The 71,846-nt window shown below is 48.9% G+C and overlaps 2 protein-coding genes across 2 annotated transcripts; both read right to left on the bottom strand.

Annotated features, from left to right (window-relative positions):
* Positions 1 to 6,304: 6,304 nt before the first annotated feature.
* Positions 6,305 to 29,153, bottom strand: XG (Xg glycoprotein (Xg blood group); the record flags this gene model as incomplete). The annotated part of the gene is made up of 8 exons (XM_079910323.1): positions 6,305 to 6,372; positions 9,701 to 9,817; positions 12,002 to 12,037; positions 14,425 to 14,487; positions 17,456 to 17,518; positions 18,635 to 18,658; positions 21,250 to 21,291; positions 29,093 to 29,153. 8 exons carry the CDS (start codon positions 29,151 to 29,153, stop codon positions 6,305 to 6,307), a joined length of 474 nt encoding a protein of 157 aa, XP_079766449.1.
* Positions 29,154 to 33,357: 4,204 nt separating this feature from the next.
* Positions 33,358 to 67,559, bottom strand: CD99 (CD99 molecule (Xg blood group)). Its single transcript, XM_079911160.1, has 10 exons — positions 67,188 to 67,559; positions 52,509 to 52,541; positions 51,189 to 51,227; positions 49,884 to 49,925; positions 49,182 to 49,250; positions 47,798 to 47,842; positions 44,519 to 44,563; positions 42,420 to 42,533; positions 36,039 to 36,095; positions 33,358 to 34,752 (listed from the first exon to the last, which is right to left on the bottom strand). Exons 1-10 carry the CDS (start codon positions 67,252 to 67,254, stop codon positions 34,727 to 34,729), a joined length of 537 nt encoding a protein of 178 aa, XP_079767286.1. The 5' UTR covers positions 67,255 to 67,559; the 3' UTR covers positions 33,358 to 34,726.
* Between the last annotated feature and the right edge of the window lie 4,287 nt (positions 67,560 to 71,846).

The following is a 71,846-nucleotide window of genomic DNA, read 5'->3' as shown; positions in this document are numbered from 1 at the left end:
CTAAAGAAAGCAGAATAGGCAGGAATAGCCCCACCAAGACTAACATTTACGTTAAAAACACCACAGCAGATGGTGACCTTTTCCATGGGACATCCACTGGGAGTCTCTGATTCCCTAGTGTGCGTGGGCTATAGCAATGTGCCAGGTATTATGATTACCCATTTTTTTTTAACCGTGATTTTTAAAAGTGTTAAACTAATTTTAAAGCCATGTCACAAATGTACAATGGCTTGACAAGTAATGGAGCACTCTGGGGGAGACTTCTTTTGTCAATCTCCTGAATTCTATAGTCACTACTTTGACCCTGGAGGGTGCACGGTGGGGACTACAATACACTATACCTGCCCCGTCAACCTTGGAACTCGTTATACCTTTACTAACAATTTACTGTCAATGACACCCATGTGTATGTGTAAAATATTTAATGTATCTTACAAGTCTGGTTTTTTTTCATGTCTTCCTACTAAAATAGAACATATGTATATGTCATTGACGTTACTATTACTCAAACTGGTACTTGGTGTTTCTAATCAGAACATCAGTTATTTTGTTCACTTTCTAGATCGCTACTCTTTGATAGATTTAACATTGGCTTGATGACCTAATAAATCGTTCTCTGTCTGCCAAATTGAAAATGTTTATTGCTTTCAATTGATTTATTTTTTAAAATGGTATATAATTAAGGTTTTTGTGTCATTTCTTCTTTTTTTAATATTCTTTTTCATACTTTTTTCCATGATGGTTTATCACAGGATTTTGAATATAGTTCCCTGTGCTCTGCAGTAGGACCTTGCTGTTTATCCATTCTCTATATATAACAGTTTGTATCTGCTCATCCCAAACTCCCAATCCTTCCCTCCCCCATCCCCCCTCCCCCTTGGCAACCACAAGTCTGTTCTCTATGTCTGTGAGTCTCTTTCTGTTTCATAGTTAAGTTCATTTGTGTCATAGAAAATGTTTATTTGTAAAAATAAACAAAATGGAACTCGGTTTAACTGAATTAATTAATATAAAATGACTATGGGCTTTCGCAGTGTCAGAAGACTCTAATTTTATAAGATTCTTGGGGATATATGAATTGGAGGACCGCCACTGTTTTGGGAAATTTTCATTAGTAAATTGAGTGAAAACTAATATCCAATACTTCCTCTTTTGTTTACTGAATTTTGAAATTGTTGTGCAGGTTGTTTTAAAAGATTTTTAAGACTATAGACCTAAGAATAATATATTGGAAAAAAATGAAATTTCTGCAGCTCTAAGGCTTAACTCCCTTTAAGTAAAACATATTTCTATTTTTACAGAATACATATACACATCTTCTCCCTTTACAGAAAAGTCATTAGAATCACAAGACAACACATGGAATTCTGCATCTCATTAATTCTTTTCTCCTGGGGTCCAAGGTCCCGTCTGCATGGAAAAGTTATCACATGGAATAAGATCCATGCACCATACAGTATCCCTTCTGCACAGAACAAAGCCCTGAACACTTTCAGGGGGCCGCCCGGGCAAAATGTGAAACGTAATTCTCTCATGGGCCGGAAGACAGCAGCCTCTGATGGGCTCAAAAAGCAATTATCACCTAGACCCAAATCCTCGCAAAACTGCAGAATCTCTCACTTTACCCGTCTGCAGGGTAACTACCCACCCTGTGTTTTGAACCAAGAGACCAAGAGATGGGAAAGGGGCCATTTCTGCATGAGCTCTGAGTAGATGCACTGTCGGTGTGTCGGGTCACCTACACAACAGGCAGAGAACAGATCTCTGGACAACAACCGGACCTGGATTCATGGATGGTCCCTCCACAGAATTCCTAACCACAGGAGTTTGGAGGACCCCAAGAAGCAACAAACACCATTTCCTGGGAATAAAACAGGCCAAGTGCTGAAAAAGTCATTTGCAGAGATAATAATACTTTTAAAGTACTGAGACAGGCTGGGACCCGGGACCCTTTGCTGCAGGGCTTGTGCCCGGACAGAGATCTCTTAGACAGCAACACACAGAGAAAATGTACGGGACTAACAATAACCGCGTGCATGCGCAGTTGGGGCAAATGATGAACAATAAGATACAAAGAGACTAAAAAGCCCACCTGCCACTTCTGAAGAGCCCGGAGCGAAAGCAGGGTCCTGCGCATGCCCCCTGCACACAACACCACCTAAGGGGTGGGCAGCCCACCTAAGCCTCCCCTCCAGCCCGACCCCTGGACCCACCCGTACCCTCAGCCCACTTAAGGAACAAGCTTGCCCCCGCCAGGGAGCGAGCAAACAAGGGAACTTGTTATTTGTTCTCACTCCCCCCCGACCCCGCGCCCCCGCCCCGCGCTGCAGCAGGGGCCCCAATAAAGCCTGGCGTGAATTTCTTGTCTGGCCTCTGATCAATTTCTATTGCTTAAGGAGGCCAAGAACCCTAACTGGTAACAGTACCACCTGCTTTGGGGGCCAAGGTGAAAGCTGCCAGGGTTAGAGATGTGATGGACGCCAAGGGTGTGTCCCCAAAATGTGAAGATTCAAGAAATACATCCTTAACATAGAAGGCGGCTCTCCAAAGAAAAGTTTGCCCCATCAGAATGGTGGGTTTCAGGAACCACAAGGGCTTTCAGTCTGCCTGGTTTCAGCCTCATCGTCATCGTAAGAAACAGGATCAGAAGACAGCTTTGTGGTCTTTCTACCAAAGAGGCAGCTTTCCAGAACTAATGTCCCCTCGTGAGTTTACGAGTGAAAAGAGGAATCATTTTCTCAGAAACGGTGGCTGAACCGTCGGTTTTTTAAGGCTGGTGGCTAGCTTCTGATGACTTGCTTTACTATGGTTCTCACTATCTGAGTGGGCTTAATTGGGGAAAAAAAAAAAAAATTCAAGCCCCCTGTGAACATGGATTAACGTGTCCTGAAAAGGTTGATGGGTTCAGAGCAGGAATTCGAGGAGAGAATTACATGGTTGGTTGCTGTTATTAGAATTTGCGTTCTGAAAAGCTATTGAAAACCAGCAGAACTCATCTGCACCTGCCCCAGGCTCACGGTTTTACAGATGGGGATCCGAAATCTGTCACCTGCGTCATGAGACATTTCAACGTGACACTTGTCAATGAATGAAAAGGAAGATCGGTGGGATTTAAGAATGACTGTCTCAGGTTAACACAGCCAGAAAAGTAACAGAGGGTTTGGATGAATGTGTCCACCTTTGGGGGAGGGTAAATCTGCTTTCGTAAGAAACCAGAGGGTGCAAAGAAAGAGTGAATTCAATAAACAAACAAAATGTTAGAAAACATTTGCTGAAGGTAGAAATGATTCTACTACAGATGATGCCTCCTTGCATTTGAAATGCGTGAGACGTTGGAGACCTTCTCGAACGCGAACCACAAGGAGTTTCGAAGAAACTGATGGATGAGCTCAGATAAAGGAGTCGTCCAAATGTCTGCAAGAAAAAGCCACCAAATCTACACTAAATTATCCGAAAGAAGATAAAAGAACAGATGCACACGCAGATCCTATGAAACGGTCTCAGAAATGAACAAGCTTCGCCGCCGTCGGGAGTAAACATCATTTGAAAGTCAGATTCTATGACGTCGGTAGAAACATATGGTCACTGAGTGAGCTGCACTCCCCCAGATACATATATGTGTGTAGAAAATGAACTATCACAGAATATCAAATTTATAGTGAATGCGCCATGGAAAGAAAGAAGAAAATCTTGCCAAGGCCACTGAAATGATCATCTGTGCGTGCGGAGTGCTGGATGCCTACGGAATCCAAGCAAAAAACGCTTCCGGAAGAAAATGTCAGAAAGAGCTTTTTTTTCCCCCAGCTTCATTGAGATAATAATTGACACGTAGCATTGCGGAAGTTTAAGGTGTACATTGTGATATATACAATATATATACAATAAAGTGTACATTGTGTATACACTGCAATAGGATTTCCACCCCAGCCTTAGCTAACATCTCCATCCTGTCACATAATTACCATTTCTTTTAGTGGTTAGAATACTTAAAGTCTACTCTCTTAAAAACTTTCACGTATAGAATACAGTATTGTTAGCTAGAGTCACCATGCTGGACATTCGATCCCCAGAACTTAAAGCCTTAAAGAGAGGCTTCCCGAGAGAGCCTTATTCACATACTTTAATTTAAACGACATTGAACACTAACCGTATCTTCCTCTTGTCATCGGGGTGACGTTTATTCCGCTGTTCTCCAACTGTATGTTTCTTTATGTGTTCATAATCCATCTTCTTCCACAGGGTACTGAGGACACCATTTCTTCCTTTGGAAGGTGACAGATGCCCCTCTGGTTCTCAAACAACTGCTGGGTCCATCGGAGCTGGGGGCGGGGGGGGGGGGCGACCATCTCAGCCATAAGCCTCCAAGGCCATGCGCCCAAAGGATGCACAACGGAGTAGAAAGGGCTTTCCTGGATACATGCAAAGCTACGTAGCTTCATGACTTTTTGACCCTTTCACCGCTGTCTCATGGTTATACGTGCAAAATATAGAAAAGAGAACACAACCAACAAGGCCGATTTTTTTTTTCTCTTACATGTATTTTAAATGATGAAAAGTTGCCCATGACAGTTACAGAAAAGGGATGGAGTTACCTTTCAAAATGCTTGACTTCCATTTATGTACATCTGTGTGTAGTGTACATATACACACACTTTTGAACAAGAGTTAATGTTTAGCGGGCATGTTTAGCGGGCATCCTCACTTATGGGGAAGCTTAACAAGATTTGGGAAGAGTCCTAGGACATTCATAGTAAAATAGGAAATACAGTCTTCAAATGGCTCAAATCTTTGTAAATCCAGGACGGGAAGGCATGCAATTCTGAGCCGTCTCATCAGGATCTTTAGTTTTAAGTTCTTTTCCATTTTGGGGAAGCTCTTTCAAACGCCTTCTGCTTCCAACTTCTCTTTGCAGACCCAGCTCTCAATCCTTAAGGGTGAGCTCAAGGCATAAATATTTGGAATGTTAACGTGTCCTCTTTATGAGAGCCAGACTCTAGCGGGCTGGCTTCCTCTTTGGTTCTAATATTTAAACTCTAAAATTCTATCAGCATTCATCTCAGTTGAATCAAACTCTACTAATCTGCCCAAACCATCCTTTTCCCTCTCCCCTAAAGCATTACTAAAATAGAACCAAACAGCTAGTACGCGTTTTAGATATTTGAGGATAGAAGATCATCTAGTCCAGTAAAAAGAAAAGTATAAACCAAGGAAGGCACTGCCGTCGCGTTAAGAACTGGTACCCACGGAGGATCAAAGACCAAAAATAATACGAAAAGCCACAACATCTGCAAATCTCTATTTCTACCCCACGTTCTCCAAAAAAATGTAGAAACTGGACTATTTCACAGGAAAAAAGCACCCCATGATCACTTCCCCGAGACGGTTTCCACATCAGCGATTTTGCACTTAAATTTCCCAAATCCAGCCTCATCCTCTGCAGGTGACAATACTCTTGGGAGCTGAAATAACGTTCAAATTCTGCCGTTAGTGTCGGGAATCACTCATTCCCGATTCACGGGCGGTGGTGAACAGGTCTGGATTCCTGACATAACTAAGGAACTTACAGCATCAGTCAATCTTCTCACCCCAGCTTGCTGGAAACCCAAACAGCAGTCTGTCTGCATCTTTTAGAAGCCGATGGCATTCCCGCCCAAGACCCCGGTGCTATCCTGCTGCCCCTGTGCTTTGTGACCATGTCGCTGGCCTGAGGTCACACCAGGAGGTAGTTTCGGAGTTCATTCCAGAGCTGGACTCTCTGTCCGGATTCACGATGGAACCAACAGATCAAGCAGTCATTTTACAACCCAAGGTCCAGCTGTCTACCTTATGATGATCGATGTGTCTGAGGAATTAGGCATTCTTGGTTAGGTAGCACGTCTATTGCAAACAGGAGGGAAAACCCTTCAGGGCAGCTGCTTAAGCTGAGAAGGAAAGGAACGTGGCACGGGAGTGATGAGGGTGGTTCTTGTCTGGGTGGAGCCTTTATCTCAAAGCAAAGGGTGGATTTTGAAGGCCTCAGATGTTTTCTGGTTCTGTAAGGAAAGATTGGATGCAAGATGTCATCGCCAGGAAAAAAAGAAAAAAACCTCTACAGATTGCTCTCAAAGCCCTGTTATCTTTTCTGCTGCTTTCTATCTGTTCAGGGTTTAGAACATGTTAAGTGAATCGAGTAACTCTGTCTTTTGGGTGACCACTCCTAGTTGTAGAAACCCCTTTGGGGGATGCGGCCGAATTAGTCTTCATAACCTCTAAACGGGGAGTGACTATTACGTCCATCTGACGAAATAAAGGCAAAGTGTGAGGCTCACACGGTCCCCTTGAGCGCATGGACCTCTGTCGCCATGGTAGAGGCCCCCATCCCCATCACTGCCCCTACAAGACACACAAGCTCCAGGACTGGGCTGCACACAGACGCACAGGTCGTGCGTTGCTCCTAACCCCTGCAGAGCTGGCCAACGTACGAGCCCGCCATCCTTCGGGAGAGAGTGGGCATTCCCTGGCCACATGGTGGGCATCAACACCGGACCACAGAGGGAAGGTCAAGCTGCCATATTTCTTAGACGGTTTACGGGTTTTGCACCCAGCAAGGATCGGTCCTGCACACTGTGGGAGGGGTGCCCGAATGATGTCACAGCATGTCTTGACTCTCTGAGCTCGCTAACTTTCACAGAACCGCAGCCAAGTTCGGTCCCTTCGTGGACCTGGTGAAGTTATCATTAAACGATAATTGAGGAAGCAGACAGAATTTTTTTTTTGGAGTGTACTTGCTTTATAATATGTTGTATTAGTCTCTGCTGTACAGCAAAGTAAATCAGCTGGACGTGTATTTTATCCAGTCCCGAAAAAGGCAGGAGAGAGCTTCAAGACAGGACACTGCTTTAACCAAAAGGGGCTTTCGCCTCAGATAGACGGGAAGGGTATGAACCAAAAAGAACAAAAGCTGCCCCTGCTGCAGAAATTCAAATAGGGGGAGGCGAGTGGCCGTGAAGTTGTAGCAGGTGCCAAAAAACCCAGGATATGTCGTAATACTTGAATGCAGTGTTTTTTTTAAAAAAAATCATAATGAAAGCCCAGAAAAGCCCACCGTGAGCATAGTATCAAAACGTGAAATGAACGTGGGCTCCAGTCTTGCCTCTCTTGCCTCTCGCTGCAGTAGAACTTTACTGACATAAACAGGCAGCAAGCCAGCAGGCTGTAGCTTGCCATTTTGTTATTTTTAAAAAAAAATATGGCACTAAAATAGTATTGATCTTGGTGACTTCGCTCGTTGGGGCTCCCTCCACCCCCTTACGTTTGCGCCTGAGATGATGCCTCATTTTCCTTGCCCATTTTCAGCCCTGAGCTCCCGGGGTCACAAGTGCTTACAGAGTTTGGCCGAAGATGCAAGCGAAATTAATGCACAGTGTCTCTGTAATGATAAGGCATGTTGCCCGGAAAGTAACGTTGTTCTTCATAATCTGTTTCCCCACCCGCCCCGCAAACTTTCCGGGTCCGGGGTTATGTACACCAAGGCTCGCCCCGGCCAGGGGATTGCTCAGTACCACCGACCCACCAGCAGAGGGAGGCCAAGGGTAGGTTTTGGGATTTTGAATTCGCCCAAATCCTTAAAAAAATACTCCTGGAATAGGCGCTTGTTTCATAGCTTCCTTCCTGGAGGTGGAGGCCCCCTGGCAAAACACAGACAGATTCAGACACGGTTGGTCTCAGGACCAAACCTTGGGAGACCCCGAGTTAACATCTGAGCTGCTGTTTCTGCAATAAAGCATTCCCCTCTCCACCCACCCCCGCCCATCTTCCCTTTAGCGATGTCTTTAGGGTTTTCACGATTCAGCAGACAGGATCTCTGCTCCCAAGGACGGCTACCCACCCGTCCTTGGGCGTGTAACTCTTCAAACCCGGAAGCCTGGACCCAAAGGTGAAGCAGAAAGTCCCAGCACGCCCCCAGCCCTGGCCCCAACCCATTTCCCTGGGGTCTATGCACCTTTCGACAGAAAGGTTTGCAATTTAGCCCTTCTGTGGTTTTCTTTTGGGAGAAGGGTCCAAACACTGCAGACTCCACCCAAATATCTTTGCCGACTCCCTTGTGATTGAAAGTTCACGGAAAACAAAAGCAAGTTACTTATGTAAGGTCTGTGGCAGTGAAACCAAATCTTACAGATGAGAAAACCTTTTCAAAAGCATCTCTCAAGTCCCCCGTGGGTCCGTAATAAAGGCCCAGCTTTAACATCCCTTCATTATGCAAGGGGGTCTACACTGGACTGCATCAGAAATAACACTACCAGCGAAGGACCCCAGAAAGTATTTCTTAATTCAAAATATGTTATCACTTATTGAGTGTGACACTTGAACACATCGCGGGTGACTGCTTTCAACTCTATTTGCAATATTTTTTTTTTTTTTGCGGTACGTGGGCCTCTCACTGTGTGGTCTCTCCTGTTGCGGAGCACAGGCTCCGGACACACAGGCGCAGCGGCCATGGCTCACGGGCCCAGCCGCTCCGCGGCATGTGGGATCTTCCCGGACCGGGGCACGAACCCGTGTCCCCTGCATCGGCAGGCAGACTCTCAACCACTGCGCCACCAGGGTAGCCCCTATTTGCAATATTTTTAAACACATTGCCTTGTTAAACAAAAGCAGACACAAAACCTTTTACTCACGAAATCAAAGTACGTATTTTGCATGAACTTTTTTGATAGATTGTATTCAAAAGGATTTAGCCTTTCATTACCTAAGTTAAATTAAGTAACGTATATCTGTCAAAGAATTTTATAACATAATATAGCCAATATTCCGTAATACCTGTAAATGGAGTATAACTCTTAAAACTTGTGAAACACTATATTGTACACCTGTAACATATAATATTGTACAGCAAATATACTTCAATTAAAAAAAATGTATAACAAGAAGAGATCTTAAAAGCCATCATTTAGGTGTGGTTTCAAATCAGCTCTAAAGGCCTATGTTAAAAAAACAAAACAAAACTACTTCAAGGACTTTTTGAAAAGTAATAAATTCTAAATAAAATGAAACATTTTTCATCTTAAGAACAAATTTCCTAGATACAGATGATTCGTGGGAAGATGTGTCAGTGTGTCTATTGGACCTAAGTTGTTTTGGTTGTTATTTATTTATTTTTTTTGCGGTACGCGGGCCTCTCACTGCTGTGGCCCCTCCCGTTGCGGAGCACAGGCTCCGGACGCGCAGGCTCAGCGGCCATGGCTCACGGGCCCAGCCGCTCCGCGGCATGTGGGATCTTCCCGGACCGGGGCACGAACCCACGTCCCCTGCATCGGCAGGCGGACTCTCAACCACTGCGCCACCAGGAAGCCCCCGGTTGTTATTTTATTAAAGTAATTTTGTAAGTGAAATATAGTCGATGTATAATATTATATTCGTTTCATGCATGCAACAGAGCGACTCAACATTTTTATAGATTGTATTCCATTAAAGTTATTATAAAATATTGCCTCTATTCCCTATGCTGTACAACATATCCTTGTTGCTTATTTATTCTATACACAGCAGTTTGTATCTCTTAATCTCTTTGCCCCATCTTGCCCCTCCCCCCTTCCCTCTCCCCACTGGGACCCGCTAGTTTGTTCTCTGTATCTGTGAGTCTGCTTCTGTTTTGTTACATTTATTCATATACTTATCAGGCTTTACACTTAGGGAAGATAAAATTGGGAGGGAAACTTGCCATTCGTCCTGCAACAATTCCACCTCCTGTTGTACTGGAAATAGCGGGCCGTTGCCCCCACCACGGTCACCAGCACCCCGCACAGGATAGGAGACACGATTTTTGCTATCCTGTTGCCTGCGGGAACCCAGAAAAGTAAGATGGTCTGTGAAAAACGGAACTCCGCTGGTTGTAAATAACTCTGCAATCGCATCCCCGGCCCTCCCCACCCTCCTATTCACACAAGAAGCCCGAGGAAGTGATTCTGTTTTCAGGAGAGCTTACCAACCAGTCTTACCGGACTGGGGCACCCAACAGTTTTGCGCAGAAGACCGGCTTGATATGTTTTTTCATGTATTTGTGAATTTGGATGAATCTGTAGCTTTGGGGACATAGAATGCTTACTCATGCAAAAAAATTTTTTTTAACCAAAAAGTGCCTGATAGCCCGACCCTCAAATCACGCTGGGGCTCTGAACACAACCACAGAGCAAACATCAATGCTTTAAGGGAAGCTTAGGTATTCCTGCACAAAATCCAAGGTATGGAAGCGTGATGGGACAAAAATCAACACTTCCCCAGAAGAACAAATCGTTGCTTCCATCTAAAATAACCACCCATGTCCTACATCAGATCCAGGCAAGTGCCCGGCGTGTCGTAGGGGACAGATGAGTGGCCATGCCGTGGATGTGGCTCCCGTGATGCTTGGAAGAGCGTTACCACGGCGCCCAGGGATCTATCCCTCCCTTGTGCTGCTGCCTCACCCTGTCCCCTGCTGGACCCCGCTCTCCAGGGCTCCCCACCTCCCATGCACACCCTCTACCATGTGACTTGGTGGCATGGGAGGTGGGGGGGGGTCCAGGTCATCATCCTCGGAATTGGGTCTTCAGCCAGTAGAACCGGCAGACGTGAAGCTGTGATGCTTCTCTTTATTCTCTGGTACCGTGTCTGGCTGCCTTGTGGCCCAGCCTGGCCTGGCCTCTTGGATGGATGTGGGCTGGTTTTAGCCCAATTGCGACTCACATAATCATAATCAATGGTGGTTGTTTAAAATCACTATGTTTGGGGCTCTTTTGTTACATAGCACCGCTAACTGATACACCTCTTTCCTCTCTGCCATCCCATACAAATCAACCACGTGATATCAATGGTGACTACCAAATGGTCCTCCAGGCTGACCTCTTATCCCCATGTCCACTGTCTCTACAACATCCTCTTTAGTCTGGGAACTAAGTGGGTCTTAACACTGATCTCCCTGACCATCACTGGCCCTCTGATCCATGCGTCTCATAGGTATAAACAGGGGCAGGCTTTTTCCCATGGAGCATGTAGAAAGTGCAGATGTGCCCATGGGGTCGCCTGGCCAGTCACAAGTGTTGCCCCCTGCCCATCACACTCCACACCCTGACCCCATACACTACAGTTGTTCCCGGGGGTGTACCCAGCCCGACCTAGCACAGCACCTACCTCTCCTGTCCTGGCTGCCTCCCACCCATCCTTTAGACCCGGCCTTGGAGATGGTCCCCTCCAGGAGCATCCTTACCCACCTCCATTCTGCCCCAGGCTAGGATGAGTCCCTCTGTCCTGCCGTGGACCCCGTCAAACCACGTGTCAGACCTGGATTCTTGCCCTGAGATGCACCCCTCCTGCCCCACCTCCTGCCCACAAGGAGAGACGCATCCACGGACCTCCCCAGAAGGTCCCTACACCCAGCAAAGAGCAGCACTGAGACTCCGCATGGGGATGGGGTCTGAAGGTTGGAGAGACACCTCAACACCTTTCTTCTTCCCAAAGCCTTGGGGTCAGCTGGGCAGATTCACTGTCACCCTCCACCCAAATGCCAGATGACCAAGAGATTGGACCGCATCCTCCCAGGGACACACAACAAAAGCCCACCATCCGGACTCCAGCCCCCATTTCTGGACCTGTGATGGGGCTGGCAGTGCCCTCTGGGGCTCTCCAAGGCTGAATGCCATGACTTCCCCTCTCCTCTCCATGTTGGCCACCGGTCAGTAGTGGTCAATGAAAGGGACGCCATTGGTGGCCCAGTGGCAGGTCCACGAACCCCAGCCCTGCTCTCGGAGCTCCGAGGCATCTTGCAGCCTGAGGACCGTCCTCGCCCTCCTTCTCTGACCCCCACAGGATGGACCCCTCCTTGAAGGACAGACATGTGTGTTCAGGAGCTTCCAGACGAGCATGGGAACAGTAGGTGCTCCCTGAACACCCTCAGGTTGAAATCATTACACGTCTACCCCACTTCATCCCACAGTGATGTGGAGAGCTCGCTCCTGGAAAGGTGGGCTGCCCCGCCCCTGTGTGTTACCTTGTGGGTTGCCGTACGAGGGGGAGCCGTCTCCACCTAGAAGGGGACAAGCATACGGTCATTCATTTATTCGGAAGAGCTGGTCGGGCTGCCTTCTGCTGCCAGCGCCATGAAATTGATAGGGACATGGCCACGAGCAGAGCAGACCAAACCTCTGCTCTCACGGAGCTGGCCTCCCAGCGGGCAGGTGGGGACAGACAGATCTAGGAAGGGGAGATGCAGGCGTTACAGCTAGGGGGGGAGCGGGACCAGTGGAGGTGGAGGGGGCGTGGCTCTCACCGGGCCGGGCCTGGACCCCAACCTGCTACTTCCACCCCTAGCCTCAAGCAAGATTTATAAAGAGGTTGCAGACAGGACACTGTGATTTTCATCAGAAATATACGTATTTGGTTTTCCTCCCTAATCCAAACACAGAGCCCCTTGGAATTTCCTAAATGATAGGAATGATAAAGGGGTCTTTTGTGAAGTGACAAAAGAGATAAAGGTGTCTTTTGTTATTCAGAACCACACCTGAGTTTATGTGAATGAGGTGACTTTTGGAAACAGGGCAACCGACCAGCGATGGGAGGGTGGGGGCTTTCAGCCTCACCCCGTCCTGTGGCCAAGGAGTCCATCAGGCTCACGTGACAGAGCCTCTGCAAAAGCCCAGGAGACGGGGTTTGGAGAGCTTCCGAGTGAGTGAATTTATCTACACGGTGGAAGGCAGGGCACCCCAATTCCAGAAGCTCCTAACTTGGGACCCCCCTCGCCCTGTGTCTCTTCATCTGCCCGTTCATCTGTGTCGTTTATCATGTCCTTTATGTGAAATAAAATTCAGGTTTCATGGCAGCGCAAGAAACATTTAAACCTAAGAAATTTTCTCTTCCCTTTGGCCTCCTCTCTCCACCCCTCGCTGTGCATCTGTACCTGCCTTAGGCGTTGGTCGGACCTCCCCCATCGGCAGGAAGATCTGCTCAACCTTAAACGGCAGCATTCTCCCAGCGCCAGCAAGACGGCTCCTAACAAGGTAAGCTTCCTTCTCCATCTTGTAAGGGGCCACAGTGACGCTTAGATTGCGTAACCTGTCACTAGTACACGCTGCGAGGTCCAGCCCTCTGTCTCAAAAAACTTACAGAAGTGGGCCTTGACTTCCAAACGGGGCGGAAGAGCTCTCAGACTTTTCTGAGATGCTCTACCTGGGTGATCACCCAATAATCTGGCTCGGATACAATTTTCCATGAGATCGCGCGGCCAATAATAATTAATAATAATAATAATGATAAAAGGGTGTCTCCTGAAACATCTTGGAACAGAGAACAGCTTTGAGAACCCCTTAGGAACATCCTGCTGGACGCTGTCAGTCAAAGAGCACAGGCTTTTGGAGGCGGGGCCGTTAGACCTTTCAAGTCAACCACACAGTGGAGGGTATGTGTGTCCTGATGAAGGGGTTCAGGGGTGAGCTCTCCGTCGCCGTCATGCAACTGATCTTTACAGGACCTACTGTGTGCCATGTCTGGCTTCTGGCTCTGGGGATGCATCAGTGGAGGAAAGGCAAAAATCCCTGCGTGCGTGCGTGCGTGCGTGTGTGCGTGCGTGTGTGCGTGCGTGTGTGTGTGTGTGTGTGTGTGTACTTCTCATTCTAACTCAAGGAAATAAATTAACCACAATTGCATGGCATGGCACATTACAAAGTATAACATGCTCTCCTGCTGCAGCTCAAAGGGCTGCAGAGAAAGGATCACAGTTTAGGATCTAGAGGTCAGGTCTTGGAGACAGACATGCCCCCCCCCCCCAAGCTGAAACCTGCAGGGGAGAAAGGATGCTTGGACCTCTCTGAAGGCTGTCTGGCTGGGCGTAAGCAACGGTGTTTTGCACCCTAGGAATTCAACGTTCGAATAATATCTCAAGAGAATCGGAAATGGGGGAACTCCCCATCGCCCAACCAGCTGGAAATGAGGGTCCCGTAGAGCTGGGCTTTGCCCAGCACCCACCCGTCGGCACACGTGTCTGGCCAAGCCGTGGAATTCTTGCGATTCTCCCACCACCATGAGCCAGCATCCCTTCCCGAGCGGTCCTCCCCCAGGTGCCTGGATTCCCAACACGTCACTCGATCTATGGTGGGAACTCAGGCCACGTGGCCCCAAACGGCTCTTGACAAGGGAAGCAAAACTCAACGGAACACCCAAAACAGGGCAAGCAAGGACACAGAGAATCCCCTTCCTCCATAGTGACGTGAGATGTCTTTGGGGCGCGTTGCATTCTTTCAGCCCCAAACAAAACAAAACAAAACGCATCCTCCGTCAACAGAGAGATTGGTAACAGCAGGTGGACTCCTTGTTAAAGAACCTCTGCGTATTTCAAACGCGCCCGAGGACAGAATTCCAAGATGGTCCATTGCATCCCTCCCAATGCTTCCAGAAGGTGTCTCAGTACTCCGGACTCACCTGCACCGTTGTCAGAGCTGCCAGGCTGGGGACGTGGCAGTGGCTTTGGCCTTGGATAGATATCTGTTGGAAAACACCAAGGTGATGTTAGGAAAAGAATGACATCTTCCCGCAACGAACCGTTCACACAATACAGAAGGCCGAAATACAACATGACATTCCGGCTTGTTTATATTTGCTGTTTATCGCCTTCACAGAGCCTCTGGTACTCAACACCTCCAAAGCTTTAAACACCGTGTTGACCTTGGCGCCCAGAACCTCCTCCTTTGGTTCTGAAAGCAAGAAGTTCACGGATTCCTGAAAAGAATCTGGCAGACGCTGCCCCGTGAATGTTCCGATGTTTAGCGTTATCGCAAACGTCACGTTGTTTGCAAAAGCCCGTCATCAATACTAGGACAGAAGCATCTCACGTTTTTGATGACGTGTTACCCTTCCTGCTGTGCGTGTGTACGTTCCCTCACTGGAGTTAATCTTAACTTTTGTCACAAATGCCCTTAATCTGCCCTTCAAACTTCGCCCAAGCTTCCTGCCCCAGAGCCTTGGCACAAAACGCTGTCTCTGCCAGGATCTCCCATTCCACCTGCAGAGCCTTTCTTGCACAGCAGAATGTTCCAGAACACCCTGTATTCAAGGGACTGCTCACCACTGCCTTCAATGACTCACCTTTCTTCTCAAGAGACACACACAGGACCTGGGTGAGCCAGAGGGCAAGCGTGAAATTTAAGGAGAGCGTCTACTCCTGTGTTGCTGTTTCCACACTTAAGTTCTAATCAAGTTCTTTCCCCTCTTCGTTTGCTGTCTGCGTTGCGTTTGCTGCGTCCCTGTTTCTACACGTTTTATCATTTCATTATGAATCGTTCCAAACGGGTCAGGCAGAAAGTATACTCACTGAGTCTCATCAGCGTTCCAAAACCCCTTAATCGAGACGTGTTCCCCAATACACAATAAACCATCAGCAGAACTAGCTTCTAAGGGACAGTCAGGCTGATACCAAAAGCCATATAACTCGTATCAAATATAAATTCGTTATCTGGGGGTACCATTGTAAAGGCATCTCCCCACTGGGTTTTAGCAGAGCTTGAAAACAAAGGCCAGAAAGCAACCTTCCTCTCATTTGGAATGTGTCAGCTGCTGGAACCCTGAGTCACACAGGGACCCCTCCCAAGCATGAGGCTTGCTACCCACGCCCTGGGGTGGGTGAGTCACCCTGGTCCGGGTGACTCATCTTACAGGATGGCCAGCATCCAACATTCTCTGGACCCCGTAGGAGGGAAGCCCATGGGAATACGTTTAACCCGAGATCCCCAAATAGCCTGTAGCAAGAAACGCTCCCCAGGAGGGATTTCCATGGCACCTTGTAGAACAACAGCGCTCCACTGGACAATAGTTTGTTGAAAAGGCTGGGAGGGATTTTTACAGGAAAGGAATCGATGGAGCTGGGATGTTAAAATTGGAGGGGAAAAAAAAAACGAAAGGGGATGAAACCTAGCAGGGCCCTGTGGAGCTCCTGGGCACAAAAGCCTTCCTGTGTCCCCCGTTTCTTGATTACAGGAAATAGGCTTCCTTCAGCCCCCACGACCTTCCCTGAGTTCCAACAGGGCAGATTCACAGTTGCCAATCAGGGAAGGGAGGGGATGCAGAGACAAGGGAGGAGCAGTGAAGACACAATAGTGCAGCCTGGGGGCAGGTCCTGGTTTCCCCTCAAGGGATACACGTGACCGTACTGTTTGTCAGATACTGAAAACCCCAACAAATGGACGATGTTAACTATTTGATAAGACATTCTTCATTCCAAAGAGAAGGCCACAGTTTGATAACCTCTGAGAAGCACAGAAGCCCATCAGGAGAGCACCTGAGCCCAGGTGCCGTCTAGACTGAAGGAGTGCAGGCCCTGCAGGCACCCTGGTCCTTCTCAGCAGCCCCACCCTTTGAACCATTGCTATAAAACTCCTCACCGAATCCCACCCCAGGTAGGGACACTTTTTTTTTCTTTTTTGCGGTACACGGGCCTCTCACTGTCGTGGCCTCTCCCGTTGCGGAGCACAGGCTCCGGACGCGCAGGCCCAGCGGCCATGGCTCACGGGCCCAGCCGCTCTGCGGCATGTGGGATCCTCCCGGACCGGGGCACGAACCCGCGTCCCCTGCACCGGCAGGCAGACTCTCAACCAGTGCGCCACCAGGGAAGCCCAGGGACACAGTTATGAGGGCAGCAGCCCGCTGTGTCCCCCTTTGCCGGGCAAAGCAACGAAGCTATTCTTTTCTACTTCACCTGAAACTCTGTCTCTGAGATTCAATTTGGCACCGCTGTACAGAAGCCAAGTTTCGGTATCAAAGATGACAAAGTAGTGACGTAAGCGTCCATTAACGAACGCAGTTAGTGGCCTGGGCTGCTTTGCAATTAGGTAACACCTTCGTAGAACCTTACGTCTTACTTTTCATGACATCTCCCTCACCATGGCCATCACCACCGCCGAGGAGATGAATTTCCACCCATCCCAAGGCCACACCAAGCTTCCAGGAAGCTTCCGCAAGCTCTCAACTTGGCCAGTGTCACTGGTCACCTCTGCCTGGTCAGCTTTTAGGTCTTTAGGGTTTTTGAATTGCTGAGGACTTTATGGGCTATTGGCTAATATTACCCCCCTCCCGGCCCCCCCCCTTTTTTTTCAAGTGATCTATAGGCGCAGTGTCTGCCAAGCTTTTAAAACAAAGGAGAAACTGAAGATAAATGACCTAAAACGCACAGTGCAAGGGAACTTATTAGGAACCACGGAAACAGCTAGAAGAAGACTCGTCCTCCAGCCTGATTAAAATTGCAGCACAGTAATGCACGACGTCCCCAAATGCTCAGTATTCTCCAAGTGTCTGAGCAACGAGGAAATAAAATGATGCAAACTGCTCCCCCCCCCGCCCCCATAAAAGCTGACTTGGTTCTTACTTCAGAAGCAGTCAGATGAAAACTCATAGTTAAAAGGAAAAAAAAAAAAGAGGCACCTTTCATCAAACTTGCTTTGAAATGAACGAACTTTCTTACTTCCACTGTTGTCGGGATTTCCGGGCTGTGGCTGGTGGGGAGGCGTGGGCTTTGGGTAGATATCTGTGGGGAAGACAACACTGCATGTTTAGAAGAGGAGCATGTCCTTCCGTCAGTAGCAGCCTATAAAATAAGAACTAGATCTTGTATTTGATTCACAGTTGCTGCTCACAGATCACCATCGAGCCGCTAAAAATCATTCAGCCGCTAGAAGGAAAACCTCGGAACGTAGAACTTAAAGAAAAAACTGCATACACACAGTTACAAAAGGAACTGTTTAGCCTTTACATTGTACGCAAAAAAAAAAACAACCAAAAAACCCAAAAAACTGTTCATGCCTTGAAGATTATTTTGTGCGACATTTGCTATGTGATGCCACTTCCCTCCGGTATCTGCCTCCAGCTCTTCAGGCAAACATTTACTTTCACTTTGTTTAACAGCATATAACCGACTTAAAAGTGCTTTAAGCCCTGTCTTTTAACAGTCATTAAATCATTTTACATCTACAGTAATTAACGTTACGTTATTCCTACTATTTTATTTTTTTTCCTTTCTTTTCTTTTTTCAAATTTCTGGACCTCTACTTAGTTAATCAAGTTTGCTTTATTCTTCATTCAATCAAATTTATTTTATTCTCCATTTAATCAAGCTGATTCTTCATTTGTCTCTATTTAGTTAATCAAGTTTGTTCTTCATTCAATCAACTTTATCCTTCTTTTCATCAACTTTATTCTCAATTTTTCTCTCCTGGACTAACGTAGGAATTATACACGATCAACCTAAGTGTGCGTGTTTCTGTTGAAATCCTTGTTTTCAGTTCATTTGGGTCTATACCCAGGAGTAGAACTGTTGCGTCATAGGGAAATTCTATACGTAGCTTTCTGAGCAGCTGCCAGACTGTTTTCCGCTGAGGCTGCACCGTTGTCTATCCCCACCAGCAACGCACGAAGGCTCCAATGTCTCCACACCCTCAGCGACACTTGGTATCGCCATATTTTGATTCTAGCAGTCCTAGTAGGAATGATGTCTCACTGTGATTTTGATTTCTAGTTCCCCAAGGACTAGGCTTTGCTTTAAACACCTGCCCCTCTTTCACACACTCCACGTCCCTAGAAACACCTTCCAAAACCTCATCTCAGGGGCGCAGCCTCATTTCTGTGCAGCCAGGTAGTCCCTCACCTGAGCTCGGCTTCTTGGTGGGCTCTGTGGACAGAGAGGACATACATTCAGTATGCTTCGAGGATTTACGTGCAGCTCCAAGAAAGAATCGTTAATGCCCTAATAAACAATGAGAATTTCAAGGCGCTAACACAGACATGATATGAACACAAATTCCACTCTGTATTCGGGGCGGGGGGAGAACAAAAGCATCTTTAAAACCCACGCCCACCAGTCTCCACGGGAGCTATGCAGAGGTCCCGCTGGGGGAGCAAAGCTTTCCTGGGGTGGTCGGCTAAGCTCCTTAGGAAGTAAGTTTCATCTGAGCCTTGCAGGAGGTGAGGTAGCGAGATTTGGGACGCCAGCAGGAGGACCGACTGAGCAAAGAGCCTCCAGGGCAGGGGGCGCAGAGCTGGTGCCCCACAAACGTGCCTGCGGAGCAGAGGTAGGGCGGCTGAAGGCAGATCTGGAGAGAAGCTTCCCCCGGTTCCAGGACGATGCTTCTCTCACTTTCTTGAACGTGTTTCTTCACGTGACGAAAGTTTGCGGAGTGCCTGTTGTTGCCGGGGGTGTGTAAACGCGGTGGTCCACAGCTTCCCAGGTGGTTTCGGTTCCCTGAGGTCAGCACTCATGGACGGGGCATCAAGTGCAGCGTACCTGTCTGCCAGGCTCAGTGAGTCTGGGGGGTGCAGTGTGGGTGGGCAGACAGGGGCAGGAGGAAGAGGTTGGGAGAAGGTGCTCCGAGGGGTGGCCCCTGACAAGGGTGAGGGAGGTTGGAACTGCCGGGTGCACAGTGGACAGGGTCCTTCCTCTCTGCAGAGAGCCCTCTCTCACTGAGCATCGTGGGTTCAAGGTCCATCCACGCGGTAGCCTGGGTCAGAGCTTCACGCCTTTTCATCGCTGAGTCACATTCCACTGTGTGCCTGGACCCCAGGCTCTTTCTCCATCCATCCGTCCATGGACACGTGGGTGGCTTCTGCCTTCTGGCGATGATGAGTTACGCCGCTGTAAACACGTATGCGTCTGAGTCTCTCCTTTCAATCCTTCCCTTTCTTCCTAGGAGGGGAATTGCCAGTTCACAGGTTGATGACGTTTTTGAATCGATAAAACGCCTCCGATGATTCTGCACCACAGTCCTCAGCTGCGTGTGCCCTACCCTGGGCGTGCTCCGTCTTTACCCATCCCAGACCCTGTGCCAACCACCCAGGCTGAATGTGGGGCGGTACCTCCCAATGCCCCGCAGTGTGGCTGCAACCACTGGCCCTCCTATAACCCTGAGCTCGCAGCCGGTCCACTCTGGGAAGGACTGAGCCCTTCACCCTTGCAGTCAGACGGGGGAAGCAGCGTGTCAGCTTTGACCTGCATCACTACGCTTGTCTGGTGCTCTGACAAGAATCTCACATCTGCTCTGTCACGGTTACCACTAGCAAAAGCCTCAGTCAGTGGGGAAAACTGCGGAGGGAGCAGGTCTTGCCTCCATTATTTTGTTCTTTCTATTTCTTACATGTCTGCAATTTTTCTGATTACAAAATAATACGTAGTAAAAATTCTAACATATCAGAAATGTAAAAACTTAGATAATGAATATCTTTCAAAATGCCATTCTCTACAGAAGAAATATTGTTAAAATTCTATGATTCCTAAGGTGTGTTTTCATTTTAAAAAGCAGCTCCTTTGAGAGTACAGAAGTGCTGAGTGTCGCTCCCCGGCTCATAAGTGGAGAAGTGGTGACAGGCCGCTATTGGAGGCCACCCTGTCCCCTCGTTCTCAAGCTTCTTTTTTTTGTGTGTGGTACGCGGGCCTCGCACTGCTGTGGCCTCTCCCGTTGCAGAGCACAGGCTCTGGACACGCAGGCCCAGCGGCCATGGCTCACGGGCCCAGCCGCTCCGCGGCATGTGGGGTCTTCCCGGACCAGGGCACGAACCCCTGTCCCCTGCATCGGCAGGCGGACTCTCAACCACTGCGCCATCAGGGAAGCCCTGGTTGTCATCCTTTTTTAAGTTGAGTGGGTCTGGTGACCACGTCCTTTCTTTACTTCTTGGAAAATCCACCGTAATTGATGTGCGATCAGGGACTGGGGGTTCTCCTGAGGACAGGAGAAGCTGATTTTTCCGAGTAGACAAGCACTGATGTGTCTTCCCACTGTGCCTGCAGGTCACGACCTTTCCTTCCTCCCCAAGCCCCCAGGTCTGAACGCTCCTGCCACCCAGCTTGACTGTGGGCCTTAATCCAGACCTTCCTCCCGGGCCCAGGAGATGTACAGTCAGCCTTTCTGCTGGCAAGAAGGTCCAGCTGACCTCAAGAGTAGCGGCCACACACAGGTGGGGTGTAGGGGGGGGGTCTTCCAAGTCGTAGATGCCCCGCGAGTAGAGGTGAACCACATTTAAGAGAAGGAAAACCCTCCAGGGTATGCGCGGACCCCTGGCTTGGGGAGCCCAGACCTACCAAGACAGAAGACCGAGCCCCACAGCTAAGGCCGGATGTGAAGGTCCATCTCCCGGGGCTTGTGTCTTAGGTGAAAAACAGAGCTCTCACTGCCTGGAATTCGGAATCCCCGCCACCCCCAGCCCCGAGGCAGCACAGAGCTGACACAGGCTGCGAAGCACAGCATCTCCTAGAGGAAGACAGGCACTTACCGGGGTCATCGAGAGCGTCGGCCAAATCAAAGTCACCTTGACCTGTGGGGAGACAGGGCGCTAGGTCACACCGCGATGGGACCGTCGGGGCCCCCTGACACCTGTCTCCACCCCCTTGGCCCCACCTGCCCAGACATCCCCCCTGGTGCAAAGGTCAAGCCCAGCACCCACCGTGAGGTCAGCGGAAGACCAAAGTCCCCCCCCTCTCTCCACGTCCCCTGTGGTGTGTTTGTCAAGCCAACATCTTGGCTCTCCTGGCAGGCTGCGCCCCTCACCAAAGACGCCTCCGAAGGAAGATGACGGCACCCCGTCTTTTTTATTTTATTATTATTGAAGTATAGTTAAGCTACAATATAGTGTTAGTTTCTGCTGTACGCGAAAGTGATTCAGTTATACATATATATACGTTTTCAGATTCTTTTCCCTTACAGGTTATTACAAGATATTGAATGCAGTTCCCTGTGCTGTACAGTTAGGTCCTTGCTAATTATCTATTTTATATACAATAGTTGACATCTGCTAATTCCAAACTCCTAATTTATTCTCCCCCCCCCCACCGCTTTCCCCTTTGGTAACCATAGGTTTGTTTGCTATGTCTGTGAGTCTGTTTCTGTTGTGTAAATAAGTTCATTTGTATTATTTTTTACATTCCACGTATAAGTGATACCGTATGGTATTTGTCTTTCTCTGACTTATTTCACTTAGTATGATCATTTCTAGATCCATCCATGTTGCTGCCAATTGCATCCCCATCTTTTTTTTTAATTAAAAATAATGTTTTTAGGGGCTTCCCTGGTGGCGCAGTGGTTGAGAGTCCGCCTGCCAATGCAGGGGACACGGGTTCGTGCCCCGGTCCGGGGGGATCCCACATGCCGCAGAGCGGCTGGGCCCGTGAGCCATGGCTGCTGGGCCTGCGTGTCCAGAGCCTGTGCTCTGCAACGGGAGAGGCCACAACAGTGAGAGGCCCACGTACCGCAAAAAAAAAGGAAAAAAAAATTTTTTTTTTTATTATTTTTTTTGGCTGTGCCGGGTCTTTGTTTTTGCGTGCGGACTTTTCTCTAGCTGCAGCGAGCGGGGGCTACTCTTTGCTGCGGTGCGTGGGCTTCTCATTGCAGTGGCTTCTCTTGTTGCGGAGCATGGGCTCTAGGCACGCGGGCTCAGTAGTTGTGGCACGTGGGCTCAGTAGTTGTGTCTCGCGGGCTCTGGAGCGCAGGCTCAGTAGTTGTGGCGCACGGGCTTCGTTGTTCCGCGGCATGTGGGACCTTCCCGGACCAGGGCTCGAACCCGTGTCCCCTGCATTGGCAGGCAGATTCTTAACCACTGCACCACCAGGGAAGTTCCTGGTATCCCCGTCTTAAACAGGAGGGAGATGCTCCTAGAATCTCAGCTGCCTCGAGCAAAACACACAGACGTCTTGGAAAGCCAAAGAACCCGTGTATTCTGCAAACATTTACGAACAGCGACTCTGATCGAGGCACACCGTCACCCAATGGGGACGGGACCTTCCATGACACTAGCCCTGCTTCCTGGTTCTTTAGGGGAGAGGGACCCGTGAATATCCCTAAAGGTGGGGACAGGGTGTAGCGGGGACCACAAGGCTGCGGGGGCAATTGCACGTCTTGTGTGAGCCGACCTGGAGGTCTGCCTGGAGGAGGTGACACGTGAGCTGTGTGGAAGATAGTGGTTTACGCACCGGGAGACACTCTGGCCCCAGTTTACACCTCAGGGGATGCCTTCAGGAAATGCGGTACAGTGGCGGCTCTGTGGCTGGAACTGTGGATATCTTCCTTTATGGCTAAGACAGAATGCATCTTGGACTGAGGCCCAGAATCGCGCTGCCCTCGCCTCTCCATGACACCCCCGCAAGCATTTCCCAAACATTTCAACCCCGGCTCCCTCTCAGTGTTCAGGGGCCCAGATATTTTGTTGGCGTGCGAGTTTCAGACTTGCTAAAAATACTATGAGGAAGTCTAGGGTCTGGAGAGAAGCGGAGGCTGGATTTCAGTTTTCTTACAAGCTCAACTCGGAGAAACTTGGGTGGATAACAAGTGAGTCGGGGGGACTGGCACCGACTGCTCACGGGTACGGGGCTCCTTATGGGGGTGATAAGAACATTCTGGCATTCGATGGTGGTGATGGTCGCACAACATTGTGAACATGCTGAACAAAAATGTCTGCACTATTCACTTTCAAAGCGTTCACAGGGTGACTCTGATGCATGTGAATTTTATCTCAAAAAAACACACAAAACCTTTTTAACGAGCTGAGTCTTCCTTTCCTGCCAGTTTAAGGGCTTCTTCACACACACATCCCACCCATCACTTTCGCCGCCTCTAAAACTAGGGAAGCCCAATCAGAAAACCTCTGAGCTTCTGACCAACTTGTATCTCATCTTTGGCTGATAAAAAACAGCTTTTGAAAAGAGCTCTGTTGAGACAGAATCCACAGATTATACAATTCAATATAATCGAAACTGGACGGCAGAGGAGCTGAGGTCAGAGGGCATCCGCCGGCAGCCTCACGGTCCGGACTGGAAGCCGGGGCTCAGTGCGTTTAGAGGCCAAACCCCGGAGAGCCGTCTCTAACACAGGGAGGTGCCGCATCTGTCCTCAGCACCCCTCTCTTTGGCCAGGGTCTGTTGTCCCTCCAGCTTCTGCCAGGTCCTCTTTTGGGGACAAGCTGGCCACTCTCTGCTCTGGGTCATTGTGCAGGGGCTGGGTGACAGGAATCAGGGTCAGCCTTGGGGACTCTGAAGACACATCCCTTCCAGGGCTGCCAGTGGGGCTGTGGCTGACCCTCCCTCCAGTTTGAAAGGACAGATACCGGTGCAGGGCCCCCAGTGCCCCTCAGCTACCAGGGCAGCTCCAGAATTTGCATTCTCATCGCCAGTTGGCAGTTTACAGGTAACTCTCACCAGGCTCTTCCCAGGAGTTCCAGGCGTCCCGTGAAGAAGCACCTACACAGTGTCCTCCAACCTGAGATGATCAAAGCCTCTGTTATCTGTCTCCTCCCGGCCTGTCCCGAATCCATCGCACAACCAACGGGGCTGGGCGGGAGCTGGCTGTTTTCCAAAAGGGCCTTGGGTCGTCTCTGGGGACGTGGTAGCCTTGCCGCTGGCCTTCTCACGGCCGGAAGCCAGGGAGCGCCGTCTGGGGCTCTGAGAACAGCCAAGTCCCTCCGCCCTGCCTTAACCCCATTCTGTGTCCCCTTCTCTTTCAGCAGCCTCCTTCCGTGTGGAGATGCTTCTGACGAGGAGAGGTCGTGGAGGAAGCTGTCCCTAGCTGTGGCGCTGCTGGGAGGCCCGCGGGCGTGACTCAGGCACAGAGCCGGCGACCGCACCCAGTATGAGGCGCTCCCCTACCCTGGGCTTGGCGACGATCCAGTCCCGCAGGCCAGTGGTTTAGCCCCAGAGGGGCTGCAGCCCAGACCCTCCCCACGTGCTTCAAATCGTAGCCCCACCGGGTGCAGCCCTGCCAGGGACCTCACTCAGGTGGACGCTGCTGATTCAGAGGTTCAACCTCGGTGGAGCTGGGGGGCAGGGGGCATGCAGCTCCCCAGGGCAACTACTTCCACTAGCTTTTTTTTTTCAATCGGAGCCTAAGACGGGGCCGGGAACATAAGACGTGTTTCTGATCTGCTTAGTTTAGCTGGCTCGGCCGTTGCTAATCGATCCCACATGTTCTGGGCTCTGTAAACCCCGAGGGGAAAGGAGCCGCGTGGGGTCTGCGATCATAAGGCTGGTCACCCATTGCTGACGTCCTGGAGATGGGCGTTGAAAAGGACTCATGCTGCCGGGCGGGAGGTCTTAGCGCCATACCCAAGAACCCCTACCCTCCAAAAACAAAGCTAGTTAGGAGGGATTTTGAGACGAAATCACCTGAGTGGCACTTGGAGGAATTCTCTCCCTGTCTCTAGTAACCCATCCCCTCCCTCCCCAGTCAGATTCTACCCCATCAAGATTCTAAGATGCTTTGTATCAGAGTTTGCTTCCCTGAACTTCTCAGACCCACAAGCCTACAGGACAAAGGGAATTTTTGCAAAGGGCAGAGCTGTTGGAATAATCATGACACGGCGCTGAGGAGGACACCACGCACTAGAAAAAACCCACCACGCCTCCACAGCGGAGGCGACCACGATAGAGGCACATGTCCCAGTTCCCACTAACTAACCCCTGAATTATTCCCTCTGAAGGAGAAAACCAGCCCCAGGCTAGCTCTGAGAAGAGGGGGGAAAACTGATTACTATCTAAAGCCCTGTCACCAATGACAGCCGCTAGCAGTAGCATTTATAGGTGCTGAATTTAATTACCTTGGAGTGGGTCCATCAGGGGACAAGAATCCCACCCCCCACAGGCAGGCAGGATCTTAGATTTTATTATTCCGGCCAGTGTCGGGAACGGCTGCCCTTCAAGACAATTGCTTTCCATTCCTTTACATAGGAATTTACAGGCTTCATCTGAAGCCTGGGTTAATTGAAGCCAGTCCTTCCGGAACCAGCGGTCACAGGTTAAGCCACTTTGCACGCCATAAATGGGTAGGACGTTCTTGTCCTTGAGGGATTTCACCCAGCTGAAGCAGGACTCCCAGGGAACAAAGCCCGACTTCCTTCAGGCAAATTTAAGGTGCCCCTTTTGACTCTGGCTCCATTGTTTTTAAAAATACTATATACTTCAGGGGACTTCCCTGGTGGTCCAGTGGTAAAGAATCCGCCTTCCAATGCAGGGGACGTGGGTTCGATCCCTGGCCTGGCACCTAAGATCCCAGTGCCGCGAGGCAGCTAAGCCCACGCGCTGCAACTACCGAGCCCGCACGCCTCAGCTAGAGCCTGCGTGCCGCAAACGACGGAGCCTGTGCTCTAGGGCCCTCGAGCCACAACTACTGAAGCCTGCGCGCCTACAGCCCGTGCTCTGCAGGAAGAGAAGCCACTGCAATGAGAAGCCCGTGCACCGCAATGAAGAGCAGCCCCCACTCGCCTCAACTAGGGAAAAGCCCGCACGCAGCAACGAAGACCCAACGCAGCCAAAACTAAATAAATAAAATAAATTTATAAAAATTAAAAATAATAAAAATAATAAAGTCTACGGGAGGAAGTGCGTGGGTTATATGCAAATATGACATTATTTTATAGAAGGGACTTGAGCAACCATGGATTTTGGTGTCCCAGGGGGTCCTGGAACTAATCCCCCTCAAATACCAAGGGATGCCGGTACTTTTTTAGTCTGTAGGTAGAAAAGGAGCTCTGTTTAAGCACACACACATGTTTAGTCTTGTCTGAGAAGAGAAGAAGATACAATACATGTAGAAGGGGATTTCAGAGCCACTGTATAATATAGATACAGGAAAATGGTAATGTATACCCAGGATACAATAGATATACAGGAAAAAAGGGAATATAAGGAAATACATATATATGTATATATATATATATACAAAATCTAGAGTTATACCTGTATTATAGCTAGCTAGCTAGATGATAGATAGTTGATAGATGTTAGATAGTTGATAGATAGATGATAGGTAGATAGATAGTTGATAGATATTACATAGTTGATAGATAGATACATAGACAGAAGATAGATAGGTAGGTAGATAGATAGGTAGGTAGGTAGATAGATAGATTTTTTTCTCAACAAACCAAACACGACAAGCAGCCCCTGGAGTTTCCATCTCTGCTTCTATCAGCTTTTCGAAGACCTGTCTTGGTCTCATGGTCCTTCAAGTGCATCCAGGTTTGATAGCGAAAGGTAATTCAATACACTGGAAATCTGCCACCACCGAATTGTAAACCCCTCTGCCTCAGGACTGTAATCAAATTCTTCTTTTATTTTATACACACAGTTTAGTCGTTCTAAGAACGGTTAAGTGACGTTCACCATAGCGATAGTCTGCTCTTCCGGAGCCTTGGTAACAAGCAGCTTGACAGCCTTGCAGGAAGTGCTTGGGGACCCCGTGAACTCGCTCACGCCGACAGCTGCTGGTGGTTTGGGGTGTGAGGGGTGGTCCATGCATTTAACAAGCTACCCAGGACTCGGGCCAGCTGCACAACATCTTCACACCGACACACCCTGATCCAGACCTCACTACCTTTCCCGTCCCTCCTCGCACCTCTCCTGCCTGTGCATGTTCCCAGCAATGGGACCTCAGACAAATGATGGAACACCTCTGTGCCTCCGTGTACCCATCTATAAGAGGGCATCAAAAAAAAGGGCATCAAGGGACACCCCTGGCAGTCCAGTGGTTAAGACTCTGCGCTTCCAAAGCAGGGATGCAGGGGACACGGGTTCAATCCCTGGTCAGGGAACTAAGATCCCACATGCCGTGCGGCATGGCCAAAAATAAAATAAAATAATACCATCTTTAAAAAGAAAAAAAAAAAGTTCCGTGTTAGATCAGAAAAGGAAACATATTTAAAAAGAAAGAAAGAAAAAGTGCACCAAGCCGGGCAGCCCCAGCCCAAGGCTGTGTGAGAATGAACTCGATTAACACCCGCAGAGCCCGTCGCAAGTCACGCCCTCATCAAAAGAACGTAACCTGGGCATCCTCGGGAGCACTCAGCTAACGTCAGCCAGGGCCGGCTCCTGCATTGTTTTCTCTTCTGAAGAACAGCGGTTAAATCCACAACACGTTTCCCCAGCACATACGTGATGCGCTGAAGGAATCTGACATCCCATTATCCCCAAAGGAGCAACCCGACCGTGCCTGGGAGGAGGCGGAGCTGCCTGAGCCCGCAGGTGAACCCACAGTTCCTACCATGTGCACAGCAGCAGGAATAAACGCTCAGACAGGTTTTGCTGGCTCGGCTTCTGGGCGGGTCTGTGTAGAATCAGAGCTCTGCTCTCTTGCTCTTCTCAGCCCTGGTGTCAGTTCAGGGACTAACGTCTCCCTGCAAACAGAAGCGCCTGGACTGCGTTTCTGCGTGACCCACGTGCCGGGGGGCACGATGTGCAGACAGCAAGGACTCCCGGAAGGGTCTCGGGGAAGATCCTGGGCTCTGGGTGCCAGGATGTCTCACAAAACCCCATCTGCCCCTCAACAACCATCCTCAAACAGGATAAACAGGAAATGTCACAAGACTGCCCGCCCAATGAAATCCTTTCAATTCCGAACCTACAACACTTCTCACTCTTAAATCCTGCCTGGGCCTCCACCTCCTAAAATTCAAATGAGGACCAAAGGAGCTTATCCAATTGCGGTTAAATCCTACACGTCATGGGTAAATTATAGTTCCCAAACTAGGTCCCTCCCCACCTCTGCTCCCCGACAAACCAAAATCCTGGCATCACCAGAAGAACCTGTATTGAAGTTTGGGGCGTAAACAATTCAGATGCTTTTCATTTGCCAACAGGAGGGGTGACATTGGTGAGAAACGTCTAAACACCTGAACGGAGGCTGCCCTTCCAGTAAACCCAATCTTGGGTGATCAGTCCCACAGAACCAAGCTGGGTCTCAGTTCCATTGTCCTCATCCAGAAACGCAGCCCTGATTATTTTAAATCGAAAACAAGGAATTGAAAAATCCCAACACGCCCCAGGAACACGGGTCACTTTTTTCCGTGTGTGACACACAGAGATCAAAAGCAGACCACAAAAACAGTGCGCGTCTAAGTACTGAGTCCACACCCTACACTTCTGGATCCAATTCCCAGACCCCGAATTGGAACCCGGCCCCTTTTGCTCCCCTCAAAGCCATCATACTTGGTCTGTTTTTTGGTTTTTCTACTATCTGGCACCTTCGAGCCATTTCCTGAGTGGAAGTGGTTTGGGGCGGAGTTTTTTTTTTTTTTTAAAGCAGTCAGATAGAAATGCACACCCACGCGGCTCTCCCCAGAGCAAACCCTCCCTTACCTCGGACGTGCATCAGAGAACACAGGAACGTGAGGTAGAAAAGGCCCCACCAGGGCTCCATCCTCGGTTTCCGTTCAGGTGAACCTTCAGGGCGCGCGCTGGGCGATCCGGCCACCCCACCCTCGCTGGACGGATGTGCTGACTTCTGCTTCCCAGTTTGCAAGGGAAACAGGCAATGTCTCCAAGCAGAAAGGATGAACCAAACTGGAGTGCCTCTGCCGGAATCCGAAGGGCTGGGCGTTCCGTCCCAAACGGCACGGCCCGGAGCCCGCGAGGCGCGTGCCCGTATATGCTGAAGGGCGTCCCGGGGAGCCCGCCTCCCTGCGCTATGCTGCCAACCAGCCTCAGGATGCTGGGGAAACAGGTGGCTGCCCCGCACCAATGGGTGCCCTGGGTCTGCTTCCCGCGGGCATGGGAGATGCACCAGCATCAAAGGCGCCAACCCTGGGTGCAGGCAGGACACTCCCTGCCCGGGGTCCTTCCCCTGAACCCTCCTGCAGGGCGACGCCAACGCCAGACCCAGCAGAGCGCCAAGGCAACGATCAGAGTCTAGACTCAAGTTTAATCTCTGCTTCTACGACTTGAAGACCCCGTACCTTTAGAGTCGCGCTGCATCCGTGGACCTCAGTTTCTTTGTAGGTGGCCGGGACAGTCAGTCTGGCTGGGGATGCTGGGGCCAGAGAAGCGAATTTCACCTGGCCCTCTCTCCGCGTTTTCCACCTGAGCTGTGTAAGAAGTGGTTGGATAGAGGCTTCTAGAAAATAACCCCTCTGTGTGGAGGGAAGCATTTTGTTTCCAATTGCATACACCTGAGTTACACCTTTCAGATAGAAATTATATTATATGCGATATATATATTATTTATATATAAATGTATACATTTTACATACATCTCAGTATATATATTACAGTACAATCTGATGCAAACTATTATATATAGAATGGTTCAACAACAAGGTCCTACTGTACAGCACACGGAACTACAGTCAATACCCTGTGATACACTGTCACAGAAAAGAATATGAAAAAGAATGTATACATGTATAACCGAGTCACTTTCCTGTACAGCAGAAATTAAACACAACATTGTAAATCAATGATACTTCAGTAACATTTTAAAAAAGAAAAAAAGAACTGGTTGGAAGCACCAGAGTTATTTTATTTTTTAAACTTTTATTGGAGTATAGTAGACTTACAATGTTGTGTTAGTTTCAGGTGTACAGCAAAGTGAATCTGTTATACATATACATATATCCACTCTTTTTTTTTTTAAGATTCCTTTCCCATATAGACAATTACAGAGTATTGAGTAGAGTTCCCTGTGCTATACAGTAGGTTCTTTTATTTTTTAATTTTTTTACATCTTTATTGGAGTATAATTGCTTTACAATGGTGTTAGTTTTTGCTGTGTAACAGAGTGAATCAGCTATACATATACGTATATCCCCATATCTCCTCCCTCTTGCATCTCCCTCCCACCCTCCCTATCCCACCCCTCTAGGTGGTCACAAAGCCCCAAGCTGATGTCCCTGTGCTATGCAGCAGTGGAAGCACCAGATTTATAAATTCCAGAGTTTCCAGCTCCACAGTGTGGGACATCAGATGAGCTCGTGCATTCATTCAACAAACATTTGACGCACAGCTGTTTTGAGCCAGAGAGGCAGGCTAGATGCCGGCTGTGTGGAGACAGAGGAAGAAGAGTTGTTTACAAAGAGGAGGAGAGAGTTGCAGTGTAATGTTCGGTAATATGGGGGAGCACACCAAGGCTGGGGGGCTCCTGGGAGGTTCTGCACCCAGCTTGTGTCCTAGAGGCTTCTGGGGAGGGTTGTAGCCTCACACTGATTTGATTTGATTTTCTCTTCTCTTCTCTTATTTTATTTTATACCAGCACACAGGATCTTAGTTCCCAGACCAGGGATTGAACCTGCGCCTCCTGCCCTAACCACTGGACAGCCAGGGAAGTCCTACCTCACATTGAATTTAAAGGCTGGGTAGGAAGGGGAGGGGAGGGATGGAGAGTGGAGGCTGAGGAAGGGCTGGGGCAAAGGGGGGACCCAGGGCTTCTGTGGGACCACCTCTAGGGGGTGCTGAGCACATCGCCCAGTGGTGTGGACCAAATGCTTGTGTCCCTCCAACATGTCATCTGTGGAAGCCATAAACCCCAATGGGATGGTGTTAGACGGTGGTCTTTGGGGAGTGATTAGGGTTAGATAAGGCCATGAGGGTGGGGCCCCCATGATGGGATTAGCGTCCTTGTAAGAAGAGACACCAGACAACTCTCCACCAAGTGAGGACACAGGGAGGAGACAGCCGTCTACATGCCCAGAGGAGAGGCCTCAGGAGGGACCAGCCCTGCCCACACCTGGATCTCAGATTCCAGCCTCCAGGACTCGGAGAGAATATATGTCTCTTCTTTAAACCACCCAGTTTGTGGTATTTTGTTATGGCAGCAAAATAATTAAAACTCTACTGTTTTTATTATAGCTGTTTTTTCATATTATAACTGGCCACTACCTGCTCCACCACACCTGACCCCTGCAAGACGCAGTTTGAAGTACAGGTATTTTATGTATTCAAGCAGGTGTTACCAACCTTTTTCTGTAAAGGATCCCATAGGACAGAAAAAAATAAAGAAATACTTCCTGCCCTGGGAGGTCCAGAAATTTAGTGGATGATGTAAACTGCATTTCAAATCAGTGGGAAAACATGGATTATTCAATAAATGGTTTGGGAATAATGGGATTATCCCATGGCGGTTTTTAAAAAACTAAATACCAAGGAATCTCTTCCTCATTCCCTTTACAGAAACGCATTCCTAGGGGATCAAATATTTTAATGTAAAAAAACCCCACAGAAGTGTTAGAAGTATGACACAGCAAGCCCAGAAACCATTAACTAACTTCACTGTGCAAAAATAATAAAAATGAATGGGGGAAAATATCACTTCAGAGTTAAAAGGTGAAGGATAAAGTGAAAAAGAGTATTTGCTACTTACTTCACAGTCATATCTTTAATATGTAAAGAGTTCCTACAAATCAATAAGGATAGGACCGATAACACATATAAACGTAGGCAAAATGCATTCATTTCCCCCAGAAATGGAATGCAAATGGGTCCCCCCTACGCAGATTCTCAATCTCACTTGTGTTAAGTGAGATTAAGTGAGATGTGTTAAGAGAAATGCAATGTAAACGCAGTTGATTTGATATCATTTTCAACTTACAGATTGGCACCAATCAGAAAGTTTGCACGGCAGTGAGGAAACAGATCTGACATCACTGGGGGGTATCATGAATTTGCACCTCTATGGGGGATGACTGGGCAGTGTCCATAAAAACTAAATATACACATGCTTTTCTTCCTCACAAAGCCAACTTCAGGCACTAATGCAACACACACACTTGCACACAGCCACAACAACGTGCTTACAGAGATATTCACTGCAGCATCTTGACAGCAAAAACTTGGTCACAGCTTAAGTGGGTTAATCAAACCCATTATGACCCAGACTTGTAACAAATCCTCCACTGGTATTGTCTCCCTTTGGCCCTTAAATAAAATCTTTCTGTTGATTTCAAAATCTGTTGGACTGTGATTTCTTCATATGGGAGCTCCAAAATGATTTTAAAAAGCAATCGTTATGCCAAGTATTTAATGATCCAGGCCACATAATTTAAATTCAATTTTTCAAAAGACAGACCTTTGATAAAATCATGTTTATTTTTACGTGAACATGAAATTAAACCGAGTCTACAACAATGTACATCCACCATCCGTAAGAAAAGCCTAGTTGACATATTTCTTAAATGTATACTTATTTATGAATCAGTCATAATTTCACATCCTTAAAGAAATACCCATCCTTTCACTCTTCTCTTCTTTAATGAGGCATTTATGCTTATAGTATGATTGCAATGCTTATAAAAATGCCAATGTTATTCAGAGTTACAAAAAGACTGTATGCGTTTTTTCTTATTATGAAGCAAGTCAGCGTGCACAATCTTGACCTCAAAGGCAACCCGTGATGACTCACTGGGGAGAACATGGACGCTCTCGACCTTTGTACCCAGGTGCTCCGAGCCAGTTAGCGAGGGAACCCAAGCATATTGACCAACCTGGCCCTCAGCTCTTGACGACTGGCCGACCCCATCCATGGATGGATGTCATATATTTGTGTTCCATCCTGTAGAATCCTGAATGTCATGGTCACCACTGTGCACACCAGGTCATAGGTATTTGTTGAACACAGCAATGAATGGATAGGATAAATACCAATCCTTTTTTTTTTTTTTTTACACCATTTCATATACTCTAAAGTTATCATAGTGTCAAAGACAGAACAAGTTAAAGAGCCAGACGACGGTCTCCAGCAATACCTCGAGAAAGAAACTCCAAACGCTTTTAGATAACGCAGGGAGGAGAGGTCACAGAAAGGATACGGGCGTGGAGAGGGGTTGAGTCCTCAACAGCAGGGGGTGGCGCAGATGCCTACCCCTCAAACTACTGGCAGAGTTTCTGAGCTTCAGAAGGGAGAAAGACCCAGCCTTCATGACTGATACGTCATAGCAGCCCTCTCCCAAGTTAGGTGCTTTGTGAAGGCAGCCCACGCAGGTGTGCTTAACGTCATACCTTTGAACCTGGAGTGGCTGATGTGAAACACACAACAGTTCTTTACACCGTCATCCGTGACAAGAGGAAGTCTTCCCAGGAAACCGCCACTGCTCTGGGTTACTATCCTAAGAGCTTTAGACGAGGCAAGCCTGTGCCCCTGGAAACTAATATTTCCGCGGAGGGTAGTCTACGGGTGGGGTCCAGCCCGTCTGCAACACCAGGGCTTCTGCACTTCCCGAGATGAACACAAAAGTCCACGCAAAGCCCTTCTGTATAAAAGCAAGCATTCTGGGCGCTGTGCAGTGCGTGCGCGGTCCTAAACGGGGGAAATGCTTCTAAAGGTGGAGAAGTCATCGTGTGTTACCGGGAGAAGAGCAGGCATTCCGTTCATTGCAAGATGCTATAAAGAGCGAGCACTTACCGCGATCGTCTGTCTTACAGCCCCAGAGAAGGGAACAGGGGATCCATCCCACTAGTTTCACAACCTTTTTTAAAAGTCACCCCATGGCAAAACATTAAGTAAAAAGTACTTGGTTTCTAATTTCTCTTTATTAGTTTGGTGTGGGAAAAAAAAAAATCCTAGTAAATGGAAGAACTTTTGAGGAAACTAGCCGAAGGCTTACCTCACTCTATAAAAAGGTCAATGTCGGCAGAGGTTCAGACGCATTCAATTTACAGGCAATTGGTAAACAGCGCGGCGTTTCTGGTTGGGGAACTTCAGTGGGGTTGAATGACGGGGACTTGGTCGGTCAGCCTTTCACAGCACACGGGAAACCCCTCAGGGCCGTGGAGAAGGTGAGTGTAATTGCCCTCTGGAGGCAACACTCATCCCAAGTCAATCTCACCCACCCAGCACGGTGGTGACGCACCTCAAGATTCAAACCAGGAATCCCAAGTTGAGCAAAGGCACGGACAAGCCGGGGCTTGTTTCCAGCGGGGCCGCTCTGTCCCTGCAGGCGATCTTTGGAGAGGCTCAGCAGGCCAGCTCGAGACCCTGCTATGACTCACTTGGCTGCCGACCTCCTATTTCTCCAGAAGGGTCTGTTGAACTGCAGAGGACCAAGACACAAGAACAGATTTTACAAGGCACCCCCAGCGGCCCCGACAAGCACGCGAGTACCTGCAGGTGGAAAATTCCAGAAGCGGGTGACGCTATTTCTACAGAAGATAGAAGTGTGCTCAAAGCTCACTGCTGACAGAAAGCAAAAACTAAATCCAACGGGTTAGAAAAAACAATTCAGTACATTTCATACTACGATGCAACGGTCACTCGTAAAAAACGGACACTTCGGGAAAAGTAGAAAGAAACTAAGAAGAGGCATTCTCTACTCGCGACTTCTCTGAGACGGTAAGAAATGTCTGTAAACTACAAATTTCAGAATAAATAATTCTGTAAATGAGGGGCCACGGCGTTGGTTCATTGACAACAATGCAGGGCTAAGATTTTCAGATCAGTTCATTTCTGTTTTGGAGGTCTCTTTCGCATTTTCTTGTCCTTAAAAAAGGATAGCTCATGTTACACATCCTTCCCTTATTTGAAAGAGCAACGAGCTAGACACTTTCTAAAAGTCCGTATGTTTGGAATTAAAACTATGTTAACTTTTCACTAAAAACTTATCTCGGGACTTCCCCGGTGGTCCAGTGGTTAAGACTCTGCCTTATAACGCAGAAGGCATGGGTTCAAATCCCTGGTTGGGGAACTAAGATCCCGCATGCCGTGGGGTGTGGCCAAAAACTTTAAAAAAAAAAAACCCAAACTTATGTCAATTCCACAGGCGTCCTATGCAATAAATGTTGCCTTTCTTGGGCAAAGGAGTGGGTCTCCACATATATACACAAACGAAAGAAAGAAACACACACAGGTGTATAGACACATAATTTGTGTTTTCCTGCCGTTTTCAGAAGTGGTTCTAATCACTGAACGTCCCACCTCTGGCCCTGAGAAGTTTCCATAATTTGCACCACCTCCTGTTCTTGGTCCAATTCGCCACCAGGTTGGGAGGATTCTGTAAAAGTGACCGCAGCACGTGAAAATGCTGCAAAGGGTGCATCTCAGAAGATGCAATCCGGCCAGCTGCTGACTCCGGCCATGCGGCAGTGGGGCGACGCTTGGAAAACTCTCCTGGCCGACATTTAAAGAGAACGTGAAGCGGACTTAGGTCTCACCGGAAGCCTCAAGCCCCGGAAAGTCTATGTGGCATCTCCCCAGAGAACCCCCTTGAAAACTTCGAGACACAAAGGATCCCATCCAAGAATCTGAGCAGGACAGTGGTGAGAGGAGGAAAAACAGACCCGCGGGGGGGCGGGGGGGGGGCCCACTCAGGACGCTTCTTACCGGGTGGCTCGGCGTTGGTGCCCTGATGGTTCTCCATGTTCATCTCGCCTTGGTCAGCTGCAAGAAGAACAAAACGCCCCAGGAGGGTGACTACCAAGACAACCCCCCCTGATGGTCACTCTCAAGCTGAACTGGCCTCCCACCTCCTGTCTCCATCCGCTGCCCCCAAGCAGAGGACCGCCCTGGTCATCAAGGCACGAAGGGCACCTCGCGGGGTCTGGCTTCTTCGCTCCCATGCTTCTTCAGTCTATCATTTTATTTCCCAATTTCTACTCCAAAAGTTTTCGAACACACATACGTCAACGCAAAGAGGACCCTGCCGCGCCCCGCCGGCCCCCAGAAACGATCTCCCAGCATACAGTGCGAGGCGACAGAATTCAAAATGCACGGGCGAGCGGGGCGGGGGACAGGACGGGACGACAGGGTGGAGGGCGGGATGCAGTGGGAGATTGGGATGAGCAGATGCAAACTGCTAATGCTGAGGATGGATCCACAACAAGGCCCTACTGTAGAGCACAGGGAACTCGATTCGATATCCTGGGATACGCCATCATGGAAAAGAATATGAAAGCGAACATATGTGTGTATAACTGAATCACTGCTGTGCAGCAGAAATTAACACAACATTGTAAACCAACTACACTTCAGTTAGAAACAAAAACGCAGGAGAGATTCCCAGTCAGAACATGTTTATTTCTTTACTGCATGCTTGGGAAGGGACACGGAAGCATGTATGACGTGAAAAGGACTGAAGTAGCTCACGGGACCCATGACGACCGTTCTCCTATATTCCCGAAGCTTTGATTTTTGCAAAACCGCAGCATCTGGGGTTAGCATCATGCGTGAACACCCAACACCACTTTTCATCCCGGTCCCAGAAACACGCATCCCCCCCGTCTGTATGAAATGGATTCCGTGAGCCACCACCCTTTCCCCCAACCACGAAAGGAGACCCCAGTCAGAGACCAAACTTCTAAGATGACAAAAAAAGAAAGAGAAACACCCAAAGAGGAGAGAGTTTGAAGAGATCTGTGCAAACACTGCAGGGCGGTCACTGCCAATGTCACGTCTTCTGCTGGCCGGGCAGGAGGCAGGCTCTGAACACGCTCACATTGTAGAGTCAACTATTATGACGATAAATCCTAAATGTGCTTTAATTTCATGTGACAAAGAAGCTCCCTACCAAAAGAAAAACAAAGGAAGAAGAAACCCAGTCAAAATATTCTAACGGGTCCGCAGAAAACCTATATCCAGGTATGTTCAAGGAAAAGGAAAAAAGAAATGCCCCTGGGAAATAATAAAGCACAGCCAAACCCAAATCCATGTGGGGCCAAACGTTATTTCCAACAAGTAAAAGACATGTTCAATCCATTATCTGAAGAGATATTTGGGGGGAGGGGGAGGGGATGCCGGCACACCCAGTTTTGATGTTGGTGTCACCAACGCCCAGCATTTGGGGAGAGCCTGAGAGTGGGTGGGTGCTTCGTGGGCGGGGAAAGGGATCGGCCCCCTGGGATCCGTTTAGCCGGAGCCGTGTGGTCAGGGATGCAGGGCCGGATTCCCCGATGCCAAGCGCCCAACCCAACCCCGTGGACCCCTAAGAGGAGACCCGGGCTCCACCAGGTGCATCTTCCCGCTGCAACCTCAACACTTAAAAGGCCAAACACACCCCATCTCAAACTCAAAACCAAAGCAGCTCACATGCCTTTCTTTTAAGCTAGGAGCCACTCGAGCTATGAAGGCAACTACAGCAATGGCAGCTTTCGGGGTCTCTCTGTGTGCGGGCTGTTTATGTAAACACTGCAGGCACTGGGGGCCAAAAGCAGACCCCAGAGACCACTGACCGGCAGGGTCTCATCTGTAGTTCACACCCACGACTTCATTCTTGGGGCACAGAGATTCGATTTAAATGCACCCCTGTGCTAACCGGGACACGGGCTTTATTTCATCAGAACCAAGAAATCTGCGACGCTTTCTTCAAAGACCCAGACGGCCAGCAAGGTGACCACTGTCAAGGCCATCAAGGTGACCGGTGGAAGATGACCAGGCCCACGGGAGGAGCACGGAGAGCCTCCGTTGCAGGGTTCTTTTTTTTTTTTTTTTTTTTTTTTTTTGCGGTACGCGGGCCTCTCACTGCTGTGGCCTCTCCCGTTGTGGAGCACAGGCTCTGGACGCGCAAGCTCAGCGGCCATGGCTCACGGGCCCAGCCACTCCGCGGCGTGCGGGATCCTCCCGGACCGGGGCACGAACCCGCGTCCCCTGCATCGGCAGGCGGACTCTCAACCACTGCGCCACCAGGGAAGCCCGAGAAGCCAGCACAAGAAGGAGATGGTCTGATGTTAAAAAGGAAAAAAAAAAAAAAAAAAAAATGCAGCGATGACTTCCATGCTTACGGGGATATACAAGGATGCAAGAATTCTAGGGTGTCAAGATCCCAACACTCACGTCTCCGCTGACCTCAGAAATTTAAGATCGTGAGATTTTTAGGTTTTGCCTAAATATGTGGATTTTTTTTTCACCCGCTGCGAACTGGGAAATTCACATAATTGGCAAAAACTGATCTGAGCAAGAGTTAGGAAACACTTCATGGAAATGGACCATAAAAATCCAGGGGCTATGGAATCAGAAGGGTAAAAATTCCATCATGAGCGTGAGAGAGGAAACCCTATGACCCAGGGCCGGCTTTGCCCCAGGACTCTGAAAACAGGACGGCTCACCCCCTGCAGGATACACTGGCAAGGATGGGGGATGCTGAGAAACCTGGTTCGTTCATGGAAGCCCCCGCCGGTACCATTTCTTTCTGTTGGATTTTACGTTAAAAGGAAATGTCTGCATTTCTCTTCCTTATTCTGAAGCTACCTGGGCCTTAAAATATCATATCATACGCTTCTGTGCACCGTGAAGGGAGAAAACATATAGGATTCAAGGCATGGCATCTGGTCTGGGAGAAACACATCACGGTGGCAGTTTTACTAATAAGGAAAAGGACAAATGACAAGGTCTGCTTTCGACTCTGCGTCTTGGTAGATAAACACGGATCGGAAAGGACGATCTTGAGGCCCCACCTGGGGTTTTCTGCTCATCCCTAGGTCTTCGACTCATCTGAAACGGAAAGTCAGGAAAGGAAAATGAAAGAGAAACAAACAACGAGAAGTAAACGTCCGAAAGGTTTGCTTCAGGTGCATGCCCACAGCCCAGGCAGCAGTGAGAGCGGTTAGGAAGATGCCCTCTGGGCTCAGAAGTTGAGGAGACAAGCTGACAGAGCAGAGCATCACAGAGTGGACACCAGAATTAAGTGGGGGGAGGGAAGGGGGGCGGGGAGGAAAGGAGGGAAGGCAGGAAGGGAAGGAGGAAGGAAGGAAGGAAAGAAGGGAGGGAGAGGACATGCCAGTAGCTCATTTCACCAACGCCGCAAGAATCTGCTACCATCAAGGACAAGGGAAGCAGCTGGCGGATGTGCAGTGAGCAACGAGAATCAGCTATCGACCGCATCCAGTGACAACAACCAAACACTGTGCCCTGTCCCAGCGGGTCAGTCTCAGCGTCACCCATCATTTAAACTGGTGACTTGAACCCAACCCACGAAAACGCAAAGACACACATCAACCAGGAGCCTGCGTCCCAAAACGGCTTTAAGAGGCCAGCTTGCATCACTTGGAAGAAAACCAGATTAAACTCCTAGAGTCACAACTTCAAACCTTTAGGCATAAAAGACAGAGCTACCAAACTTTGCTGGCCGTGGAGGTTTTCTCATACCTTCTCACAAAATGTAACACGGAGAAGCTCTTAGCTAAGTATATATCAAGACTGACAGTACTAGATGGATGTGTCTCCACGTTGGGAAAACACATCTGCTTCCGCCGTAAGTGCTCGAGAGGAAGCTTGGCGCAAATTCAACAGACACTACAAAATTCAATACAACAACGAGGTCCCGGAAAGTCACTCTGCAAACCGCCACGCTCAGAGAATAATGGTTCACCCCAAACCACGCTTCCTCCAAGGACGCGAGCTCACTGTACACGCGGGAGCCACATCCTCCTTACGAAATCTCCAAGCTCACAGCTGCACACCTTAAAATAACCACCCCAGAAATAAAGCCTATAAACTAGTCCTGCACGGACCTGAAAAGGTCTAGCATCGTCATGGACCCGATACCTGGCCATCTCTGCTCATAAAAACACATAACTGACAACAAACACTGAATTCATTCTATAAGGCAGGTCTATAAACCGCGATATCTACGCACGTAGTCAGAAAGATGCTCACTGTTTGCGTTAGGCTCGGTGCTTATATGAGAAAAGGGACCCAAGTTTCTTTGTGTCACTGCTGGACACTTTACAGCTGGAGACAAAAGTGCTTATACTGAAATCAGAAACACCCGCTCCCTTCCCTCATGAAGGTTCACCCCCCCCTTTTTTTCCTTTTTCTTTGTGCATCTACATCAGCTCAAGACCACGGACCTGTGAAAACCACAAAGCAAATCAAAAATTTAAAGTCGCACCTAATGTTAATTCAGCCTACGAAGACAGACTGGAGGACATATTCTAGGGGAATGAATGGAGCCAGCCTCTCTGGAAGCAAAAGTTGAATCCTCGCCTGCTCTGAGCCAGTTCTTCAGAAAGTTCGCTTTGGTTTTGAAAATCGGACGTTCAACTCTTTCTACCCGGGAAGCTTTCCGTTTCCATGCCCACCCCTTCCCCCTGCAATGGGGGAACAGTGCTTGAACCCAAGACCAAGACCCCGGGGTGGGGTAGGGTGGGATGCAGAACACCTGGTTTTCCCAATTTCTGAATCCCTTTTCCAAATATGAGATGATGTCAAGTCTATTAAGACTCTTGGGTGTTTCCTCAAATCCCTGTGTCTTGACATACGAACATCCAGAGAGTCATGTATCCCGTTCACACGGTAACAGAAATGCTTTGTAATTCCAGAGTCCAACTGGGGTTCACCTGAAGATTTTCAGGAAATCTCGGGGCCAGGACTTCCTGTTTATCTTGCCTAGCGAGCGCCTTCCTCTCCTGGCTGGGCGTCAAGCTCTGAGTTTGAGTATCTTCAGAGAAAGTGGAAAGTGTGATTGAAAAGGAAACAGAAATTCACTTCTATCGAATCCCTAGTCTTTTAAGTCTTCGCTCGTTCTAGGAGAAGCAAAAGAAAACGGTGTTCTCTTTTGTGCTGTTTCCCCCCACTTGGTTCTAACTGTAGATCTTTTGTAAGTATCTCCTGGAACTTGGTCATCTATCCATTTGGGCATTGCTGGACGCCCACCATTCCGCCAGCCAACCACACTTTCCTGAGCGTGGCCAGATGGAAGGCGACCCACTCACACGAGGGAAATAAGATGCACTCAGGCACCCTTACCCTCCACTGCTAGCAGAGGGATATAAAAATGGCCTCTTATTTTAGGTCTCTGAATCCAAACGCTGTGTCAGACTTTTAATTTCAGGCTATAAATAGTGTTTGTGAACCTAGAAATCTGGAATGATGCAAGATGAAGGATAAACTCCATCCCTAGAGGGTAACTTGGCCTCCATCAAGTCTTCTGGGAATTTCCCAAGAACCCTCAGGAAAGGGTCCTTTAGGCAGATGACACCTATGGCCAACGGCAAAGTATGGATAAGGACTTAGGGTCATACACAGAAGGGAAGTTCAGATGCCACAAGCCTCCTCCAAGGAGGATGGGCAGCCACGGCCACAAACACCGCAACCCAGCCCTCGCTGGTTCTCAAAGCCAGACCTGGACAGAGCCTTCCAGAGATGCACAAACATGAACTGTGCTCAGAACAGCAGAACTCACTGATGTCAGGACGAATCCTAAGTAACTTAGCATTTGAGTACAAAGTCCCAAAATGCCCGGTGATGGAATTCCGATCTCTGTGCTGTAACGGTGGTATTCGGCGGTCCATGTAAATAACAACGAATGAATCGTAAGAACTAACATTTCTTCAACACTCACTCTCTCCCAGGCAACCTGTCAAGACTTTCACACATGACCTTATTGACCTTCACCCATGACCTTACTGACCTTCACGCATGACCTTACTGACCTTCACACATGACCTTACTGACCTTCACAATGACCTTATTGACCTTCACAAAAATTCTAAAGCGCAGACTACCATCTCTCCTCGTTACGGGGATGCCCGCCCCCCAAAATGGAATGGTTAGTAACTTGCACCAGCTCACACGGCTAAATGCAGGAGACGCTGGGATCAAAGCCACAAAGTCAGATCCCAGTTTTCTAGCCACTTCGGGAGCCCCTCGGCCGCCTTCCACGTGTCTGTGCCAACCTGAGCTCTGCTTTTTAGTTCTTTTTTTTAAATGAAAGCACTCTTTTCAAAGCAGCAAGGCCCCACGGAAAGGACGCGGCGGTGAGCACCTTACCGTTCTCTCTGAAGCAGAGCTTCTTCTTCTGGTAGGCGATGAAGCTGGAGATGGCCCCGGCCACGGCCACTGCGACGGCACCGATGATCCCAGGGACCACCCCCGGGGAGTCGGCTGTGGAAGGAAGCACAGGACACCATGACACACGTAACCCTCGCGCACGGACCACGCCGGGGGCTGGCGGCCCTGCCCGGAGGAAGAGGGTGGGGCTGAGGCCTGAGAGGCGGGGCCCCCGGTAACCACAGAGGGCCCGTCACTCCGGAGCCACGTCTGAATTCATTTTACTACGCGAGCTGTTTCCAATCCAAGAACTGGCTCCCAGTGGGAGGCCAAACCCCATCTCTTCCCCACCCCTAGGACCAGCTCAGCTGTCCTCCCAGCTCAGTGAGGAAGGTCTCAGGTGGGTGATAAACCCACAGTGGAAGGGGGCCCAGCGGGGACCACTCAGAGGCCGTGTGACCTCAACCAGCCAGATGGCCGTCTCTTCATGTACCTTCCGAAAAATCAAAGTCGCCCACCTCTTCGTTAGTCTCATGTGCTCTAGGGTGACGGGGTTTCCACCCCCCACCAAGAATCCTAAAACTACCTGCATCCGTCCCACATCTACAGCTGTTTCTTGACACGGCAGGTGCACAAGACATCCTCCCCCGTGAATAAAAAGGAGGACGGTGTGATGGACGGTTCACCCTATGTGTCAGCTGGACTGGCCAGGGCCTGCTAGGCAGCTGGGAACACTTTATTTCTGGATGTGTCCATGTGGCCGTCTCCAGAAAAAAATAACGTTCGCACCCGTTAGCCTGGGTAAAAGCCGTCACCAACGTGGACGGGCATCGTCCAATCCACTGAGGGTCTGATTAGATCACAAAGGGACAATTTGCTCTCCGCCTGAGCTGGCACGTCTGTCTTCTCCCGCCCTTGGACATTGGTGATCCTGCTTCTTGGGATTTTAGACTCAGACTGGGACCTACGCCATTCGCTGTCCTGGTTGTCGGTGTTTTGCATGGGGACTGACTGGCCACTTCCCTGAGTGTCCGGCGTGCAGACAGCAGATCGAGGCCCTTCTCAGCCTCCGTAACTACGTGGGCCAACTCCTTACAATAAGTGTCTTTCTACTCATCTCTATACATCCTAGTGGTCCCGTTTCTCTGGAGGACCCTGGGTAATATGGGTGGCGTTCCTTCTTAGGGCACCATGGGAGGGCGACTGAACTTAAAATGCAGATCCCGTCGGTAGCAGGTAGACCTCAAGCTAGTGCTCTTCACGGACACTGTGGGGTTTTTTGTTTTTTGGGTTTTTTTTTGCGGTACGTGGGCCTCTCACTGTTGTGGCCTCTCCCGTTGCGGAGCACAGGCTCTGGACGCGCAGGCTCAGCAGACATGGCTCACGGGCCCAGACGCTCCGCGGCATGTGGGATCCTTCCAGACCGGGGCACGAACCCGTGTCCCCTGCATCGGCAGGCGGACTCTCAACCACTGCGCCACCAGGGAAGCCCTGTTTTTTTTTTTTTTAACCAATTGAAGGTTTGTGGCCACCCTACGCCAGGCAAGTCTATCAGCGCCATTTTTCCAACAGCATTTGCCCACCTCACGTCTTTGCATCACATTTCAGTAATTCTTCTAATATTTCAAGTTTTTCATTATGATTCTGTTTGTGACGGTATCCGTGATCTCTGACGTTACTCCTATGACTCGCTGAAGGCTCAGAGGGTGGTGAGCATTCATTAGCAATAAAAAGTTTTATAAATCTAGGCCTGCACGTGGTGTTTTTTCTTGGCCATAATGCCCCTGCACACTGAACAGACTACGGTGTAGTGTGAACATCCCTTTTAGATGCACCGGGGAACCATACAATTCGTGTGACTTGCTGTATCGCGATATTCGCTTGACTGCGGTGGTCTGGACCTGAATCCCCAGCATCTCCGGGGTCTGCCTGTGTTTCCGCTGAGCCCCCTTGGAACGCGTGTCCAGAGAACCATTCTTCATGCCAGTATCTTTCAGATGACGCTGCAAATACTAAAAGTGAGGCTGTGACCACTGGCTCCTGCTTTCCTCAATAGTACACGTGAGGAACCCAGGACATCAGGAACCAGGGGTACGTACCCTGCTCCGCCCCTCCAGGCCTCTGGTTGCCGCCATCACCGCCTCCTGTAAGAGAGGAACGAGGCTTGGTGACAAATGGCGCTGGGAAGACGTTTGGTAACCGAAAACTCATACCAAGGACCAGCTCCTCTGACCCTGGGTTGTGAAGGTTCCTTAAGAGAAATGACCGTGGGACTGATGAGGCCGTTAATATCAGGGTGTCCCTTTCCACTGCTGGGAGGGGCTGTCCTCGTTCTGCGGGCGGTATCACCTGTCTTGCTCCCGTGTCCCTGAAATCTAGGCTTGGCACCTGACTCAACCCCCTGGCCCCATGGTGGGCCCCAGGAGACCCGCTGAGTCTTCAAAGTCCCCCAGGGATTCGGGGAGAAACCCAGCAAGGGCCTCAGAGCCCACCTGAGAAGTGGGCACAGGTCTACTCCAGCCTTGAAGAAAAAAAAAGAGAAAAAAAAGAGAGAAAAAAAAGTGGAGAAAAAAAAGAAACTGGTATAACCTAAATGCTCGCACGGCTATGGGGTCATTCCAGGCACATTCCTGTTACCTCTCAGGCCCCCCAGTCTCACTAGGGGTGGTTGTCAGCCATGTGCCATCCAGGGACCCACCACCTCTGGGTGTGGTCTTCCTTCGTGCTTTCCCCGGGGCTAAGGGATACCGCTTCACCACCCCCTCTACTTTTTCCACATGTAATGCCAAGGGATACTCGATGCTTTTGTTGCTGTTTGTCTCGTTTTGTTTTTTCTTTTTGCCCACACTACGCAGCTTGTGGGTCTTAGCTCCCCGACCAGGGACTGAACCTGCACCCTCGGCAGTGAAAGCAAAGAGTCCTAACCACTGGACCGTCAGGCCATTCCTGATACTTGATGTTAAGCTGATGCTTGTACAATTATTAGTGCACAAACCAGGAATCCACCCAGTGGACTGTACACTTGTGAGGGTGCCTTTAGCTTTGTTTAATGTCAGCCAGTCACTCCCAGTGTGTCTTTCCAGTATAGTCACACAGGCACTGCACGTTACATCCAGTGTGTCTTTCCAGTATAGTCACACAGGCACTGCACGTTACATCCAGTGTGTCTTTACAGTATAGTCACACAGGCACTGCATGTTACGTGGCTATGGGGCAACACTGCCTGCTACAAAGGAGGGGCTGCATGTTACGCAGCTACAGAGCCAGCGTACGGCCTGTTACATGCAGTGGGTAAGAGCACGTTACACGGGTATCAAACTAGAATCCTGTCTGTTACACTCCTCAAAGTGGGGCGATCTTGTACAGCACCTAGAGATGTAAATTTAAACGGAAAACCAATTAGAAGGTAGACAGCTAGCCACTGCAGACATGACTTTGGGGACCAGGGTAGAAGGGGTTTACTCTGAAAGGTATGTGAGCTCAAGAGGGGAGGTAGGGGCATTCCCGGTAGAAGGCAAACGAGACGATAAAAAAGCATGTCACCGTAAGGGCGTGACTGATAGAAACAGACTTATAACCCTTTGGGGGCTGGTTCATCCACTGATGTCAATCAATGGCACTCCAACAAGCAAGGATTCAAAGCAAAAATGTTTCCAGTAACGTTTAAGGCAGGCCAGAGAGGAATGAACCCAGCAATCTCTTACATGGTCCTCTTACCAGTGGGACTATCAACGACCCCAGCCATTCTGGAAAGCAATCTAGCAATCCATGAAGGGATGGAAAAGTGGGAACTCCTTTCAGAAACCCTACTTCTTAGCAACCACCTTAAGGGAACCACATGGAGGACATCCGATATCAAAGCGTAAAGATATGTACAAGAAACCGGTGCAGAATCTAAAAATCACAACAAACTAGTGAAAATAACAGAAAAGAAGCAGCCTCACAGATATAGAGAACAAACGAGTGGTTCCCAGTGGTTCCCAGTAGGGAGGAGTGGTTCCCAGTCTGTGCCCAGGGGGACGGGCAAAACAGGGGGAGGGGATTAAGAGGTACAAACTACTATATATAAAATCAATAAGCTACAAGGATAGATTGCACAACACAGGGAATAGAGCCAATATCTGATAATAACTTTAAATGGAGTACAACCTAGAAAAATACTGAATCACTACGTCATACACCTGAAACTTATACAATACTGTACAGCAACGATAAACTCAAAAACAAGTATTAAGGAGTATCAGGCAGTTAACTAAAAATGTTATTTTTTTATTAAAAAAAAAAAAGAAACTGGTATAACCTAAATGCTTAAAAAGGGAAGGGACAATAAACAGATTGTACACGCAGGGGGAAGAACACGGGTCAGGGCGGGAGTGTGGGGAGACATCAGAGCATGAAAGTCCCTCGCCAAGGAGGTCAGAGTCATGGGTCACCTCCTGGGAAATCTTCACATCATCTTATTATTATTATTCACCGTGTACGCTCCATTCTCCAAGAAACAAACAAGAACCAGAGCTCGATGGCAGAGTTAGAAATAAAAGACTTCCCCAACTGGGGGCTGAAGCCAGGGTTTTCTACCTGGGGGGGAAGCTGGAGTTAACTGCCATGGAAGGAGCTTCCCTCCAGGGGGAGGTCCAGAGGCTCTGAGTCTGCAGCCCTCCTAGGAGGCTGTGGGCCAAGAGTGACGCCCAAATTCAAGGCTGACGCACAATCTTTCCCCACCTCCTGAGGGTGACCCAAAGGAATCCTGGGGGAGAAGATCTTTACCTTGTGTCTGGCTACGCCTCATATATTGCGTACACATATACTACACATATGCCTATTTTAGATTACATATGCATAACAGATGAATACAGTAAAAATATATTTATATGTAACATACGTATACACGATCATTTATACATACATAAGTACATAAAAATGACTATATATCTCATCAAGTTATAACTATTCTAAGCATATATTAATTTTACACTTATTTTTTATTATATTTAAATACTGCTTTGCCTCCACATGGACCTAAGATTTTAAAGACAGAGGTGGAAAAAGGACCTACGGTAGAGCACAGGGAACTCCGCTCAATATTCTGCAATCACCTACACAGGAAAAGAATTTGAAAAAGAACAGACACGTGTCTATGTAGAACTGACTCACTTTGCTCTACACCTGAAGCGAACACAACATTGTTCATCACCTCTACTCCAATATAAAATAAAAAACTGAGGGACTTCCCTGGCGGTCCAGTGGTTAACACTCTCCCCTTCCTGGTGTGGGTTCAATCCCTGGTCGGGGAACTAAGATCCCACGTGCCGCGCGGCGCAGACAAAAGATTAAAAAAAAAAAAAAAGAGAAAGACAAAAAAAGAAGGGGAACCCTACCTCCATCTGAAGTCCCATCAGTAAGGTCCGAATCCGAAAAGCCATCTAGAAGGAAAAAGACAGCATCATGTCTCACATCAGAACTGTCGGGAGTGTCTTGATGTCTTGGGGTGAAGGGAAACGTATCAGAATCAAAAGCAGACATGGGGTGGCGGGGAACCCCATAAACGTACTACTCTATGGAAGGAATCTTTCAAAGATACAATTACTGGACTTCCCCAGTGGCGCAGCGATTAAGAATCCACCTGCCAATGCAGGCGACACGGGTTCGAGCCCTGGTCCGGGAAGATCCCACATGCCGCGGAGCAACTAAGCCTGTGCGCCACGACTACCGAGCCCGCGCACCTAGAGCCCGTGAGCCGCAACTACGGAGCCCGCGTGCCGCAACTACTAAAGCCCGCGCGCCTAGAGCCCGTGCTCCGCAACGAGCGAAGCCACCGCAATGAGAAGCGCACGCACCGCAACGAAGACCCGACGCAGCCAAAAATAAATAAATAATAAAATTATTTATTTATTTTAAAAAAAAGAAATAAAACCATAAGAAAGCATATGAAGGTGGCTTCAATTTGCTTTGCAACTCATACGTCTAAAATAGCAGAGAGAAAAAAAAAGAAAAAAATAAAATAAAATAAAATAAAATAAAATAGCAGAGAAACATAACATTTTCAAAATTAGGGATTAGTTATGACAGTATATAACTGCCAAGAAAAGTCATATGATAAAAATTACTAAATGGCATAAGAAAATGCTTATGGAATACTAATACGCAAAACATAATGTTATGACACAGTGTGAATAAAAGATTGACAGTTTTACTTAACAGTTGTTTCATTTAAATTGATATGAAACACTAGGGAGAAAAACCATCTTCCCTGTGGTAGAGGACGGACAGTATTTCTACTTTTCTGCATTAAAAATTAAACAAATGTATAAACAATCAAAACAGCCAACTTAAAATCTGAAGTTTCAACAGCCATTCAACTCAGAACACTGATGTCGGTCAAATACTCAGAGAATACTATGATGTGTCCGAAAAAAGGCGGCAAAAACCTTTAAAAAAAAAAAAAAAACCAAGAGCTTCTCTAAAGGGAAAGAACAAGCTGATACTTTTCTCCATATTGATTCTCTATATTTAAAATCTTACATTTAATGTTTTAAAGTTTCCATTAAAACCTTGGAAGTGAAATCAGCAAACTAAAAATCAACCCCGAACCAAAAATATCTTTTTGTAAACTGTTTTCCACGACTGGAAGATGGGCATTACCTTGCACAGAGAGTTCACAGTAAGATCGCGCTAAATCTGAAATTACCTCCTTTCAGCTGACATGGAAATCGCTGTACTCTGAAAAACACACAAGGACCCACAGGGGCGAGAAGGTCTTACCAGAAGAGCCGGGCTGCTTGGGGTTTGGATTAGGTTTTGGTTTGGGTGCTTCGGCTGTCACTGGGTCATCTGTAAAAGAGGAGAACGGCAATTATGAGCACTTTGCAGTCAAAACAACAAAACGTGCATTTGCACACAGATGGTTCGCTAAACAGTTAGAAACGGAAGCGTGTCCTTTGTCACGGCGGGGCAAGTACTTTGTCATGATGGGGATACCCGTACACACAGGCACCTGTGGACTTCTTTCCATCATCAGTCAGCTGCAATACTTACATTCACGTATTTCCAATAGAAAATAAAGCAGACGACTGGACCAGCTACAGAGTTTGCGGAGCCCGGGGCAAAATGAGAAGGCAGAGTCCCTTGCTTAAACTGTACTAAGAAATTCAATATGGCGGCCACAGAGCAGTCCACCAAGGAGGGAAGCCCTTCTGAGTGTGGAGCCCTGTGTGACCCTACGCACCCACGAGGCCAGCCCTGGCAAGGACATTCAGTTTGTCTTATATCACCCCAAAGACTGTAAGAGCTTTAAAATAAAAGCAGGCCTACGGATAAAAGCCAAAAAAACTCAACCACAACAAACAATACATCTATTCCTTAGGTTTTCGTGGTAAAAACGAATTCGACTTATAAGAGACAAGCCTCTTTGCAATGATAAATAAGCAAGTCAGACACACAGGAGATTTAAGAGGTACCACTTACTGTTCCCTCCACCAAGGGCATCTTCTAAATTGAAGTTATCATCTAAAGGAGAAAAACAGATAGTTAATACTGAAGTTCTGGGTGAAACGAGGAACAGAAATGACTTCCTAAGTAGATGGAGGAAACACTGCATCTCCACATCTCAAAACACTTTCCAGAATATCACTCTGACCAACGTCTCAAAAGAAAAACCAAATTCCTGGCCGTATCCATATCATCCTTCTCTCCAAGGAAAGGAATAAAAGGCAAAAACCAAACCAAAACAATGAAAGTAATTTATAAATCAAGTACGCCCCACGGACCGAGTTGAAATTCCAACTTCCGCCTGCAGACAGTTCTTCCCCGGGGACCGTTCATCCTAGCATCTTCCCCTACCGAGTTGCCAACAACTTCCACAAGGTAGACAGTACTAGATAAGGGGGGATGTCTGAGGCCAGATCTGGGCTTGTGCCCACCAAGAAAATGATCCAACTGACCCAGGTGTCCTTGACAAAATGATGTGACAACTCCTGATGGCTTCTGAGGTTGCCTTCTTAGTTTTAAGGACTCTTTGCAAGTCCCAGCAACATCTAAGTGAGCCTGTGTATCCACCCAACACGATGTACTGACCCATCACGAGTCACGACTGGGAAACACCGTTGCTGGCCCAGGGAGCAAAGTCCATTCTTCAATAATGACTGGTCCAGCATCCTCCGCGGGCCTGCACAGGTCAAGGACCTGGCTCTGAACAAGGCTATCTTTTCCCTCATAAGATGCCCTTCTAGATGAGAAGCCCAACATTTGAAGAGAGCTATCACATTTTTAAAAAAATCAGTGATAAGAGCTCTGTAACTCTGGGCATCGATTTTACTGTGGGTGACTAACCACCAATGACTCTGACCCTTGGTCAGTTCCATGATCGGTCTGATTCCTGGCTCTTACTGGAAAGGGTTAGTGACAGCTAGTAGGCTCCTCCTAGAGGCTGAGATCGAAGTTTGCTCATGGCTTATAGGAGGGTCCCAGGGTCCTAAAACTGTTCCTGCCGAGAAATGAGTATCCAAAACCAGGGACAGACACTCAGGAGAAAGGCATCCCGAGATGCCTTCCAGGGGACCCAAACGCATCTCGCCAAAGTGTCAGCGTCCGTTCTCTTACAGCCTCTGTGGACTTGAAAGCACCCGCATCCCAGCATAATTCAAATATTAACCAGGCTGGACCCAGAGCCGGTGAATCGCTGACCACGTCTCACCCAGCTCTTGGGAAAACTGGGGCGCACGACAACGATTTCGCGGCTGCATTTGCATGTTGGGCGCCTTTGCTTCTTACCGGTGGCTTTTTTTGGTGGGACCAGAGTGGGTTTCTTGTCTAAAGAGAAAAGACATTTCTGTCAGTAAAACTTGCAGCTGGGACACAGAAAGCAACTCCCGACACTGTTCTGTTTTCCTTAAAAAGACTCAGAAAACGTTTGAAGCATCGTTTTTTCCTGGCAGTGGCCAAGCACTGGAGGACCCACGGCAACAGGAACATAGGATGATGTCGACCATGGCTGCCACGGAGACCAAGGACCCCTCCCACCTCATGACGCCAAGTGGGGGGACTCTGAGTGAAGGGGGAACCCGGGAGAACACAGGACACGAGGGAGAGCCCGGGACCTGTGCGGGAGAAGGAGGGACACGGGACCCTCGGCTCAAAGGCTGTGCACATTCACTGCGTGCAGCACCCCTTTTGCTCCTTGGGACCCCCAGGCAACCAAGGCAGTGTGGGCCGAGGCCATTAGGACCACAGACACCTCCCCGGCATCTCTCCCCACCACCCAGTGAGGGTTTCATCATCAAGAATAAGACTTAACCCCCGCTGGCTTTTGGGAATATTACTGCCCTCACGGTTTTGACTCACACCTCTGCATCGGACCCCAGGAGTGAAAAAGATACCTTGGGGCCCTGACATCCATACAGTACTATGTATAAACTAGGTAACTAACGAGGACCTACTGTAGAGCACAGGGAACTCTACTCAGTGCTCTGTGGTGACCTAAGTGGGAAGGACATCCAAAAAAGAGGGGATATATGTATGTGTATGACTGATTCACTCTGCTGTACCGCAGAAACTAACACAACGGTGTAAAGCAACTGTACTCCAATTAAAAAAAAAAACAAAAGATGTTTTCGGTTGAATACTGGGCTCCCAAATTCACATCCACTGGGAACCTCAGAACGTGACCTTATTTGGAAACACTGGTTAAGATGTGGTCACAGCAGATTAGCACAGACCCTTATAGACGAGTGCCTTTATCAGAAGGAAATGGGAAAACATAGAGGCACGTGAGGCAGAGGCAGAGACTGGGGTCATGCAGCCACCAGCCAAGGGATGGAATCAGTGAGCACACGGGGGACCAGCCCACAGGGGACCAGCCCACGGGGGACCAGCCCCTTCCCCAAGCGCATGGCAACCCCACGTGGCATTCATTCACCACCACAGAACGTGGAAATGATTCCACCAAAAAAGACTCATTTACCCTGACGAGGGCATCTTGATTTTCCTCGTCCTACGTGAGTCTAGTTATCACAGTAAGACATATTTCAAAAGATTGACTATAGTCCAATAAAATATTCCCTGTAGTTTACAAAATGTTTTAATGTTACTCACCATCAAGGGCATGCGATAAATCAAAATCTTGGCCTAAAAGAAAAAAGAGTCCAATTAGAAATAAGTCAAATAAAAGTAAATTGGGAAATTAAGAAGACAATTTAAAAAGGGCATGATTTTGAGATGTCTGGCGGCTTTGAAAATGCATCACATGCTGTGATTTCTCATTTGAAATATTCACTCTCATGCGTAAACGTAAGAACATGTCAGCTTATGTTTTACATTATGGACATCCTTAGAGTTTAGCAGCAATTAAATTAGTGGGGAACCATGATAATTCTGCACGTGCGTTGGTCTAAAAAAGCAGGTGTTTTGAAATAGGTGAGTAACGATTTCCAATACATGATGGAGAAAAAACATGGAGAGAAAAACATCTCTGTAATTACGCGACCAAAATGTACTTCTCGTAGAAACACCAGACAACCCGGAAAAAGGTACATTTTCTTTTAAATTTCCTGTGATCCCAGAGAAGGGGGGAAACTGCCTTTAATTCCACGGTGCTTCTATCCTGTTGCTACCGCTTTACTGAAGCAATTTCAATACGATTTCTATTTCTATCCAATTAATGATGGATTGAAGGAAAGCACAGTTAGGGAATCGGGGAACAGTCCACTTGGACCGTCCGGTCAGCGGAAAGGAGGGTGACAGCGGGTCGGAGGATCGTCCTGCAGGGGCAGAAGCAAAGAGCACACGTGTCCCATGTCAGGAAGTGCTGGGCGTGTAACAAGCCACCTTCATCCCCGGGGGCCTCCAGAAGGTTGCAATGTGTTCAGTCCCCCTGAATGTCTCACAGACAGGTGTCAGCCTGTAACTCTCTCTCTCTCTCTGTCTCTGTCTCTGTCTCTCTCTCTCTCTCTCTCTCTCTCTCTCTCTCGTGTGTGTGTGTGTGTGTGTGTGTGCGCGCGTGCAGCTATGTGTGTGAGCGATTGGGGGTGTGTGTGTGTGTCCGTTTACTGAGTTGGGATCCACGGGGTTTTGTGTGTAGGTGTGTGGGTGGTTTGCATGTGTGCACATGTGTGTGTCTAAGTGCAGTTGGCATGTGTGTATTTGTGGTGTGTGTAGTGTATGTGTATATGTGGGGTTTTGTATGTGCACGTGTGTAGTTTGGGCGTGTGCCCATGTGTACGTGTGTCTACGTGCAGTTTGGGAAGTGTCTTTGTGTGTGTGATTTTCCATGTGTGTATTAAGAACAGGCAGGCAGGTAAAAAAGAATGAAATCAGGCCATCTGCAGCACCGTGGATGGACCTAGAGATTGTCATACTAAGGGAAGAAAGTCAGACAGGGAAAGCCAAACACCCTATGATATCACTTATATGTGGAATCTAAACTACGACACAAATGAATCTATCTACAAAGCAGAAACAGACTCACAGACATAGAAAACAAACTTACGGTTACCAAAGGGGAAAGGGAGGGGGGAACAGATAAATTAGGAGTATGGGATTAACAGATACACATGACTATACATACAATAGATAAACAACAAGGACCTACTGTAGAGCACACAGAACTCTATTCAATATCTTGTAATAACTTACATGGGAAAAGAATCTGCTATATATAAATATATATAGAAGAATCACTTTGCTGTACACCTGAAACTAATATTGTAAATCAACTCTACTTCCATAAAAACTACGACATGAACAATGAGATGTGCCCCCGAATTGAAAACAAAGAAAACAACAGGCAGCAGAAGCAGCAGCATCTGGGAAGGCCCTGCGTCGGACGGACCCCAGCCCTCGCGGGGGGAGGGGCGCTGGTTTCTGGATCTCAGAGCCCGGAAGGGACAGGTGTGGTTTCAGCTGTTCCTGCAGCATGCGGCAGATGTCCACGTGGTAGCCAGGGCGGCTGGGGAGGGTGGGATTTGTTCAGCCCCGAAGAGCCCCCCGGGCAGGTGCAGAGCCTACACATACATGCGCGTCTCTGGTCCTGTACGTCTGCCTAGAGACCCACAACCGTTATCACTCCCTCTACGCTCCCTCTGCCGAAGCGACGGCGCTGGGACCTTCCTGAGATATTCAGCGCCCCTGCCATCGGGACGCCTCCACACCTGACGGTGGCGGGGGGCGGGGGGTGGGGGGAGGCAAGTAACCCCAAACAGAGCGATTCAAGGAGCGGACGATGCTGCGTTTCGGACGGGGATTTGGAAAAAACAAGCAGACAAGGCTCTTTGGAATGTTGAAACCAACAGCAACACACTTGAACGTAAGATGTTGCTACACGTGATGCGTGCGCGCGCATGCTCCTGTGTGGGTGTGTCTGTGTACGGATGTGCACGTGAGTATACTCGAGTGCGCGTGTCTGTGAGCACGTGCACCCGCGGGCGTGCACACTGCATGTGGGTGAACTGCACGCGTGCCCAGGTGTACCTGTGCACATGCATGTCCACGTGCACTGGTGCGTGTGCGGTGCAGGTATGTGCTCATGGGCGCGCGTGCGCGCAAATATGCGTCGAGCGTGAGTGTTGTGTATGTATGCGTGTCTGTGCCCTGCGTGTGAGCATGCGTGCACGTGTGTGTGCACATGTCTGTCTGTCTGCCTGGTAGCTCCGTGTCCAGGGCCTGGAGCCTCCCCAGCCCACCTGGGCCCCGTGCCCCGCCCCGCTCCCCGTGCATCTGGGCTCCTGAGTACCGTTGACGTGGCCTCGCTTAGAGGAGAGCTCACGGCTCAACGCAGAGCCCTCTGCTGAGCCCCCGGGGTCCCGCACGAAAACCCAGGAACAGCAGACCCAGTGGGGCTGGGGGAGGGGCCGGGCATCCGAGGGGGACACCCAGGCATTTCTCTTCCGGCTGCCGTTGCCCAGCCCATCGGAGGCAGCCTGCCCTGCCTCTGCAGCTTCCAGGCGGCCCCTCCAACCTCCAGATGCGGAAGGGGACACCTCCAGATGTGAGGCGGCCCCGCCAGACGCAGGGCCTGAGTCATCCCCACAGCACACACACCCCCTGCCGTGCGCCCTCCCCCACCGCCGTGCACCCTCCCCCCCCAGCCATCTGTTCGGCTCCCTCCTCCCGAGACAGAGGACAAGCCCCAGGACGTCCCCAAGGCCACCCTGGGCGCCGGCTCCTCCGGGGTAGCTGTGCAGCTGCACGTGCCTCACAAACCCGCTGAACCGCGAATCTGAGGTTCCACAACCACGAACTGTGCAAGTGACGAGCGCACAGCACGAGGCCCGAATCCGGTTTCCCTTAAATTCCATCAGGGTGGCGCACTGACGCACACATCACAACGAGGATATAAATCCTACTGATAATAATTTATAGAGATGATCAGTTACACAATTTATACACGGAGCTTATAAATTATACAAATGGAAACAGAAGTGAAATAAATACGGAAACAAAACTAGAACAGAAACAAAACATAGATCGGGGCTTCCCTGGTGGTGCAGTGGTTAAGAATCCGCCTGCCAATGCAGGCGACATGGGTTTGAGGCCTGGTCCTGGAAGATCCCACATGCCACGGAGCAGCTAAGCCCGAGCACCACAACTACTGAGCCTGCGCTCTAGAGCCCACAAAGCACAACTACTGAGCCCGTGAGCCACAACTACTGAAGCCTGCGAGCCTAGAGCCCGTGCTCCGCAACAAGAGGAGCCACCGCAATGAGAAGCCCGCGCGCCACAAAGAAGAGTAGCCCCCGATCGCCGCAACTACAGAAAGCCCACACGCAGCAACGAAGACCCAACGCAGCCAAAAATAATAAGTAAAAAATTAAGAAAAAAGAAAACTAGAACAGAAAGAAAATATAGTTGCAATAATAATTACAGAAATTACAAACTATAGAATTTATATACAGAACTTATAAATTATATAAATATATAAAAATAAGTAGAAATAAGCTTTAGAAACAAAATTAGAAGAGAAATTAAATATAATTACAGAAGTTACAAATTATGTCATTTATACTTTAGACAGAATTTATAAGCTATATAAATAAATATATACAAATAAAATAGAAATAAATTATACAAGCAAAATTAGAAAAGAAATAAGATAAAGTTGCATAATAATAAATTACAAATTATATAAATTATAATTTATACACAGAACCTATCATTATGTAAATGAATATATGTTTAAATATAATAGAGATAAATTCTAGAAATAATATTAGAATAAGAAATAAATTTTATAACTATAAATTACGTAACTTATAATTTATACACAGCACCTATCAATTATATAAATGAACACCTGTATACATATAATAGAAATAAATTCTAGAAATAAAATTAGAAAATATAAATTTTATAATAATGAACTATAAATTATGTAATTTATAATTTATACACAGAACCTATGAATTATATCAATGGATATATGTATACATGAAACTCTAGAAAGAAAATAAGGGTAGAGATAAAATTTAAATTTTTATAATAAATTATAGAAATTATGAATTATACATAAATTTTATCATTTATACACAGAACCTAATAATATAAATACAGGCACAAATAAAATAGAAATAAATTCTAGAAATAAAGTTAGAATCAAAATAAAAATTAGGCAGTTAAAAGATTCCTTGGGCTTTCAGATTTTCCTACTAATGAGGTAAGAATCACGTAAAACTAACAGTAGCCATGGATGAATTTTCTGGACGGCCTGCATGCTCCTGGAGCTGTCTAGATAATACCATTGATCTGCAAGACCCTCTTTTAGGGAGGAAGAAACGGAGACCCCAGAACTCACCCCCAGTCCCCTGCAATGTCAATGGCAACACCAGGGTCCCCCCGGCCCTGGCCCCGTGCAGGCTGGTCACTGCTGTTCAGGGCTGGTCCAGGGCCAGAGGTGATGGTGAATGCTGTTTGATCTTATTTTATTTCTAAATATTACAGATGCCCTTACTTTTCTGTAGCTAGGAAGGAATTGCTCCAGACATAGTTTTGCCGTTTCTCGAGCCATGTCATTGAACATTCTGCCTTACAGATTTTGTGACAAGGAGGGGAAAGGTTCTTCTCTTGTACCATAACCCTGGGGGTGCCACTCTGGGCTGGGTCAAGCTTTGGAAGAACCCAGAGCATCTGGGGACGCTGTGGGCTGGGCTCCGGGTGCCGTGGACCAGTGAGTTTTAGAATTTGGGGAGCCCAGGTTCCTGGGCCCCGATCCCAAAGACACTGTGGGTGGGAGCCGCGCCTGTGAATCTGCATTTCTAACAGCCTCCAGGTGATGCTGATCCTGGTGGGTGGGCTGGGATGGCAAGAGTGGCCCAGGACCCTCATCCCGGCTGTAGGGAGGTAGTTCTAGGACCCCGGTAAATTCAGTCTCCCTGAGCTAGGAAACCAAGTCATTGTCACCCTGAAAGATAACCTCCAGGATCTGACTCAAAGCCCCAAATCCATTTCCAATTTTATCACCCTTCACCCTGGGTCACCGCCCTGCCCTTCGCACTGGCCCTAAATGACCCGTCAGAAGGCCCCAAACTTGATCAGTCCACAGAGGCTTTGCATCTCCAGAAACTGGCCCAAGGCCCCTAACCTAGACCTGACAGTTCTGTTTATTAATCACAGTCAAGGCACGTCATCCGTAGTGGTTCTGTTCTTACAGTCGCCGGAAATGCTGAATGAGCTAATAATATTCAATCATGGCTCCTGGGGAACTCCAGGGTTAAGTCCCTGCGCCCTCAGGTCACACCGCCATCAGTTAATCGCACATAACCTTGTTTCATGCATGTTTCTGTGGAATTTGACTTTATTTAATCTAGACTGTTGATGCTCACAGCACTCTTTCTCCCGCCTAAAGGAAGCTCATCTCACACACGTATTTCAGGCACGCGGCAACCTTCTCGTGCTTAGAAGCAAAATCGCAAGCATAAAGCACAAAAATGCGGCACGACACAGATACTTGTTTACAATCTCAGACCGGAGAGGTGACTCCGTGTTTTTGCAGCTGGGCACAAATCCCCGAACTCAGTATCAATTTGGGAGTTACCAATAAATTGTAGCAAGTAGGCAGATTTGCAAATATGGAGTCTGAATGCTGAGGATGGATGGTACAATCACTACTATGACTGGCCAAGAAGTTCACTCGGGTTTTTCGGTAAGATGTTATGGAAATACAATAGATGTCACTCTATGTCCCTCGAAAATTTACAATCCCCCCAGCATCCTGTGAATGATTTGAGGGGTCATACAGTTTGGGCACCTTGTCCGTCCTTGGGGCTTCCCTCGAATCCTCTACTTGGCCGTAAATGCCAATCTCTTCTGTCCATACCAGGAAAACTCCTATTCAGTCCTCAAAGCCCCGATAAGAGGCTGCCCTCCTACAGGAAGCCCTCAGCATCCCTCCCAGCCAGACTAAAGCATTTCCATGGGTGATTCCTATGCATATTACAGTTTCTGAAGCTCAAATACAGATCTTGGTTCTCATCTCTGGCTGCACATCCAAGGAGACCTCGTAAGTCCCGAGACCCAGGCTGTGCCCCAGGCCAATTAAAGAAAAAACTTTGGGGGCCGGTTCGCAAGCCACTAGTATAGATTTTTATTTCCTTACTACTCCTTAACACAGCTGGTCCCTTCTCTCTCATTTCTGCTGTCCTGGTCCAGGCTCTGCCAACACCCTCGGCTAAGGCCAGCATCTTCTTCCCCTGCACACTGGGTGGCTGGTTTAATATAATCCGTTTCCCTGGCAGTCCTATGTATTTTATTTTATGCATTAAAAAGAAATGTTATTCTGAGGGGGAGTCCCCAGGCCTTCTCAAAGTACCTGAGCATCCAGGAAAGAAAATGGTTAAGGGCTTCTTGTATTCTTCCTGGAAGGATTTGGGGGCGGGCAGGGGGAGCCTTAAAAATGAAAGCAGAAATGGAGACAGGAGCATAGGTGGAGAAAGATTTAGAAAATGAAATCAACAGGATTCGCTAACATCGGATATGGGAGAAGGAGCTGGCAGGAATGAAAGCTGACTTTTCATTTTGAGAATCTGGGCAAATGGTCCTATCACAAGAAGCAGGAATGAAGGAGGACATGCCGGCCTGGGAGAACATCATGAGAAGCCCGGGATATGGAGCAATGTAGACACCAGATCTATCAGCATTTATGGAAGTTAGCCTAGGGTGGAGAGAGATCTGGGGGTGGGACTGCAGGGGAACCAGCATCTGCCTTCCAAGAGGTGACCAGGAAAGCTTTCTCTGTGGTAGCAGGATGCAGTCCACACCGCAGCTGAGGCTCATCTTCTGCTCCGTCCTTCCCATGCCCTGATTCCTTCCCCAACTCTGAGTCAGCTCCTTATCTTGTAGGAATGCAGAGATTATAACCCACTGCCTGGTGCTGTGCTTACGGTGAGTCTAGGTGCTGGTGGTTTCAGAGCAGTGAGATAATGGCCCCCTCCAACTGGCAACCACTTGAGACAGGTACTGCAGCTATCTACCTATCTATCTATCTATCATCTATCTATCTATCTATCTTCTATCTAATCTGTCATATCTATCTATCATCTTTTATCCATCCATTCATCCATCCATCATCTATCTTTTGACATCTCTCCATCTATCCTGTGTCTATCATCTATCCATTATCTATCTTCCACCATCTGTCTGTCTATCCATCCATCCTCTATAAACCTATGATCTGTCTATCACCCATGCACCAATCAATCATCAATCACACCTGTCCAGCGCTACCTCACTCCAGCCAGGCCACTAGTCTTTAATTAATTCCTCAGCATGGAGTCGAGTCAGGGCAGGGGGAGGGGGAGGGTGGAGGGGAGGGGGAGGGGAGGGGGAGGGGGAGGGGGAGGGGAGGGAGGGGAGGGGAGGGGGAGGGGAGGGGAGGGGAGGGGGGAGGGGAGGGGAGGGGAGGGGGAGGGGAGGGGAGGGGAGGGGGAGGGGAGGGGAGGGGGAGGGGAGGGTGGAACGCCCTGCGGATGCACAAACAGAAACAGCCGGAATTCGCTGGCTGCATTGTCTGCGGATGACGAATGCCTTCCAAGTCCCGGAATACAACAGGTCTGGCTCTTTGCCTTCTCACGAAGGGCGGTGAACAGGCAGCAATGAAAATGAATTCTCTCTCTCTCTCTCTTTTTTTTCCTTCTCAAAAGCACCCTTGGGAGTCATTACTTGGCTCTTTGAAAAGTTGCTGATGCCCTGCGGCTTTATGGCCCTTTTTGAAAACAGAGGGATTCTATCAAAAATGTCCAAGTGCAGAAAGCAAGAGCGATGGAAAAGGGGTTCAGATCTGCAACGGGTTTCAAACGCCCCCGCCTGCCTTCTGCGGAAATAAAGACATTTTACGACACGGCCCAGTCCACCCAGACAGCTGAACTGGCACCGAAGCCACACCGATGCTTACTTAGCAAAGCGTGGGTAAAGTATGCTGGTGTTTTCTACTCTAATCTATTTGATCTTCCTTGTTTCAACGCTGCTGGACGTGCACTACATTCCCAGCCTGTCCAAGGGTCCCTAATCGCCACTGGAAAAACACCACTTAGAGAGCTTGTATCTAACTCTAGGGGGAGAAAAAAAAAAAAAGGAAGTTTCTGGTTTTCTGTTTACGGGATTTTTAAAAAATAATACGAGTAGCGAGACGGTGGCCACACCGAGTCATTCAAGACAAAGCTGAAACTAACACAGCCGTGTACCGACTCCCAAAAGTGCCATAAGAATTAGGCGAAGAGGGGCTTCCCTGGTGGCGCAGTGGTTAAGAATCCGCCTGCCAATGCAGGGGACACGGGTTCGAGCCCTGGTCCGGGAAGATCCCACATGCCGCGGAGCAGCTAAGCCCGTGCGCCACAACTACTGAGGCTGCACTCTAGAGCCCGCAAGCCACAACTACTGAGCCTGCATGCCACAACTACTGAAGCCCACGCGCCTAGAGTCTGCGCTCGGCAACAAGAGAAGCCACCGCAATGAGAAGCCCGTGCACCGCAATGAAGAGTAGCCCCCGCTCTCTGCATCTAGAGAAAGCCCACGTGCAGCAACAAAGACCCAACACAACCATAAATTAATTAATTAATTTTTAAAAAAAGAATTAGGCGAAGAATACAAACAAACAAAAAAAAAGGAACTCCTGTGTCCCTATGTGGACAGATACAGATGCAGATGTGAAAGACACAGGCAGACCTCATTTTATTGCATTTAGCTTTACTATGTTTTTTACAAACTGAGGGTTTGGGGCAACCCTGTTTCGACCAAATTTATTGGTGCCACTTTTCCAACAACTTTTGTTCACTTCATTTCTCTGTGTCACATTTTGTAATTCTCGCAATCGTTCAAACTTTTGCATTATGATACGTGTGTGACGGTGACCTTTGATCAGTGATCTTTGATGTTACTACTACAACTCTCCGAAGGCTCAGAGGATGGTTAGCATTTTTTAGAAATAAAGTATTTTTCAATTAAGCCATGTTCATTGTTTTGTTTTCGGTTTTTTTTGCGGTACGCGGGCCTCTCACTGTTGTGGCCTCTCCCATTGCGGAGCACAGGCTCCGGACGCGCAGGCTCAGCGGCCATGGCTCACGGGTCCAGCCGCTCCGTGGCATGTGGGATCTTCCCGGACGGGGGCACGAAGCCGTGTCCCCTGCATCGGCAGGCGGACTCTCAACCACTGCGCCACCAGGGAAGCCCCATTGTTTTTTTTTTAAGACATAATGTCACTGCACATTCGACAGACTACAGTCTAATGTAAACATGACTTTCACATACACTGGGAAACCAAAAAATTCATGTGACTTGCTTTTACTGGGGTGGTCTGGAACCGAACCCGCAATCTCTCTGAGGTGTGCCTGTCCTATTAATTAGGTCAATACACACAGGAATTCTGGTTAGTTAACCTCTTTCACGCAAGAGATTAGGCACGAACAAAAAAAGAACATGTAGTGTTGGGTGGGCAACCAGAACTCCCTGGGAGGATAAAGCCAAAATCAGAAGCAATACGGCAGCATCTCCTAAGACCAACCATTTGTGTATCCTACACAACCTGGCCATTCTCCCAGAAGGACACATATAACAGAATATTCACGGCTGTTGACTGTGACTGAAGTGTCTATGTGTGTATGTGTGTGTGTGTGTGTGTGTGTGTCTGTGTGCATGTGTGTGTCTGTGTGCGTGTGTGTGTGTGTGTGATGTGGGTCTTTGTCCTATAAGGTTGGAAGGGACTGTAAATTAAAAATAAAAGCCCTGGTGGAAACAAAGGAAGAGACTTCTCTTCCCTCGCCCTTTGCTTCCAGAAGATCTTTCTCTGTCCTTTTCCAAGGTGGGTAAATATTTTCAGTGGCTAAAGGAGCCTGTTTTGATGACCTGTATAGAACGGGTGACATTTACTTAGCTACTTTTAAAAGTGCGTCTTTGCGGCCTTAGTGGGTCACCTGGGATGCATGTCACATCCTGGCGTCACGCTCACTCAGTCATAAAATGGGTTTCTTTCCCTTTTACCGTGGCAGAGAGGCTTTCTGGGTTGATGTTGGGTTGAATTCTAATTCCCCAACAACACCTTCCCTGTTCCACCAGAGACGCTCTGGTAAACACTACCGCCACGAAGGGGCTGCCGTGACTTGTATCACGAAACCCATGTTGATAACAGTGCTTGCGGGTAGTTCATTTTCAAGTATGTGTCAATCCTCTGAGGGTTAGAACACACCCCTCTGTCTGCAGAAAACACTTCCAAAACCACTGTATCCCCCCAAAAGGACTTTCGGAGATCTGTAAACACACACTCCATCGTTAACCCTGAGAACTGGCAAAGGAGATCAAAGGGCAATCTCTACTGATTTACATGGGACGGACACCCGGGTGTCAGAACAAACCACATGGGGACTCGGTGAGATGTCTTGTGCCAGATGTGTCTCCCCAGCTGCCACCAGGGCTGGGCGTCCTCCAACAGCTGGGTGTCTGAAGGATTCTGTGGAAAGCCAGGACGCTGAATGAGTTGACACCTCACCCCAAGACAACCTCCGTCTTCTTTCTAACCCCGTCTGTAAGTCATACACAAGCATGGGATTCTTTTCTCCCTAAAAGAAGCCACCGTGATTGGAAAATCTCAGTAGGAACAAACACATGGGCTCCATGTGTGTGGTAGTCAGTCTCCTTTGGGAGGAAAACCTCAGCTGGAAAAAATTCCACATTTCATCCGTGAAAACCCTGCCTCCTACACGTCGGATGGATGTAACTACTCGACCACCTGCATTCTTTTTCCGAACACTCAGCATATCACCCACATGAAGAAAAGTGCATCTCCCCCCATGAAGAAACCGCCCCCCAAAATCAAATATTTTAATATCTCCAGATGGAAAAAAAAAGGGGGGGGAGTTGAACCATCATAAACTGAGAATGAAGAAAAAGCCAAAGCCCTAAAGGAAATAACACGCAATTAACTTTTTATCAGAGCCGAACACGCAGGCAGGACAATGAAACTCACTTTCTCTGCGTGGCAGGCAGAAACAGGAATAGCCGGACGGGAAGCCGGAGAAGCCACACCTGCTCGGGCGGGGATGAGGAGGGAACCCCCGGAAACCCAGCAGTTGCCCCGGAAGTGTCGCTTTCCCTATAGGCGTTTCTGGATTTTCGAACGGCACTGGCTACTGTGCAGAGACTGGCATGGAGCGTGGGGTCCTGGAGTCAGCACCTTACTGGACCCATTTCCCACCCGGTCCGCCCTTAGGTCGCCCAGGTGCCCTAAAGCCCGGGATGTGAGTGTCCTACCTGGAGGAAGACTACGGAAACCAAACCCCCAGCCACCAGCAACCTGGAACGTGTGACACAAATCCCTGGGTGTCTCAGCCTCAGCACGACTGACATTGGGGCTGGAGGACCCTCTGACGTGGGGCGTCCTGGGCACTGCGGGGTGTGCAGCAGCTTCCCTGGTCTCCACCCACCAGGTGCCAGGAGCAGCCCCTCCCCGCAGTGTGACAACCAGAAACGTCCCCAGACATTGTCATATGTCCCCCTGGGGGACCAAGTCATCCCAGGTTGCAAACCACAGCCACAGGTAGGCAAATGGATGGACGGACGGATGGATGGATACATAGATAAATGATTGATATTAAGTCTCCAGGCTCGGTCAGGGTTTCTCAGCCTCAGCACGACTGACATTGGGGCTGGGTGACTAATACGGGGCGTCCTGGGCACTGCGGGCTGTGGACCAGCAGCCCTGGTTGAGACAGCCCCCTACAGTTGAGACAATCACAAACGTTTCCAGGCATGGCCAAGTGTCCCTGGTGGCGGGAGGAAGCAGGGCTCCATTGAAAGTCGAAGCTGCCTCTTGCCTTCTAGGGCCCCTGCGTCTCTCCACCCCACGCTGTCCCACGGGGGTTTCCAGAAAAACCTGGGAACACAAGAGCCCTGGGTCCCAAGGCCTCAGAAACCAGGCCAGTGCTACCCGCATCCCGATGAAGATCTACCCCTGACTCAATGGACTTCTGTAGCCAGAATGGAAACGAAGCCAAACCCCGATTTCTAGAGGGAAGTGTGTTCTGAACTTCAGCAACTCAAAAGCAAACTTTCCTGATAAAACCCCATTTGTATCTTAGGAACAGTCCGTTCCCTGCCTCGGACCCCAGAAGGATCAGGCAGGGGCGGGGGAGGCGCCCTCCAAGAGATCAGCACGTATCAAGGCTCTGTTCTCCCTCTGTTCTTTCGGGGCGAGGCTGGCTCTCCACCCCCGCGCTGCTCTGTGCTCCCCTCCCATCCCCCTGCCATTCAAGCCCCAACATCTGCTGGCTGAAAGCATCAACCAACCCCGAGTAGCTGGAAGCAACCTGCATAGAAGTCAGGCAATTCCAGGCTAACGGTGCTCTGGGTTTCTTCTAAAAATTACACATTTTATATACAGGGTAGAATATAACCTGTGCGTGAAACCTGTTAAAAAACAAACAAACGAAAAACAACTGTCACCAGAGACAGCTTCCAACTCAGCCACACCCTCACACTGGCCAAGGCTGTGTTCCCCACCCCTGAGTCCTTGAACTGTGGGACTGTCACCATTCTTCGGCCCTGTGTCCTATCTGCCTGGTGAGATGTTTCCCTTCCCCCAGCAGATGGTACCTTCCTGGGCGACCAGAACCCCTTGTGATCCATCTCCCTGGGGCGAGGCACACAGTTAAGGGCTCAGAGGGCAATTAACTGACGAAACATGAATGAAGGTGTAGCCAGGGGGATGCACGAAAAATTCTCATGAGCAGGTGGGACTCAACCACACGGCAGGAAAAAAAAACAAAACAAAACCACTAATGAAGAACTCTGTGGTGAGGCAGCTAGGTGGGATTTAGGGCAGGAAACAGAGAAACAGGAAACCCATCCCAGGCCCTCCCCACCAAGCTGTAAACTATTCCAAGAGTTTCCCGTGGATCAGGCTGAATTGGTTCTAAAGCCTGCAACGAACACACAACTTCTAGAATACGTGGCACACATTTTAAAAATGCAGACATCGATTAGCAAATCCTCCCCAAACTAAAACTCAGGCGGGGGACCAGGGCTCAACATTCAACCTCTAGCGCTGAGCTGGAAATTTCCAGGTAAACACCGGGCCTTCTCTGTCCTGTGTCTGGTTCCTAAAACGTGTCCTTCACCGACCAGACCACTCCTGAAAAGACACTGCCCTAGTGGCTGTGCACTTAAAAATAACCACGTAAGGACAGAAAACAACCGTTAGTCGGAGAAACCCGTTTTTTATGCCACGCCCAGCAGGATCCCAACTTTCCTTTTCAAAGAAGAGAGAGACAGGAAAACTGGATCTCAACTTCCATTTTAAAAGGAGAAAGACAGAAAAACGCAGGCAAGAACCAGAAACAGGCCAGGTTGGCTGGGGAGTGTGGGCGTCCCGGGCGTCCTGTCCTTCTCCTGACACTTTTTTGGGTGCGGTTTTCCGAATTATCTACTCGGACACACGGACGATCGGCTGAGAACACGTGTCCCTTGGCGGCGTCGTTCTGCACCCGACCGCGCGCTCGCCAAAAGTCCCCGCGGCCCGGACACCGCAAGAGCTGCTGAGCGTTTCTAGAGCCCCGAGTTTTTCCTGGCTTCCTCCCCCTTTCCCGGGTTTCAGGCTCCCCGGCCGAGTCCAAATTTAGTCCCGGGCCGCAGGGCGTGGCGCCCGGAGGCGGCCACCGAGCGCCTGAACAAAGACGCGGTCCCCGGGCCCTGCCAGCGCTCTGGCCGGGGCGCGGGGCGGCCGCAGAGGCGCACACCCGCGCCCGGGAACTGAAGGGAACCCCGGGGGGAGGAGGAGGGAGAGGGGACTCGGGGGCCACCGCCCCACCCAGGGGCCTTCCAACTTTTAAGAGTCTGTGAATGTGAAAACAAACGCTGACATTCCGCCTGCGGAGTGAGTGCAAAGGCGCCCGGGAAGAAAGCGGGGAGGAAAGGGTAAGGCCGCCTCCTTGGGCCGTTGGCCACCCGTTGGCACAGCGGGTCCCTCTAGGCGGGAAGGACGGCTCAGGGCTCCCCGGCGCGTCGCCCTCCACGCGCCACCTCCCCACACACACAGTGCGCCCCCAAAATACGTCCCTCGCCATGCGTCCCCCAACGTGTGTAGGCCCCGCACAGCGCGCCCCCGAGGTGCATGCTTCCCCAGTGCGACCCCCAAACTACGTGTCCTACGCACTATGCCCCCCGAAGTATGTCCACCCCACACGGAGCGTCCGTCCCCCAAGGTTCGACCCCCTCCCATGGCCCTTCCCTGGGGCCCCGACGCGGGTCCCCAAGCCAGGCCCGCGCCCCCGTGAGCCCCACCGGCCGCCTCTCACTCACCCCGGGTGGGCACCTGGGTGCCAAGCAGGCCGAACAGCAGCAGCGCGAGGGCCGCCCGGCGCGCCATGGTGCGCCCCGCGACGCACAGTGTCTGTCCCGGGAGTGGCGCGAGGACGGTGGCGGCGGGAGGGACACCCCCGGGGCGGGGCCGGGTCAGGGTGCAGCGCGGTCGCCCCGCCCCGGCCTCAGCCCTCCCCGCTGGCGGCCGCCCCACCCCTGGGCCACAGGGAGCCGCAGGGGCAGGGCACGCGCTCGGGAGGCGGGGCGAGGCCAGTCTCTCCTGCTCCCAAAGTGGAGGGCCGCGTCTCCACCCTCCCACCCCTCTTTAACGGGGACCCCCCCGGGCGGCCTCTCTAGACAACGGAGTGAAGCCCCCGCTCCGGGGTCTGCTAAGAGTGGACCCCCTGCCTCGGGTGCAACAGCCCGCGGTCCCCAAAGTCCAGTCTGGAGTAGCAGAGCGCAGAGCACGGGTAGGGGTTTCCGGGCGCAGGGCCGCCCTTACTTCCCAGCCTGACCAAGGACCTCCTTTGCAGGAGCCTCCGGGCTCCGGAAGCGTCTCCCCGCCGAGCCGGAGGTGGGGAGGTGTGGGACATGTCTCCCCTCCCCCATCCGAAGCAGCTGGCGCCCAGGTTGGTGGGGGGAGAGGCATCTCTGGCGACAGTCACAAGCCACAGCTGCAATGTGGGTGCCCTTCCCTGTCCCGGGCTTACAATATTTTTTAAATTAAGGTATTAGCTTAAAATTCTATCCGTGTTCCTTCAGGACACTGGAACGAAGGTGTCAGACAGAAATAGCCCTGAGTCACATTCCGGGATTCTACCCTCCCGACCCTACCCAGGGTCAGGTCTTACCCATCACACCCCTCCGGCTCCCGGGATGACTCAGGGCCCCTCCTCCCTGCCCTCCTGACACCTGTCCTTCCGCCGCCATCTGCCGCCATACACAACGGACACGTGTACCCACTGGGTCAGACACACATCTGGCCAGAGGTGCCTGGACCCACACCCCAGGGCCCCCAGACTGCTTATCTTACAAGACCAGCAATCTGAACAAACACACCTGTACCCAGGGACAAGGTGGTTCTTTTTCTCGGCCAACTGAAACCCCAACACATGATTGTAGACTACAGGCAGGAAGGTAATGTAATCATTTTCGGGCGAAAACAAAAACCAAAAAAACCGTCTTTGAAGTGTCCCTTCTTGTAGCTAACCTGGGTTGACCACTCAGCCAGAGAGCCCCATACCTCCAGGGAAATTTCTCTCTATATGTTTTTCTACCCCTCGCTTTTCAGCCTTGACTCTGCCAATTACCACTTTCCCTTTCCCAGACCACAGTCTTGGGGCCAATAGAGGACATATGGACCCTGGTCAGTTGTAAACAAGAGGACGTCCAGGGCACTTCTGAGGGAGGAAGGGGATGTTGGAGCTGCTGCAGCCATTTTGGCACCTTGAGGTAAGCCAGCCTCTGAAAGAAGCATAGATAAAGAAACCATGTGCTTCCTGCCAAGGTCAAATTCCAAAGACCCTTCCCTGGGAACTTTTCAGCTCACCCCAATTACCTTCAAAAGAAAGGTCCTACCTGGCAAATCTCCAGCCTCCAACAATTGAGCTGGACCACGGCTGACACTTTTCTCTTTTTAGAAGCTTCTGGAGGCTGTGTGCCTTTGGTCACCGAGGGGCTGAGTCCCCATCATCAGCCATAACCTCAGGCACCATTGCTCTCTGAATGCCAGGGCTGGAGGTTTTAGATTTATGTCCCTACAGGGAGGCATTCTGAAGGCTTCTGTAATTTAATAGATGACTTTCGGCTACTTCTCTTCTTTTTTTTTTAAGTGCTGCCTTCCTTAGTTCAGAATAAAAATTTCCATAACATCATGCAGATGCTTTGGCTTCAGAAAGCTCTAACTTCCAGAATGAAAATTAAATTACCTGAAAAAGCTTCCTCCCTTGTATCCAAACACCACAGAGCCCATGTGAAGTCCATAAGCTGGACTGGGAGCTGGATAGAACGCATTTTGGGAGCAGGCTTCTTGCTCCGAGTGGGGAACCCAGGGGAGTCATCAGTGAGATGCGTTAAACTGTAACGTGCTTAATACATGATGAACTTGGAACCTGCCTTCACTGATCACTTCAATTGTTGCCAGCAAAAAAAAAAAAACCCAGAAAACAAAAAGCCTCACACGCTCCCCAAGCATCACGGAGCCTAAACTGTTAGATGTTTGCCAAAAAAAAACACAAACAAACAAAAAAAGAAAAACAAAAAAAAACTGTTAGATGTTTGCCAGAGTTATTTTTCAGGAACTTGGGTTCAGCTGTGTCCAGTTTGAGCTCAGGCCAGGTACGACTGGTCAACACCACAGACCCTCCAACGGGGCATTTCTGAGAGTCCACTTGATGACATTTTCACATCCCAGGGCCAAAAACTCAACCTTCAGAACAAGCTAATGCCAACATTTTCTGAACAATGGTCCCATGAAGAAGCCTGGACCTTAGTTGCACCTTCTCAGAGTGACGATCAACTCACTTTTTTTTTAAAATTTTTTTAAAATTTAAGTATAGTTGATTTACAGTGTTTTGCTAGTCTCTGCTGTCCAGCAAAGTGACTCAGTTATACATAAATAGATACACACACACACACACACACACACACACACACACACACATTCTTTTTTTAATATTCTTTTCCATGATAGTTTATCACAGGACAGTGAATACAGTTCCCTGTGCTCTGCAGTAGGACCTTGTTGTTTATCCATGCTATATATATTAGTTTGCATCTGCTGACCCCAAACTCCCAATCCATCCCTCCCCCACCCCCCCCTCCCCCTTGGCAACCACAAGTCTGTTCTCTATGCCTGTGAGTCTGTTTCTGTTTTGTAATTAAGTTCTTTTGTGTTTTAGAACACAAAATTTTAGATTCCACGTATAAGTGACATCATATGGTACGTGTCTTCCTCTGACTTACTTCACTTGGTATGATCATCTCTAGGTCCATCTGTGTTGCTGTAAATGGCGTGATTGCATTCTTTTTCATGGCTGAGTAATATTCCATTGTGTATATGTACCACATCTTCTTTATCCATCCATCTGTTGATGGACATTTACATTGCTTCCATGTCTTGGCTATTGTAAATAGTGCTGCTATGAACACTGGGGTGCATGTATCTTTTTGAATTAAGAGTTTTATCTGGATATACACCCAGTAACGGGATTGCTGGATCATATGGTAGCTCTATTTTCAGTTTTCTGAGGAACCTCCATCCTGTTCTCCATAGTGGCTGTATCAATTTACATTCCCACCAACAGTGTAGGAGGGTCCCCTCTTCTCCACACCCTCTCCAGAATTTATTATTTGTAGACTTTTTACTGTTGTCCATTCTGACCGATGTGATCACACATTTTTTTCTTATCTTCAGTCACCTTTCCACACACTCCCCACACCTCAGCTTTGCCCCATAGATACCCTAAGCCCTTCACCTTCAGGGAGGCCAATGTGCGGTTTCTTCTCCTGTCTTCCCACCTGGCTGCCTCGTGAATAAGCCCTTTCTCTCTGCTGCAGACCCCAGCATCACAGCGTTTGGCTTGCTCGGTGTCAGGCAAGCAAACCTGGTTCAGTAACACGTGCATTATGCTGGCTGAACCACAGGACGTGACCAAGGTTGGACCATTTTTGATGGATGCAAAGGGCAATTCTGTGTTTCAGTGTTACCCTTGGTGACTCCCCGTCTTAAGCTGGGACCTCGTCTATCTCTTCAGTTTTTAACTGTTAATGCATCTGACTTTGGTCCCTTCCTAACCTGCTCTCCAAGCCAGATATTCATGCATATGTATATATTTCCTCTAAAACACACGCTCACACGTGGCTTAAACAACAGACATTATTTCTCACAGTCCTGGAGGCTGGGAGTCTGAGATCATGGCATGGGCAGATTAGTTCCTGGCCAGCCTCTCTTCCTGGCTTACAGATGCCACCTTCTTGCTGTGTCCTCACATGACGGGGAGACAGCTCTGGTGTCTCTTCCTCTTCTTATAAGGACACTAATCCCATCACAGGGACCCCATCCTCATGACCTCATCTAACCGTAATCACCTCCTAAAATCCTAACACCATCACCTCAGGAATCAGGGCTTCTGCATGTGAATTTTCGGGAACACGCACACATTCAGTCCATAACCACCTCCATCCATCAAGAATATTCTTTACAACAGAAAAATAGTAAAAACAAACACAACAGAAAACAACTATAGGCACTACAGGAAATCAGTGTGTACTGGGAAACTCCGCAGCCATTTGAAAGCATCGTAGAAGAACGTTTAATGATTTGCAGATACTCGTAAATCTTAAAGGCACAGCCTAAGCCAATGCAAGTTCTATAGAAACTCTCTATAAACAAGTGAAAGTGAATAGCAGCAAACACACTAAACCTTTAGTAGGGATTAGTTCGTAGATTATGAGGGATGTTTTGGTGTCTGCATTTTCTAAATTTTCTGCACTGCATTATTTTTGAATAGGAGGTAAATGTATTTGAAAATTGTAAGAGTGGAAATTTGGAGAACGCCCTAGAGTGTGACCTAGTTCAGGAAGGAGGTCCTGGAAATATGATGGCAATTTAATAGGATGGAGTCTGACCTCCCCTCTCACCCGTGGATGTGGAAGCAG

This window comes from Stenella coeruleoalba, assembly GCF_951394435.1.
Source record: "Stenella coeruleoalba genome assembly, chromosome: X".
Classification (NCBI taxonomy): domain Eukaryota; kingdom Metazoa; phylum Chordata; class Mammalia; order Artiodactyla; family Delphinidae; genus Stenella; species Stenella coeruleoalba.
Note: the sequence above shows the minus strand (reverse complement) of the source record. Positions and strands in the feature narration are given on the sequence as shown.

Excerpts from the sequence above, each read along its gene's own strand:
- CD99 (XM_079911160.1), bottom strand. The coding sequence starts at position 67,254 with ATGGCGCGCCGGGCGGCCCTCGCGCTGCTGCTGTTCGGCCTGCTTGGC. Across the intron at positions 52,542-67,187 it reads CACCCAGGTGCCCACCCGGG|GCCAAGATTTTGATTTATCG; the intron begins GTGAGTGAGAGG and ends TTTTTCTTTTAG. Across the intron at positions 47,843-49,181 it reads CAAGCAGCCCGGCTCTTCTG|ATGGCTTTTCGGATTCGGAC; the intron begins GTAAGACCTTCT and ends TTTTCCTTCTAG.